Below are 72,089 nucleotides of genomic sequence, written 5' to 3'. Positions count from 1 at the left end.
ATGAAAATTAATATTCTGCTTATTAAGCCCCTGGGGCCTGCACTCTACAAAAGTTATTGTTCGTTTGTCCTTCCTTCTGGATTTAGATCTTCGCTCTTATGGATAGTGTAATCCTTGTAATTAATTTGAATGAGAGAGGGGACAAAGTTTTATAATAACGTTTTCTTATTAGTTGGCTTAACAACTTTGGGGACTTTAGTGAATTTTGATTTGTTGATTCATTTAGTTGAGTGTTCAAACGTTTCAATCGCTCATTTTAATCTACAAAAGAGGTATTTCTATGTATTATCATTAGGGATGTACATCAATTTATCGGCCATTGTCCTATCCCTTTAGATCCCTGTACAAATTTGAATGGGAAGATGGTGGGGGCCACACTGATTGTTAGAAAAAAGTCTCGTCATTGCTAGTTGGTGTAATACTTTTCATGGATACACAGATACAACCAATGATAATAAATTTATCCCCCCTCCTCATATCTTAATCCTATTATCATTGATTTAAAGTAGAACGAAGTTTTTCTGTCAGTTTGTTTGTATGTTTGTACCGAAGGATCTCGCTAACTGCAGAACCGATCTGGTTCTCCTTAACAAAGTAGCTTCTCATAGGTCCAGGGAAGGTTTATAACTATTTTTGGGGAGGGTACCACCAGCCTCCAAAGATAAATCACCCCTGAGAAAAAATTCCCCCCTCCAACATTTTTAAAAAATCTAAAGTTAAAAAATAGGTTTTGGGATTCAACTCCCCCCTTCTCAAGTGCCCCTAGAGCCCTCTAGGGGCAAAGCCGCTAGTGTTATGTAAAGTAGTAAGGTTTTTTTTACTGTAGCTTAAGATTTTGATGACTGCTAAACCGATTGGGTTCTAAATGTAAGGGAAGCTTTACATAGATCCCAGGAATATTTAATTCTTGGGATGGTTTTAGTCCATCTTTAACCCTTCCAATACAAAGCTAGGTGCGCAGCCGCTATTATGCCTTATATAATTTTCGAGAAAAAAATTTGTATAAAGTTTTTATACTACCATTGTCCCCTCCCTCCTCCGTGAATAGTTATTAATCTTAGCTAATTTGTACCCTTCTATTTTCACTCCCCTCCTGTATTTCATATACAATTTTAGGCAAAAACGGTTAAATGCCCGTGTCAAAAAATGTTCAGATCAAAAACCTCTGCATGCCACTCGTTGAAGCGTTTGGACTGGACACTCAACTTAATGAACCAACCAATAAAAATTAATTAAAATCCTAAAGTTATTGAGCCAACTTATAAGAATAGTTATTTCTCGCATCGTATTATAAACGGCTTTCCGCGGATATAGAATGTACAATTATGAGATTAAAACTAGTTTTTTTAGCCCCGAGGTGACGAAGTCACCGGCTAAAAAAACTAGTTTTAATCTTATGATTGTACATTTCTATATTCGTAGAAAGCTGGATATAATACGATGCTAGACATAGTTTTTTCGTATGGATGAGAACCGGTTCCTATCCACCGGATTCGAATGAATACGAGAAAACTTATTATAAAACCTTAAGAACTAGTCTAATGAAAAGCCTAATGTCTCCTACCTACCTGCTTAAAACTTTGTTATAAATTTTTTTATTGAAAATATTTTTGAGGTACTTTTGCCCTGCTCATTTTCCATCATCATGTCCTTTTGTTCCCTAAATGTTCTCACTAGTAGAGCCTATTCATCTGATATGGGCCAACAAAACTGTATAATTTTGAGTTACTTTTTCCCTGCTTATTTTCCATCACCATGTCTTTTTGTTCCCTAAATGTTCTCACTAGTAGGGCCCATTCATCTGATATGGGCCAACAAAACTGTATAATTTTGATGTATTTTAACCCTTCTCATTTTCCATCATCATGTCCTTTTGTTCCCTAAATGTTCTCACTAGTAGGGCCCATTCATCTGATGGGGGCCAACAAAACTGTATAATTTTGAGGTATTTTTTCCCTGCTCATTTTCCATCATCATGTCCTTTTGTTCCCTAAATGTTCTCACTAGTAGGGCCTATTCATATGATATGGGCCAACAAAACTGCAGAATTTCTGAGGTACTTTTTCCCTGTTAATTTTCCATCATCATGTCCTTTTGTTCCCTAAATGTTCTCACTAGTAGGGCCCATTCATCTGATGTGGGCCAACAAAACTGCAGAATATCTGAGGTACTTTTTTCCCTGCTTATTTTCCATCATCATGTCTTTTTGTTCCCTAAATGTTCTCACTAGTAGGGACTATTCATCTGATATGGGCCAACAAAACTGCTGAATTTCTGTGGTACTTTTTCCCTGCTCATTTTCCATCATCATGTCCTTTTGTTCCCTAAATGTTCTCACTAGTAGGGCCCATTCATCTGATATGGGCCAACAAAACTGTATAATTTTGAGGTATTTTAACCCTTCTCATTTTCCATGATCATGTCCTTTTGTTCCCTAAATGTTCTCACTAGTAGGGCACATTCATCTGATATGGGCCAACAAAACTGTATAATTTTGAGGTACTTTTTCCCTGCTCATTTTCCATCATCATGTCCTTTTGTTCCCTAAATGTTCTCACTAGTAGGGCCTATTCATCTGATATGGGCCAACAAAACTGCAGAATATCTGAGGCACTTTTTCCCTGCTCATTTTCCATCATCATGTCCTTTTGTTCCCTAAATGTTCTCACTAGTAGGGCCCATTCATCTGATATGGGCCAACAAAACTGATCAATTTCTGTGGTACTTTTTCCCTGCTCATTTTCCATCATCATGTCCTTTTGTTTCCCTAAATGTTCTCACTAGTAGGGCCTATTCATCTGATATGGGCCAACAAAACTGCAATTTTATCAGAATTTAGGATTTTAAATATCAGTGCAAATATGTTGATATTTTGACAGGGGTAAAATTGACGTCAGTATAGATGTTAATATAGACCTCTTTTATTGGTCAGTTCATTTATAGAGTAGGGGGGAGGGGATCAAGTGAAAGGGTTGTATGGGGGGTATCGTTATTTTAGCCAGTTGCAAGTTTTACATTAGTACATACAATCTGGTGCAACATCCAATTAATAATACATCGAATATTAAAATTTAGTTACATTGATTTTATTATTTCCTTGGGTATTTAATGAGCAGTATTAGTTTTTGCTATTTGTTTAAATAGCTTGAAGTTTTTTTGTGAATACATCTTTTATACGTACAGTATACATAACAAGCCTTTTCCTCTTTTCTACCTACCAAGTTATGAAAAAGTCTTTCTATACAGGGATCTAAAGGGATAATGGCGGATAAAATGATGATACACAAAATTCCCTCTTCTGTAGATTACAATTATTGGTTGAAAAGTTTCGACACTCAACTTAATACAAGATAAAATTTTGTTTAAGTTTGTTAGGCCAATGAATAAGAAACCGTTATCATAAAACTAGTATAGTATGATTAGCATCCGAATGTCCGCTCCATTCTTGAGAAAAATCTTTATATTTAAAGTCTTTATATGGATACTAGCGGTTACGCCTCTAAGGGCACCATCCCTGGACCTATTCGTAAAAGCTTCATTTGCAAGAAAACAATGCTGGTACAGCGGTTAGCGAGATCCTTTGCAAAAACACAGAGCCAGACAAACGCCGTGTTACTTTTATATAAGGCTGTATAAAAACTGTGGGAGATACCTAGATAACAAGGATGACAACATCCATAAGTAGCGAAGCTCAAAAATTATGATTGTATATCAGGAAAAAAATACTATAAAGCATTGCAGTGTCATATAATAAATATTAATATTGGTAAAATAGGGAAATCATCACACCTTTAAAATCACGCAACCTTATAATCATGAAAACTTAAAATCTAGGAATCGATCTAGCACCGCAATTAATAGACAAATCTTAATGAAACTTGATGGAAATATGTAGAACATGATCATACTCAATCCCTGATAATTTCAACCGTCTATCCTGAATAGGAATTGAGAAGACCATGAAAACCCAAAAAATCTAGGAATCGATCTAGCACCCCAATTAATAAAGAAATATTAATAAAACTTAGTTAAAATATGTAGAATATAAAATTAATTAATCCCTAAGTTTCAGCCCTATATCTTGAAAAGGGGTTAAGAAAATCACGAAAACGTAGAAATCTAGAAATCGATCTAACACCCCAAACAACAAACCGACGGACAAAACAATGTATATATTAGATGGGCATATATAGTGGGAATCTTCACTAAAAATTTCAGCTGTCTATCTTGAATAGGAGCCGAGAAAATCACGTTTCCCCCAATTCATTAATTACGGACAGACGGACGGACATTGTGAATTATAGAGTAGCTTCGCTACTATAAAGTAACTCCAAAAATTATCTAAACAAGGCAATTTTTTTTCCGGATGATATTAGTTTATAGCCAATTGCTCCATCTATCAAGATCACTGACATAAGATTTAAAATGTAAAATTAAATACACATTTAAGGTTTAAATTGGATATTTAAAATTTTTTCAAATTTTACCTGCCAGAATTTGACACCCCCTCTCCTTTATCCTGATTTTTAGCACCCCCACCCTAAAAAATGTCTGAACGGACATCTTTGCCAACATTTTGGTATATTTTATCAACCCTTCTGACAAGCATATCAGCGAGCTAAGTGAAAGGGATAAGACAATGACAGACAAATTTATGTACATCCCCAATGATGATACACAATATTACCCATATGCAGATTACAATTAGTGTTGAAACGTTTGGACACTCAACTTAATCAAACAACCAATCAAAAGTCCCCAAAGTTGTGAAACCAACGAATAAGAAAACATTATAATAAACTTTGGAGACTACGATAACCCATTGTTTCCTCCCTCTCTGCAAAGCATATTCCTTCCTTTGCTACGGTTGGTATACACCATAATAGAACATAATTGAAATACATTTAAAGAACCACCGAAACACATTATTTTTATTTTAAAGGTTTCTATAGACAATTAAGTTATCACTATTACAATAAATAATTTTTAGAATACACTCTTAATTTGATGTGATTTGTTGATTTTATGATTCTTAGCCCCGGTTGAATAATTGCAAGTTGTTCAACGCTTAGTTTCTTTTTAGGCTCTTTATAGTCAGAGATAGATAGATATATATAAAGAGAGAGAAAGAGAGAGAGAAAGAGAGAGAGAGAGAGAGAGTGGTAGAGAGAGAGATAAAAAAAAGAAGAAAATAAAATTCAGAATATATAAATAGTTTAGGTGTTACAAGATTTGACAAAAAGGATTTGAATCTTTTGTTTCAATTTGCTTTTTAGCTTTGGGTAGTATATGTGTGTGTGTGTGTTTATGCAGAGGTGGGGGGGGGGGGGCAAAGCACCGCTTAAATCTAGATTCTTTTTCGTTGTATTAGTTGGGATAGGTTAGATCAGGTTTTACTACCCACCCCCTATCTATAATACAAAGTAGCTTGATGTCTGTCCGTCCGTCTGAAGCTTAAGATCTCGGTAACCACTGAACCGATTGGATTCTACTCTTCAAGGTATATACCTATCGATCCTGTGGTTTTAAGCTATTTTCTTGGGGGGTGGGACACCCACAACCCCCCAAAAATGAAAATTTACCCCCCCCCAAAAAAAAATTTTGTGAATTCGTTGTTTAAACGAGAAAATGTTTTCCTGCTGGGTAGATGCGAAAAATTTGCGATCCGTTCTGCTGGGTAAGTAATAGAAAATGTAAATATACCTCTTGGGGCAAAGCCCCTAGAGGCTAGGGGCGAAGCCGCTAGTGTTTTTATATTATAGAATATGAAAATCTGTTGTAAGATCCAAGTAATAATATATCCATTTATATATATCTAAAACAGTAAGCAAGTAAATCACTTTCTCGTATTCCTTCGAATCCAGTGGATAGGAACCGGTTCTCATCTATACGAAAAAACTATTGTCTAGCATCGTATTATATCCAGCTTTCTACGAATATAAAGTTGTACAATCATAAGATTAAAACCAGTTCTTTTAACCGTGCCTTCGGCACCTCGGGGCTAAAAAAACAGGTTTTAATCTTATAATTGTACATTCTATATCCGCGGAAAGCTGTTTATAATACGATGCGAGAAATTTCTAATTTTTGATTTGGTATTTTGTATCACAACACCACACTGGTCATAAAAATTCTGTATGGAAATATCAGCCACTTTGACCAACATTTTAAACACTTATTTAACCCTACTTTCAATATTTTAAGCAAGAAGTTGGGTCGTATATGACCCAAAAAACAGTTTCTAAGAATTATTTTATAAAATAACAAGTACTTTTCTTTGACCTTTATGAAAAAGAGAAAGTTATAAAATAACAGTAATAAAACAGTAAAATCCGTGGAACTCGACCCTGTCTTTGTTCACGGGGCCTAAAAACATAAATAAATCAAAATCACCCAACATAACAAAGACTCGGACGAACACTCCACTTTAACATACATGAAAATCATTTAAATAAAACATTCGCTCTATCCAGTTTCTATATCCAGTTTTATCCAGATATGTTAAAATGGCCTAGTTAGAATAAAACGCGCTACAACCTTCTACTTTTGCACAAACAAAATCATAATGCAATAGACAGACAAACACACTTTCTACTTTGATAAACGTTTCCATAAAACAACAAATTTACCACAAAAAGTGTATTTTTCTTCTTTGGAAAGTGGATATATATAAACTTATAAAAATATCAATAAATTTGTATAATAATCAAATAATAATAGATTATCAAAATTTGTGATTTTTAACATGTAAAAATGAATATAATAACATTTATATATTATTGTAGATAAACCAGTAATTTAAAAATAGTAGTGATGACATAGTGTATGTTAAATATTTTTTCTATAAAAAATGTGTGATTTTGCTATTTTTCCCATAAAATTTTCACTGTATTGTTCGAGGACATATCACAAAAAGGGTTAGCTCACCTTCCGCATATTAAACTTTCACTGGATATGTCTATAAATATGGGAAAACAAGGGAAGACATCATCAGTTTTCGGGGTACCACTATCTCAGGTTCAGTTTCTAAATCTTGCAGCAAGCCCGTTCCTCTGTGATGTAAACTCGTACAGCAGTAAAACCTGTAATGAAATAGTTTTTAATAATTAAATTGAAATTTTAGAACTGTAAATAAAATACTAAAACTTAAATGGGTTTTTTTCTCTTTATTTAATTTAAGGGTTTAATCCCAATATTGTTAATAAATATGTAAAGCAGAATGTCCTCCGCTTTTGGCTTATTAAACAAACGTCTGGGTTAAAAACCAGGCTAGAGGAAATGACGTCCTAACAAATTGTTTAATAAACTTTGAAGGCCAGGGATAAGGGTTGGCAGTAGAACTTGAGTAGGAAAACTGATAGTTTTAGGGCAGACTGACTCTAAGTGTAAAAAGTATAACTAGCTTAGTCTCAATCTGACCTAAAATTTAGGACATGGTACAAAAGGATTAAAAAATACATTGATATTTCTGACGGGACGGTTAAATCGGCTGTATCTACGAGTAAGTGAGAGTTGTAGCTAGGTGACATTAACAAATCTAGCTCCTCGGGACCAGCGAGACGTCCCAGAAGTGGTTCCGTTACCGGATTCATCGTCACCCAATCAAAGTAAGTAACCATAGTAACAATTAAATATTTTTTTCCAGAGGGGGATATTTTGGAACTAGCTAATATAATTAAGTAAAAAAGGCCTATTTACTTGAACAACACATTAGGCTGTTTCAAAATACAATTTTTTCACATTTTTACCTATTTTTCCAAATAGATAAAAAAGTGAATACCTCCCCGGAATTACTATTCTATTCTCATAAAAAGGACCAAAACGAGAAAATAATAGTAATGTAGGATACAGATGTAAATTATATATAAACTTACCATTAAATATTCGAAATAGAACCAGACCAGAATAACAAATCGTACAGCTAAGGCAACATAGAGTAGAAGGAAGGTCAGGGCCCAGATAAAGGCAGCCTCTGGCAACATAATCTCGCACAACACCTAAAATAAAATAAATATATAATGACAAGTAAAGTTAGAGACCATATACAATCATTAGATGATGATCTATATATTGAAGATCATCCCTTTAACCAATATCCATTTAACCCAGAATACGCACATTCCAGCGGTAGCGAAATATATCTCCGTGCAAACGATTTTGACGGAGATATACAATATCTTGAGAGAGCTGAGTCTCGTCAAAATATAAATTCCGCTACCGCAATGTCGCTTTTTAATAAACTCAAAAACAGGACTCAAAATTTAACTGTACAAGCCGATGTACACAAGGAGAGTAGGCCAGTAGCCCCTCCGCGCATAAAGGAAGAAAAATTAGACAAAACTAATAGACCAATCAAAGAAAATATCCCAAATGACATTGACACATATCCAAAAGCTAAAGGCCTCCCATCAGATTACACAGAATTTGAATATGACGCAACTGACGTAGATGAGAGAACTAAAATAGATAAAAAAGGCAAAAATAAAAAAAGTCACAATAAAGATCCTAGTGACCAGTCAGATACAGACAGCAGCTATAAAAGAAAAAGAACTAACAAGACAAAAAAGCAACAAACAAAATATGACACATACAGCAGTGATTCATCTGACAGTGAGTCTGAAACTGTCAGACAGACAAAAACAAAAAAGTATCACAAAAATGACAGAAGTGATACAGATGACACAACAGATAATGACAGACAAGACACAAAATATAAAAACCACGGCAAGGACCAACGTGGAAAGGACAATGACAAACGCCGCAAAAATGACAAAAATGACAAAAATGACAAAAATGACAAAAATGACAAAAAAGATAAAAAAAAGCAATAAAAAAAGAGAAAACAAACAAAGAGAAAGAAAAGGTCACGGAGATAGCAGTGACGATAGTAGCACAGACAGTGACAATGACAGAAAAAAAGACAGAAAAAATAAAAGGGATAAACATTATTGGTCTAGTAGTTCGTCAGAAAGCAGTTCGTCAAGTGATGACGAACGCTCCTACGGCTATAAAACTAAAGCTGAGAAAAGTACCAACCTGTTAAAACAATTAGAGCTATCAGACAGTCAAGTCCACCAACTTAAGCAGTTGCTCACATCCACTAACTCAGCAGTAGACCTTAATATAAAAAAAATATTAAAGCTTGTGCCAAAATCACTAATTAAAGGACCATGTGATCATTATAGAATTAGCAAAGAAATAAAGGTGCTCGGTAAGATACCGAACACCTTTTCTGAGGCTACTAATCCCATACTTTTTGTAGGATCTTTTTCATACATAAATGACTTTAAAAGGCCGTTCACACACTCAACTTACAATAATCTTTTGGCTCATTACTTCAGCCTAGAGGCCCGTAATAAAATGGACCAATTAGAAATAGATCCGAATAACTTAAAAGGGACAGAATTTGTGACCAAAATTATCACAACAATAGGAGGTGAATTACTTACGTCGTCGGACTATGAGAAAAAGTTCCATACATACAAGTTCACCCCTAAAGATGAGGATCGCCCTAATGTTTGTGCCATAAATTTGGCAGCGTGGCTAAAAAAGACTGGACAGACACCAGAGGCTCAAATGAGTAAGCTAAGGGAAAAAGTGAATAATTATCTTATCCCTAGTAACTTGCAAAGTAGTTTTATAACTGCAACTAACACCCCAGATTGCAACCTTGAAGTCATTCTAAACTGGTTTAGTGTGAACAAAATTTTCTTTGACCAAGCCATTGAAAGGAAAAGGAGAAATAAAGAAAGGCCCGAAAATAAGGCAAATATAGGCCAAATACAGGGAAAAAAGGAAAATAAGTCTAACCCAAAACCAGTTAAACAAATGCCTATAACTGAAGATAAAAAAGTGGACACAAATGAAAACCAAAATAAGCCAGTCCAAAATCAAAACTATAGGCCCGCAAGAAAAACATACCCCCCTTGTCCTCATTGTGGAAAAGAGACACACTTGGAGGAACATTGTATGCGACATCCTGACTTAGATCAGCGCCAAAGGAATAGGGATTGGGTTGAAAAGAAAAGGTTGGAAGCAGCTATAAGATTACAATTAAAATGTCTTTTATGCAATCAGGATAGCCACGCTGCCGATACTTGTCCTATTTTTAAAGGGGTGACGCCTTGCCAAGATCCATGCAAGAGGTGCGAAAAATACGGCTTATTCCGTAGGCACCACCCCCTAAATCATTGCAATATACCCGAAAAAAACTAGAAAGGCAGCCGAGCATCTCCCAACAAGCCCAACTTAATGTAAATAAAGTAAATATGTCCGACACTTATTGGGAAATGCCCGGCGGTTGCCGCCAAGAAAATATAAAAGAAAAAAACTCACTTTTAAATAATATTCAACACATTCCACTCATGGAGCCAGACACAAATACAGAATTAACGCCTCAACCTAAAATAGATAACATAATAGAGTTAAAACAATTAGAACAAGTAGGAAAAAGTCTAGATAACACGATCTTAAATTTTGAAGAATTACAAGATTCTGAAATTTTAAATCAAAAAATGCCTGAGATAACAGTAAATAAGGAAGAAAATTCGGACATTGATAAGGAAAACTTATTAGAACCTTTAAATATTCATGTAAATAAAATCGATAAGGAATTTAATGATATGTTTTCTATAACTACAAGTAACGTGTCCACCCCCAATTACAGTCGGACAAGTAGTCTCGAATCATTAATAACCCCTTCATTATATATGGATGATAATAACGTCCAAACAAATCAGTCTGATGAAAAATCAGAAGACGGACAAATAGTCATAAACAAAATAGAAAATAATCCGGATAATGAATCATTAAACACAGACAATAGTAACGAGGACAATGAAGAATTGCCAAGTGACATTTTTAAATATGACATTGATGATACAGACTTACTAATGGAAAACTGTAATATGAGTCGAGCGGAAATAAAAGATGAATTAGAAAAATTCATAAACAATAGCGATGACGATATTAATATTCTATCAGACAAAGAGGACAGTATTAATGATGAAAATATAAGTACAAATAGTACAAATTCTGAAGAATATCTAACCAATTTAAGCGAAATTTTTAAAGAATTCGAAGAAAATAATAATACGGACAATATAGAGGAAAAAATAGGAAAATTAGCATACGTAGTTGCTAATATTAATTTAAATGACGAACAAACAGACAAAACCTCTGATAAAGAAACAGACATATTTACCTTATTAGAAGGTACAATAAATATTGAAGAGAATAGCGCACAAACTCTAGACAATTCAGTAGGCACAAGCCAATCATTGTTTTCTGAAACACAATACATAGATCAATACAAAAAATCAGAGGGAAACATTGAAAACAATGACCCAGAAAATAATAGCATATTCAATAAAATGAAATCAAAGATTAAAAACAAACTAGAGGAAAACACACTAATTAGTACTTTGTTACTGATAATGCTCATTAACTCTCTCGGTCACTTTGCGCCATGGTTAATAATGGGTATAAGCACTATGTTATACTGTTTTAATTATGGGAAGTTAAAATTGAATGAGTGGATGAGCATAATCAGTAACAAAAATGAGAAAATGTTTGATTTGAATAATATTGAAGAAGGCCTAAAAATCAAGACTATTCAATCAAACATTTCTGTACTCGAAAAAATCGAGGTACCCTATCTAATTAACAATCAGAGGCACATTTCGGAACTTGATTGTGGGGCCGCAGTCAACTGTATATCAGCCAACTTAATTAAACAGTTGCTCCCCACATACAAGTTCCTAAAAAGTGCCAAACAATATCGCCTTAATTCTGTCGAAGGAGCCAACATAGAAGTTGACTCCTGTAAAAAAATACCATGCGTATTCGACGATGTAGGTAAAGTTTTTCTTGACTTTCATATACTAAAGGAGGATAATATTAGCCTTCTAGGACGCCCGTTTATGACCAAGATGAATATTTCACTAGAAGTTAAAGGGGAAAAAATAACAATAAACCTTAACCCAGTGAAAAAAACTAAAGAGGCTAAAATACCTTATTGTGTAAACATCAATAATATTAAACTCAGTCAAGGGGAAGAAAAAGAGGAAATGTTCAGTATAAAAAATAAAGGTCAAGAAGAACTCTACCTACCTCATCATAGCAACCACAACAATATACACATTTACTATAGGATTTACAAAATTGATCGCAAAAACAGCGTGAAACTCGGTGTGACAATAAAAAATGTGGGAGAAAACGATCTTGTCTTGAAAAGTGGAGATCTCCTGCTTGGATTAATCCCTTACACACCTGAAAATAAAAAAGAACCAATTAATAAAATTAAAGGTTTTAAAAAAAGTAAGATAGGATCTATAAGAAAAGTTGAGACAATGGACGAAAAAAATCAAAATAATGAGCAATCTAAAGACCTAGTAGTACAAATGAATTTTCGTTCTATAGTTTCAGCCATTTTTATTATCCTACAACACTACATAAAAAATAATATAGTAGCAAATTATTTAACCAAACTAGTAGAAAGTTTCCCATTTGAAGTGAAACTAAAAAATTGAAAAAACCCCAGCCTAAGACTATTATATTTGAAAAGGACCAAATATATAAAAGTATTCAAACAAAACTTAAGATGAATAGTATATGTTCTGCAGATGATAATAGCGCTCTTTGCTTAAAAGATGTAGAAGATAAGTTTATAAATAAATAACAAAGAAGGAATTGAAATCACCGCTCCACTCCCCCCTCCGCCATTAACATTAGATGAAATTAAAGCAAAGTTAGATTATATAACAAATGAAAATCATAAACAAAAAGTAGCCGAGTTATTACTAAAGTATAACTCGGGTGCTAGTCATAATTTTGATATAGGGGCTTCAAATGTAGAAATGGACTTTCCTTGCCCCAAAAACTTTAACCATAATACCAAAGTTTATAATTTAACTCTAGTAGATACCCTTCATTTAAGATATTTTATAGACCTTTGCATTAAAATGGATATAATAGAATGCTCGCCCCCAGACCAACAATTTGGTTCTCCAGTATTTGTTACAGGGAGAAAAGACCGACAAGCTCCCCCCCGCATAATAATAGATGCTAGGCAAGTTAATGAAAGTATCCCTTATAATGTAAGTAGTATAACAATGGACCCCATGCAAACGCTTAAATCCATTTTACCCCATGTCCGATATGGCACTTTTGTAGACATTAAGAACGCTTTTTATAACTTAAGATTATCAGATAAAGTTTTAGAAAGTGGTGTAAGTAACATAGTGACTAGTTTTGGGTGTTTTCGTTTCAAACGTGCTATAACAGGATATGCAGGGACACCTAGTCTACTTTTACACTACATTTTATCCAATATCCATATAAATAAGATGGGTCTACAAGAAATTATTGAATTACTTCTAGTTTGGTTTGATGATCTCTCAATGTTTTCTTGGAAAGAAGAAAGCATTGAGGATCATCTAGCCAAACTAGATATACTACTTAGTAGATTAAATAGACTTAATCTTAAACTAAATCTAGATAAATGCAAATTTATGGTAGATTTAAGCAAGGAAAAAGTAACTGTTCTTGGCTACGATATAGGAGAAGGGAAAATTGTAATCCCTGATAAAAAAAGAAAATTTATAGCCAAAATAGACAGACCAAAAAACTTAAAAGATCTTCAAAGCTTTTTAGGAAATCTTCAATACTACAGAAGCCTTCTATCCCTAACTATACATGGCCATATGAATGCTTTATATAAACAAGTAAGAAACTTTAGTTGGGATGAAGAAGCCGAGTATAATTTCCAAAGCATAAAAAAGATTTTCTTAGAAGATTCCCTTAGTAATGACGCAGCCATCGATTGCGATGTTCAACTGCTCTATACCGACGCGTCTAAGAACGCAATCGGTGCATGTTTAATAGGATATAAAATAAGGGACTTAATACCAGTAAATCTCCCCCCCTTTTTAGAAATGCCAGAAAAAATAAAGGCATATTTAAATAATTCAAATGAAATTGGAATAATACACCAAGATGAAGATTATTTATCCTTGTTTCATAAAATTTCTAATTTCTTAAACATTGACAAGAATGAAGATTTTGAAAAATGGAAAACAAATTTTTCTATACATTATACAATGAATGTAGAATTGGCCTATCTTCTTGAAACAACAGAAGATAATGTAGAATTGGAAAAATTACAGAAAAATAAATTATTCTTAGAAAGAATGAATACTTTGCGGGCTGGGGGAAATCCCCCGGAATGTCCTTTTTATCAAATGTTCCTATTTATGTCTTTTTCGACATTCAGTAAAAGAAAAATAAAATTAACTTACCAGTCATGCAGAGACGGGAAGTTTATTGACCAAGATCTCCATCGACGATTTTCTCAGACAGAGTCATCTGAAATAAATATAATACATTATAATGGGATATATTATTATATTGGCTCAAAAGAAGATGTTAAAATAAACGATAAAATCTACAAAAAGGTAGACAAAAATCTAGATATAAGTGATAAAGAAATATATTCTCTAGTAGAAGAATCAATGAAAAAAGGTACAAATGACATAAAAAACAGAGGGAAAATTTTAGGATTTTTCTCAAAGACAGTCGCCCCAAACGTTATGGAGCAGACAGGCATTGTCTATCTAGAAATCTTAGCAATATTTGAGGGACTTACTTTTTTTGAGATGGACATAAAGCCAGTAAAAACTTTAGTATTGACAGACAACATTGCTTGTTTTAAAATATTAAAAAATACTAAAATAGAAAATAGAAAGTCAAAATTAGATTGGATAAGTCAAAAAATATTATTTTGGGTAGGACGATATATTTCATTTTTAAGTATATCAACAAAAGAGCAACTCGCTGATTTTGTAAGCAGGCTCCTGCCTGAGCAAAAACAAAGACTAAATTTCTTAATTGACAACATAAAACCAGTATATATAGGAAAAGATTTTGAAATCTACGAACCTACACCCATTGCTCGTGACCGAGAAGGGTTTGAAAATAAAAATAATCAAGTAGATATTCAAGCCATAACAAGGGGAGTGGCGGACAAAGTCATTAAAAAATATGAGGAGTTGAAAAAAACAGGGAAGGCAATTAAAGAAAAAGTGATAAGTATAATGCCTGAAAAAACGCCGACCAAAAAACCTATAAAGGTACAATACCCCACTCCACAACATATTATTACTGACATAGTAAGTAATAATAAAGAAAAAAAGGTAATAAATACTCCGAAGGGAGATATTACAAATCAAATTTCTAAGGAAATTGAAAGAAAACAACTATCAGAAAAAACAGTTAACAAAAACAACGAAATAATAATAACAGAGAATAGAAACAATGAAATTAATGATCCCTTAACCCCTGAAAGTAAAGATAAACTTTCTAAAAAACCTGAAGGGGAAAAATTAGAAAGTAACATTAAAATACCAGACAATAAATTATCAAGTGAGGGAGAAAGTAAGAATAAAAGCACACTTTCCCCCAGCTTAGAAAATACTTTCGACAACAACATAATAAATTACGATGACTTAAACTCAATATTGCATAGTTCAAATCAACCAGTGCTTGCAAAAAGTTTAAGATCTTTAGAACACAGATTAAACAAAAAACCAACCAGGGAAGAAAGGGAAATCATGCGAAAAGAAATAATAGAAAATTATCTAGACCAATCAGTAAAACAACAAGAAAACTCTAAAGAAAACGAAAATGAATTTCCCAGTCATATAGAAGACGAGGAAAATGACAGCATTATATTAAGGCCTAACGCTAATGCAACTTTTGAAAGACTTAGAGTATTCAATAAGTCCACCTTTATAATGTTACAAATAAATGAAGGCATGAGTAACGATGTTTACCCATTCTCTTTAAAATACTATAACAATAAACTAATTTTGCCTTTTAAACTTTATGGATATATTACAGCACTAACGCATGCTGATATGATACATAGTGGAATTCAAAAAGTATATGACAATATAAAAACAATCTACTATGTAAAACATAAGTCAAAATTATTTGAAATAATAACAGCCCAAATATCATTATGTTTCACCTGCCTGAAAAGCAAGGCAAATCATATGAAATTAGAAAAACAGACGTCAATAACAAAAGCAAATTTTTATAGAAATAACATTGTTACTATTGACATTCTAGAATTTCCTAAGCGACTAAATGAAAACAAAGATATGAAACTAGAAAATATCGCAGGAATTTTAGTCGCGATGGATGTGGCAACACAGTATCTTACTTTATACTTCCTACCAAATCTTAAACAAAAAAGTGTTGAAATGGGCCTAGCTAATTATATTATGATTCATGGACAAGTTAGATTTATATGGTGTGATAATGGAAAAAATCTTAAAAACCAGAATAATACAGAACTATTGAGACAATTAGGGGCTAGATTTTTAGATTCGGCTCCCTATAAATCCGCAAGTCGCGGAAATATAGAGAACCGTATCAAAATAGTCCAAAACTTAATAAGAATAGCTAGGGCCCATGCAGGAAGTATAAAGATCAAAACTGCGTTAAGCACACAAATCCATATTGTAAATACAATGAAACTAATAGGAACCTCCCTCTCACCGTACAACTTACACTGGTTAAGTTTGTACGGTTTCGAGGGAGGGATAACTCAAACAGACGATTTATTTAAGCCTCAATTTAGTTTTGATGAAAAATCATTAGAAACAAGATTTGAAGAATTTCAAAAACCATTCAAAAGCTTACATGACGAAACAAGAGAAGTAATTATAAAAAGACAAGAAAAGAAAATTAAGAAATTAAATCAATATAGATATCCACATAAAATAAAAATTAACCAATTTGTACTACTTAAAAAAGACGCACAAAAAGGACACGTATTTCATAAAAACAAACCATTATTTGACCTATATGTTTACAAAGTAAGACATGTGGGAAAAACACTTATTACGATAGAAAACATCGTATCAACGGCTATAGCGAGAGTAAATCCGACACAGTTAAAAGTGATAAAGACAGAATTGATTGGAAATTATCAACTACCCCCCAAAATAGCGAAGCACTTTAGGCTCGTCACTATTGACGACATTGAAAGATTCAATGAAGTCAGTAAAATGAACAAATACTTTAAAAGATTACCAAAAGAAACATAATTATTAAATGACAGCTATGAGACAAACTAAACAAAATAATAACTTACCCGATCAATTTCCTCGACTTCAGATATGGAGACACTCTCAAAAATCTCTCTCTCCTCAACTCCCTGCTGGGCGGCGGTAACAAGACCGGTCACCGCCACACCAGCGGCCGAGCCCGAAAAATCTAAAGCAGCATATATGGGCTCGGCACTTTCACGTCCTCTGTTCTCCATAACCGCAAAATGAGAGGAAAGCGGTCCAAAATTCCCTGTCTCAGCACCTCTAATCCGCGTATCAGCTATCTCTCGGAGGTGTTGGGGCCAGTTACTAACCTCCAGCAGAGCATCATGGTACCTAAGCGCTAAGAAACTTAAACGGCCTTTCAATAAGTCATTCTCATGAGACATGCGCTGAATAGTACCACGATGCTCTACAACCATATCACTAAGCTGCTTATTAAGACTGGAGATTTGACGTAACAAACGGCGTTTAGTCAGATATAGACTCATAGCACTCCAGGACGACATCACCTGAAAACAAATAAAAAATTAGAACAAACACAAAAAACATTAAAAATATATCTCCCTGTCCCAGTAAAAGAGAAAGCGAGTAAAAAACACTCCCATGAATGTTTAAACATAAAAAGTATAAGACCAAGCGAGTACAGGAATGAAGGAATATAGGAAAATATTAAAATTAAACCAAAATAAATTATTACAAAACATTAAAATAATTTTCAATTTTAAAAAAAGAGAAAATAACTCATTAAAATAAATAAGAAAAGATTTTTAAAAATTTCCTACATTCCTGAAAACTAGGTACTTTGTGAGTTCAAAGACCTGAAAACCAAGCAACAAAGGGTTCAGTTAGTCAAAACCTCTTAAACATAATGTTACAACATTTTAGTTTTATTAATTATTCAAAAAATATAGTAATAATAATAGAAGTCTATTATGTTTAAAACCTACAGTAAAAAGACTAAGGCAAGATTTTATAATCTGAGGAAATAACGTCCGACGCCTTGTCTTTCCATTAAAAAAACTTATTTCAACAAAATGTAATAGACTTCTATAGTAATAATTAATGGGAAAATATTTATAACATGCAGTAATGATCGATTTTCAGAATATTGTTTTCTTAATATGCATCCTTATCGATGTAATTGCTTCTATTTTCTCAATAGGATGATACCTACCAGGCCTATTTCAGTTCATCTTTGCTATAATATGACTAGCGATATGACTCGCCAATATGTCGACCTGTACTTGCTATTCATCAATTATTGCATAGAAGATCTTCAGACTATGCTAATCTGGGCCACTAATAAGATCCTAAGGGCCAGATTAGCAAAGGCTATGAGACGGGCAGGGGAGTTGAAGTCACTATATGAGATAATAGGAGCACAAAAATATGAAAAACACCAACAAGCCGTAGAAAAAATGATACGCCAGGCCGAGGACACGGACGATTATTTCTTCCGTGTTAAAGGCCTGTGGGAGGAGTTTGACCGTTTCCCACCCAGAGGCTGGAACGAAAGAAACCGTTCACATAAATAATATTATACTTATGCCCGATTTCATGTAAATTAAAATTTCATTAAAATGTCAAATAAAATATTAAACAGTCCATTATAAGCATTAGCAGACGCATTTAAGAAAATAATTGATACGAAAATTGATTTATATTGTATGTAATCATATTTTTAAAATATAAATATTCACCCAAAAAACTTGTTAATATTATTTAATTTTTATATGTATTTCAAATCAAGGGAATAATATTCATAAAGTAGCGAAAATAAAATAATAAATAAGATTGAAAGGCAAAGGAAACAACTTGCATTATTTCATACGCGCCAACTTGCAAAAGACACACACACCTATGTTTAAACCAATAAGTTACACACACACACACACGCCAGCCAGCTGGAAGGAAAGTACAAGTAATACAGTTAAAACACACACACTCACATAGACACAGTGGCACACACACACACAATAGTACAAAACAACACACACACACACACACACTAACCAACGAAGGTGAAAGTACAAATAAAATAACACACACACGCAAACCAAGCTAGCTTAATCTCTCAAATTAACCCAAAAAAGGGGAGGTAAAAAACCCCTAGACACACGAAGCGCAGAGCGCTCTAACTTCTCTCTTCAAAACACCTCGTAAAACCAATAATAGACGGTAAACTGAAGAGCAAATCATGGATTAAAAAGTCCGATAACAACTAAACACCATAAAATATAAATGATTTAGACCCCCACCCCTATTTCTTTCTCTCTCAAATAAAATTCTCTTTTCCCCAAAGGAAAACCAAGCAAACACCAAAAATAAAAAACAAGGAAAACCATTTCCAAAATAGGTTAAAATGAAATAACGAATACACACAAATAACAAATATTAAACTAAATAAACAAAAAACACTAATTAAATGATTAATTTATTTAAAAAACAAATTAAAACAAATAAATCAAATTAAAAAATAGAGAATTTCAATCAAACAGAGAACATGTCTCACAACTAGTAGTGCAGATGGAACAATTAGTCTTCTCCCTAATTCTTCTTAAATATCCACGTAGCATTATGGTTAATGACAACATTCTTCCTTTCACAATAAACACATCCTCAAATGGATAAGGCCGATATTTTAATATCATACACAGAACATCATAAAGTTCCATCCGAAGCCAAAATCTCTCATCTTCAGTACTTTTATCCGCATAAACTCCTTTCTCTATATTCGAAATCCAACTCTGCACTTCAGATTCATAGTTAGAACATAGTAAATTAAAATCAATAGTAGAACTCATAGCCAGACTTTCCAAAACAACGTCACAAATACAACTAAACCCAAACACAGGTAAAAAATAAAAAAATAATCACCTCTTTTAAAATAACACCCCCAACCAATTAAAACAAAAGTTTTCAAGGACAAAACATAGCAGCGACACCGCGCGTAATTAATAACAAAAGAAAATAAAAAAGAGCGCAAAAACAAGAAAAAACTAAAATATCAAACACAAAATAAATAAATAGGACAACGCCAAGAAAATAAATAAAAATTATTAAATAAACTCAAATCATTTATTTAGCAGTAAAACTAACTACACAAAATTATTCTTAAATTCAGCATCTAAAGCTTTATACTCGTCCAGTATAGGCCGCATCTTGTTAACAAAATCACTATAATCCTCGCCAAAAACGGGGCGTACGATCATAAACTTATTAAAAAGACAGGCCAGACGTGATGAAAAATCAGAAACGTAAGCTGCATCCATTTCTCTACGGTCAGAAAGCAAAACTTTCTCATCAAAACGCGTTCTCAAAAAGGAGATAATCTCCCTAAGATCTTCCCAACGCTCAGAAGCCTCATCGAATGTATATTGAGAAAGACGCTTTTCAATCTCATCTATTTCAGACATTTTTTCGACAAACAACAAAACACGAATAATAAATAAACCAAAATATTTCAATTTATAAACCAACGCTAAGACGCGCAAAGCCATGCGCACACAAAACACAAAGGAACTAAAATTAGAACTCACAAACAAACCTCATAAACACCAAAAATAGGGAAAATTTACCCCCTATTTCTCTGTACACAAAGGACAGAAGAGAAAATAAATAGAACTAAAAATAAACTATTTTAACAATAAAAATCTAAAAATAACCCAAATCCCTCCCCACCCAAATAAAGACACTCTAAAAAACAGAAATTTTTTTTAGAGGGGGATATCGTAAAAAACATAAAAGATCATAATTCCTCCAAACAAACAAAATTAAAATATAAAATAAAAGGCAAAATAAAATAAAAAGCCGAAAATAAAAGGTTAATAACTGCAAAAAAGTAAGTAAAAAAGGCACATCATACATAATATAAAATAAGTTATACTTGGCCAAGTGACTTTCCGAAAGGTTTTTAGGGAAAAACAACTATGCCCAACACGAGTGAGGGATTTATCCTGGACAGAGGCTTACAAGTAGTTTAAAAATTCCCGCAACTAGTTTACTATGCTCACTAAAAATTAAGGAAGTAGCTAGCCTGTGACAGAGCGTACGTAGTAATCTAACCCCCTGGGGTGTTCACACTCACGAAAGAACATTGCACAACCCCAACTAAGCCGAAAAAAATTACTTACCAAAAAAGCAGCCAAAAACCATAGAGAAGCCACACAACCCGCCAGCATTAATCCTTGATTAGCCGGCGGGACAAAAGCGGAAATCAAATCCTGCAGAACCTCGTTCGCACTCGAACTGCTCATTGATTTGAGAGACAAATCCGAAACATTAGGAGGAACACCAGATCTAAAATAAATAAAATAATGAAAATAAATAAATCAAAATAAATAAAAAAAAATAAAACCTTAAGTCAGAAAGAAAAAACAAAAATTCTAAGAAAAAAATCCTAATCACAGAAAAAATATCCAATCAATCAAGAAAGAAATTAAAATAAATCAAGAAAACATTACCCACAAATAATTTCTCTCACGGAACTAACATTACAATAAAAAAGGTCCCAAGGGGAATCACTAACCCCTTGGAACATATCATCATAATCGTAATGGTACAACATCGTTTCATTAGCCATTTTTTTTCACACAAAACTTAACTAAGCTAAACTCACCGATCAACTGAGGAGCAGAGAAAAAACAGCCCAGATAAGACGGTTGAGTATAAAAACAACACCAGATCTTCAAAAAGCCCAGAGAAGACGGCTGAGTATAAAAACAACATCGGATCTTCAAAAGATCCATCAAACAATCTAAAATTAAAAAAGAAAATTAAAAACAAAAAACTAGAAAAAAATTAATAAAAAGAGTAAAATAAGAACAAATACTTATAAACAAATACAAAGTAAAAAATTGAGAAATAAAAAGAAAGTAAATATTTTTCTGTTTTGTAGAAACACTAAATAAAAATCAGGGACTTATCCACAAATTATAGACCTAAGGCATAAAAAGTTAAGAAATACTTACTTAATATTTACATAACGATACACCGCCCCTCCTCTACTTCATCGGGCTCCTCCGCCACTCCAACCTCAACGTCGCCTCGCCTCTCCACGCCGCGTAGGCGGGCCAAGACATGATTAAAAAACATGTCTATGACCCACCTACATAACCTCTCCAACTGCTTCTTCGACAAAACTGAAAATAAAATATGGCAGTTAATATTATAGTAGAGAATAAAGCCCCTGAATAAAAACAATAAATTATATATAATATCTATTAAAAACTCAGCAAACATTAAAATATATTTTTCAGTTCTTGGACAGACATAAGAATTCAAGAAAATGGGAGACATAATTATAGGAGGGTCTTATCTTAACAGAATAAGAAATAGGTTAGTAGAAATGAATTTTGTATATTTCTTTTTAACAAATGTACAATACTTATATCTCAACACTCACAGGCCAGAAAAAATACAACAGAAAAAAGATTTCTTTACAAATTTTAAGAAAAGTCTGACCAAGGACTCGAAAGTATACATTAATCTTACTGGCAATAGTCTTTACGAAAATAGAACACGAGATAAACATTGTAATCCCATGACCAATTCTGCATTTGATGAGTCAAAACAAAGTAGATATTATACAGATATGACCTCGCTAATCAATTTCATTATTAATCAATATAAAGCCATAGGCGTATCTGGAGAAGAACTATCGGAAAAAATCATCATTTTGCCCACTCTGCCTCGTTTTATTTTCACGTGCTGTCAAAACCAAACACACATTAGACAAGATCATAAACTAACTCAGGATGAAATTAACACACAACAAATTAAAATACAAAAAGAATTCACAATAAAAGGAGTCAAAATAGTAAATGTAATAAGCATAAAACACCTATTGAACTATTTCATTACAAGATTAAAATTGAAAGACATTTTCGTTAACGACATGGATCTAATTAAGAAATTGACAAAGAAAAACTTTGAGTTCTCATTTAAAAATCTTTGTACGAACAAAAAGGCTCAGCGTATAATTCTTAAATATATCCTAGACGGAAACGATAATGGTTTACATCTAAAAAGAGAATACAACCATATTTGGGCTGATTATCTTTTTAGATTAACTCAGAAAGATTTTAATCCACACCAAACTGCTACACAACACTTAAAAAAACTCTATGATGACAATAAAAACTAAAATTTTGTAAGCTGAAAGTTCTAAAAAAGATGTTTCCTTAAAATAAAACAATTAAAAATCATTTTAGGAATGTATTCCCTCCTACTTGTGTTAACAATTTTGACGAGAGGAAATGAAGCCTTACAGGATAATCAAAAAAGGTATCTTTCCGAAAGTCATTACCTCCCAGTCCTAAAATATAACTCCTACTATGCCGATAATGTCACCCTTAGCCTAGATATTCTTGGGGGAAATTTGCTAAAGAAAATATTCTCAGAACAAGTAAATGTAGGATGGGCTAGGAAACTGGAAATATTTTTTGGACAAACAAACAGGGAGGCACCTGAGGCAGTAAGGGATATAGCTATAGGATATTTAAACTTGGACAAAACATTGAACAGGATAGAAGAAGGAACAGTAAAATGTCACTTAGCAAATTTAGAAAACTTAATAATAGAATTAGACGATATGATAACTAATACACAAGGAACATCTAATGAACAATCAGCTCGCAAAAAACGACAAACAAATAATGATCTTTCTAGCACAGACACACCTATGCATTTTCCTACTAAAAGACCTCGACCCGATAATGACAATCAAAATGACCCTGTTACTAAAAAACCACGCATGGAATATCCTCTTTTGCCAATGCTCCGAGTCTATGACATTATTTATGACCAAGAAATTCCCACTTTATACAGAGATAGGTCAATAGAGGATCAAAGGATAATTAGTATCCAGGTCTATAGTTCAATCGACCAGGTAAGAGAAAAAGGACAACTAGGAAATCTTATTCATAAAGCAAATTGGGACATACCCACGAATTACAGGAAAAAAATACTTAAAGCAAAGGTAATAAAAAAGGTATGTGAAGTATTGGGAATGACTGCCATGCCAGATGACACTTTTAAAGAATGGTTTAAGGACAGGTACGGTGGAACTAGAAGACCCCCTGCAATTAACAACCAACAGGGAAACACGGATAATGATACCTCAGATAATGTACAGGATGAGGAAAACAATTTAGATTTAAATAATTTACAGAATAATAATGACCCCCCAATAGAAAACAGTAGCGAAAATATGGATCAAGTAAATAATGTCACACCCACACAACAGGTAAATAATTTTGACCAAGGATTAGACCAATCTAATGAAAATGTGGAAAATGTCCCTAATGGATTAGAAAATATTAACAATCAGGTAAAAAATGAAAATATTGATACACCAACCTCTGATACACCAGATAATGCAGGTAATACAGGAGACGCAATTACACCTCCCAGTACAGTAGGAACCCAAGCCCCCCAAAATAGGTTAACAGACCAAAGTAATTTGTTACAGGTAAAACAAGAAGACCACACTGGTAATTGCTATAATCCAGAACATATTAACCTAGAACAAAATCTAAGGGAGGCCAAGGGAGCCATAGTAATTTTAACAGAAGAAAATAAAAAGATAGAGACTTTAACAGATCAGGTAACAGAAATACAGAGTCAATTAAATTATGCCACGCCATTTATTACTAAAAGCCAGGACCTGGAAAGCAACCTACAGACGGTCATAGGCGCTAGAGATGGATATAAACAGCAGGTAACTAGTAAAGAGAATGATTTAAAATTAGTTAACGAAGAGTTAGAAATAATAAAAAGACAAAGAGATACTTTCGAATCTCAGGTAACAGAAAAAGATAATGAGATAGCAAGAATCGGTAATTTAAAGGTCAGTTTAGAGAACCGACTAGAAACAGAAACAACAGGTAAGCAAAATTCAGAAAAAGAAAGAGACGAAGCTCAATCCCAGGTTATAGAACTGAGAGGTAAAATATATAATTTAGAAAATCTAAAAAATAAAGCAGAAACTGATCTGGCCGCAGAAACATTTAAACTAGAAGTAGCAAATAGGAATTATAATGGGTTGAATGATAACTATAATGCATTAAGTAGAGGGAAATATGAATCAGATAAACAGATTAGAATTCATGAATCAGCTATAAGTAGGTTAGAAGAACAAATAACATGGTTTGAATTTGACGTATCTCATTACAAGGGTGAAATAGAAGACAAAGATAAAGAGATAGCATTACTAAAAAGGCAAAAGAATAAGTTGAGAGAAAATCTAGACAAATTGACTGACAAACATGATAGACTGAAACTAGAAAAAGAGAAAGCTGAAAAGAAAAGAGAGGAACTAGAAGACAGAATCACAGAAATGGAAAGAGAGAAAAATAAGGAAAATGATATTAATAAAGAAATAGAAAGATTGAGAGAAAGAGTAGATGAACTAAAAAACTGTGAAAAAAAGAGTAAAAATGAGTTGGACATTAAAGAGAGAGAATATGACACTTTGTCTAAACAAAAAGACGAGATGGAAGAGAAATTTAAAAAAGACATAGAGGAATTAAGGACAAAACTAGAAAAGGAAATACAGAAAGTTACAGAAAATCTTACAAATACACTTAAAGACTTACGAGAGAGTAGGGACGCAGTAAAAGAGCTAGAAAATGAGGAATCCAAGAATAAAGACACTATAAGACAAACTGAAAAAGATAGAGATAAATATAAGAACGATCTAGAAGCTAAAACATCAGAATTGGAGGGTAAAATGGAAGAATTACAAGCCTTAACTACTCGTTTTGAAAAAATAAATAAAGAAAACACAGCTTCGAGTTTGGAAAATGTAAGGTTACTAGCCGAAGTAAGTAGTAAAGAGGAAATAATAAGACATCTGGTGAATAAAAGACAAACTAGTGACGCACTTAGTGGCATGAACGTCCAAGTAGATAGCGGACAAGACAACCAAAACCAGGTAAGATCTGAAGAAAACAATAATTCAGATAAAGACATACAAATAGCTGGGCTCAAAAAATTATTGGAAGATATGATTGGAGCACAAGGTGAAAGTACCCAAGAGGTAAAAACTTTAATTGACAAAATAGCAGAACTAGAAAAAGCTCAACAACAGCAAGGTAGAGAAACAGATGAATTTTTAGACGCAATGACTGATATCCAACGAGGAGTAAGTATGTATCAATTCATAAAATTTAAAAAAGAGTTAAGTATAACAGAACGAGAATTCACCCTAAAGGTAAAAAGAATTTATGAAGTGCTTAATAGTCAAAGTGATACGGAACTTAAGAAAAAACTAAATCTGAGAATTACCCAAGAATTAAATTTGTTAAATAACTATTTAATGAACATAATCCCTTTAGGCGACGACTCTACACAAATCAACCCCGCTTTATTTCACGGTTGCCAGGACCTTATCGGTCCACATGAAATTAAAAGTGCAATTTTTTATAAAGAAAGGCTTTTACTATTTAAAGAGGACAAAGGTTATGGATATCGCTATGAAGCAATGAAATTCGGCGTCATGCCGCTTTGGCAGCTGAAAAAGAATAGAGTATTTTTCTCCCCAACTTTTCCCCTATCATGGTCTGCCCTAAAACTACTACTATAGCAAGCTCTATATATTGCCTTTGGCCTGAACTAAAATACGAATCACTGGATTGCATTGGTGACATAGACCGGACTTGTGATTACCATTTTTATTTTTTTGGAGGAAGTAGGACTGAATTAACGAACCAAATGTATTACGAATGCAATGAAATGTGTAGTATTTATAGTAAGGACAAGGCATTAATTGCTAATTTTATCATAACGGCGGAGATCTTAGCAGAGCATTTTATCCTTACCAAGAGCTTTTCTGATATTTTTGGAATGATCTATGATTTTGTAATTACTTATGGTTGGAGTATTTTTATCTGGATGAGCTTTGGGGGCTTTAATGCTATCATAATTGCTTACTCGTGTTTTAGCAGCTTCTTTGTGGGGGCAGATAAAAAACTTAGGTGGTGTCCTTGCTCAGCAAGAGACTTAAAAATTTTTGCAAACTGCTTAATCTGCCGACCACAAGAAGCTACTACTAGCACCGAGTATCAATTAGTAGCAATAAATAGCCCCCAAAGCCTGTCTTAGGAAAAACACTGCAAACTTAAAAAACTACAAAATCATAGGCATGGTGTGTAAACAATAACGAAAAAACTTTGCGCAATTTTAAATAAATTGGAAGTAAATTTGTGAAATGTTTAACACACTTAATGCACAACAACCAAAAAATACATAAAAACTCTTGAAAAGTCTAAAATGCTACATTCAAATATTATAAAGAAACCTGAGCTAAAAATTTTAACAAATATTTTGAACAAACTAAACTTCAGCCGTAGTAATAAAAAAGAGAACAAAAATAACATATCTAACTAAATCTATTATTTTAGATGGAACACTCCACAAGCGAAGGGAAACAGGACCCACCAATAATAATTGTACCCTCTGGACAGAGATTTAACAACTCTCTCAAAGAGTGTGAGCGTCCACCTTCTGGAGAAAAAACCTTATACTGGAAGTTTGATTATAACATCCCAGAACCGAAAATATACTTTCCTACCAATAAGGATAAAGAAAGAAATTATACATCAAAATACTTATTAAATTTTGTTTCTCAGGATAATGAGTTGGAAGACAATCTATCCCCAGGCAATTTCGGGCCGGCGAATAAGCTAAAAGGGTGCTCCAACTCTATCCAAAAATACTACGGCGAAGAGATACGGTTCAACTGGACAGATGTCCACAGCTCAGATCCTTTAGAATATTTGAATACTGACAGAGATATCTACTTACAAGAAAAGAATAATGAAACCTATTTGCACAAAACTCTAATAAATAAAGTTGAAATTTGTCAGGCAGACCTTGAAAGGCTGGATAGTAATGGGATATTTGAAGGGAAACTCTCAGGTGAAATAATAAATGCCTTTCTAATTGAAGTAATTTCTGGAAAAAACATAGCTATGCCATCTACATATTTTGGAAACAAAATAAAAGATCCCCGATTTAACTACGATAACATAATGAGGAAAAAGGTAGTAGAACATTGGTTAAATGAAACAAACAAGGCCATCATTCCTCTACATCAACAAGAACACTGGACATTATGTGTAGTAGAAAGAAAAAATAACACCATCTACCACTACAACTCCCTCATCAACTGTACCAGCAACCAAGAAGAGATGTTAGAAGATATAGCAAAATATCTAGAACACATAGGATACATCAAAAATGCTCAAATAATACAACTAACAAACATACCACAACAAAACAACAATTTTGATTGTGGCGTTTTTACCTGTGTATATGGATATTATGCAGCAATTGAAAAAGAAATTGATTTTGGGCAAGAACACATGGAATACTTCAGAATGAAAATCATCAAAGAACTAATGAAGTCTGACAAGCCCAGAATCTACAACAAAACAACAGTTACCTGGGCATATGCCGAAGGTGGTAAAGAAGCTTATATCACCTATGACAATATTCCCAAGGAAGAAATTCAAGATTGCATGTTTGACGAAGAAGAAACCTACATACCTGAACCTAATGAATACTTAAACAACCCACACCAAAACATAGAAAGCATATGTAAATTTCTGGAAAATATGCCAACAGAAGCCAAAAAGCAAAGGCTAATCAACAACTATAGGCAAAAATATAAAGAAGAATTACTACGCCTCCAAGGACAAACTGAAATACCTTATGTAGATTACAATGAACAAGGAAATTTTGAAACAATAAACATGAAAAAAGACTTATCTAGAAGCTTGATTTTAAACGAAGTACTGCACATCTTAAAATTACAACACAATATAACAATTCAAAAAAGTTGGGAAATACTAGAAGAAAACCTGAGAAACAATCCTACAATCCTGAGAACAGAAACATGAAAAAATTGCTGTCAATAGCTAAGAAAATAAAAAACAAGGACAAAATATCCATACTCCAACACACTCGACAAAGGAAAAATAAAAGAAAAAGTCTATACAAAAGAATAAGAGAAAATAGACAAAAGAGGAACAACAAACAAACAGAAATACATTTACAGGTATAAAATTTCTCAAATTTTATTACTTTCAAAGCTTTATTCTTTTCTTGAAATAATTATGAGGCATAGAATAAATTAAAGGTCTGTAGAAAAAATAACATCATTTTACGCAACTTAAAATTAAAAAGCGAAACTACTCTATAACCAAAATCGTTCTTTCTATCCAAAACAATGTACTACTAAAAGATTGCTCTAAAAAACTAAAGATTTGGAAAGAAAAAACGATTTTCTTGTCTAAAATAAAGTATGGAAAAAACTGGTAAACAAAAATCAGGTATTGTTTAGCAGTTTTAACCAAAATAAAGTAAACTATTTGAATTATTTTGTTTTTAATATTAAAAATCGTATTAATAAAGGTACTATAACGCTATAAAAAGTGAAAAAACTTACCCATCTTAAGAGCAAATAGGATGAGGAGCACACCACTCAGCCCGACGAGCAGGCTGGGCGTGTCGATAACCACGCTGCCAGCTCCTGCTCCCTCCGCCCCGCACGCTGAGACTTGTGCCACCCAAGACAGTCCTTGTGCGTGTAAGCTCTTCAACCGGCTCTGAAAAACAAAAAGATGTAGTGAAAAAAGATAGTGAAAAAACAGAAAGTGCCTAAATTAATGTAGTAGTGATTTTATGAGAATATGATATATTGTATAATAACCTATTAATGATTAATGTAAACTAACGATGTCAAAATATTTAATAGATGAGATAGTAATTAACCGTAAATATTGAGTAATTAATATGTAAAGCCTATATCTGAAAATATTTGAGTTATTAATATGCAAAGTTTATATCTAAGTAAAATGTAATAGTAAACAATCCAATAAGACACTTAATACCTAACGTAGCAATAATAGTTAAGCAAAATACTAAAATTATAACTAATATAACTTGATTTAAAAGATTACCTTCAACATGATAACCTTAACTTCCAATGACAAATCACCATCCCCCAGTGTAGACTCTAAGTACTGGGGGGCAAACATATTCAACACGTTCCACTCTTGAAGAGTGATGCCCAAGGTCGATAAGACACCCAAGGGCAACTCCATCTTTGAGTGGAACGTGGAACAATAGTAACAATTTTTGATAATAACTGAAATGAAAAAAGGCATTTTATAAGAGGCCATAAAAATACATTATAACAAAATTTCTATTACGAATATGATTTTTTCACCAATATTATTTCAATTTTTATATATGATAATTAATCAGAGATTAATTTTTAATATTTTCACTAATAAAATGCCTTAAAATAGATTTTTAACTAAAATAATGTGCTCACGGTAAATGCGTATAATGTAAACTGGACCAACCAGCCCATGTGGGAGAAAGCTACGCAGTGTAAGCAAAATACGCGGCATTCCAGTAAACAATATGCGCATCTACTGTGTAAAAGACGACCTTAATAAGATCGTCTTCGTAATTGGAATAAGTAAAAAGGAGCATTTTTAAATTAATGAATATTTTGTAAATATTATGTAAGCATGAGAAAAAACCAAAAAAAGTATTAAAACGAAACAAAAACACTTTTTAGTATTTTACCCTCTTAAGTAAAGATTAAAACCACCTTTTGAAATTAAGCCTGAAAATCACTAGGTTACGCAATCTTTTCCTGAAGGAGGGGAGGATGGGTCGTATATGACCCAAAAAACAGTTTCTAAGAATTATTTTATAAAATAACAAGTACTTTTCTTTGACCTTTATGAAAAAGAGAAAGTTATAAAATAACAGTAATAAAACAGTAAAATCCGTGGAACTCGACTCTGTCTTTGTTCACGGGGCCTAAAAACATAAATAAATCAAAATCACCCAACATAACAAAGACTCGGATGAACACTCCACTTTAACATACATGAAAATCATTTAAATAAAACATTCGCTCTATCCAGTTTCTATATCCAGTTTTATCCAGATATGTTAAAATGGCCTAGTTAGAATAAAACGCGCTACAACCTTCTACTTTTGCACAAACAAAATCATAATGCAATAGACAGACAAACACACTTTCTACTTTGATAAACGTTTCCATAAAACAACAAATTTACCACAAAAAGTGTATTTTTCTTCTTTGGAAAGTGGATATATATAAACTTATAAAAATATCAATAAATTTGTATAATAATCAAATAATAATAGATTATCAAAATTTGTGATTTTTAACATGTAAAAATGAATATAATAACATTTATATATTATTGTAGATAAACCAGTAATTTAAAAATAGTAGTGATGACATAGTGTATGTTAAATATTTTTTCTATAAAAAATGTGTGATTTTGCTATTTTTCCCATAAAATTTTCACTGTATTGTTTGAGGACATATCACAAAAAGGGTTAGCTCACCTTCCGCATATTAAACTTTCACTGGATATGTCTGTAAATATGGGAAAACAAGGGAAGACATCATCAGTTTTCGGGGTACCACTATCTCAGGTTCAGTTTCTAAATCTTGCAGCAAGCCCGTTCCTCTGTGATGTAAACTCGTACAGCAGTAAAACCTGTAATGAAATAGTTTTTAATAATTAAATTGAAATTTTAGAACTGTAAATAAAATACTAAAACTTAAATGGGTTTTTTTCTCTTTATTTAATTTAAGGGTTTAATCCCAATATTGTTAATAAATATGTAAAGCAGAATGTCCTCCGCTTTTGGCTTATTAAACAAACGTCTGGGTTAAAAACCAGGCTAGAGGAAATGACGTCCTAACAAATTGTTTAATAAACTTTGAAGGCCAGGGATAAGGGTTGGCAGTAGAACTTGAGTAGGAAAACTGATAGTTTTAGGGCAGACTGACTCTAAGTGTAAAAAGTATAACTAGCTTAGTCTCAATCTGACCTAAAATTTAGGACATGGTACAAAAGGATTAAAAAATACATTGATATTTCTGACGGGACGGTTAAATCGGCTGTATCTACGAGTAAGTGAGAGTTGTAGCTAGGTGACATTAACAAATCTAGCTCCTCGGGACCAGCGAGACGTCCCAAAGTAAAATTTTCTTTTAAGTCTTCCAAACCGATTTATATCCGCTGGGTTAGAACAGGTACTAAGCCATACTAAAAAATCATGTATCGTATTCCATTATAGACAATTTCCACAAATATTGAAAAAAAATCATTGACAATTAATTGACAAATTTTGCTAACAAAACTATCATTTTAATATATGCGTGTAGCTAACTATAATATGATGCGATAAATAAGCAAATAATTATTTTTTTTGCATTAAATAAGAATACTTTAGCATGCATGTTGATTTATTCAAAAAAAGAGGCCCTTTAAAATATACATAAAGTAATCTAGCTGGGTGTTTTTCAGCATGCGAATTGAAAATTAAAGCGTGAAAACTTTTGCATGTCATACCAGGCAGGGATAAGGGGGACATTGGGCTGTCCCCAAAGTCTTATAACATAATTTTTTTATTCGTTGGCCTAACAACTTTGGGGACTTGCATTGCATTTCGATTAGCTGGTTCATTAAGTTGTGCGTCCATTAATTGTATTATACAGAAGAGGTAATTTTGTGAATCATTACATCAATTTATCGGCCATTGTCTTATCCCTTTAGATCCCTGAATACTAGGAGATAGCTGGGGAGTGGTTTAGGAGGAATTTTATTAAAGGGTTTTAGTTCATAATACATTCTTTTATTCTATTTTAAAAAGATAAATATCTTAATTTTATGCGTGTAATATGAAGAAGTAGTATGGATTTTTCTCGTATTCATTTGAATCCGGTGGATAGGAACCGGTTCTCATGAATACGAAAAAACTATGTCTAGCATCGTATTATATCCAGTTAATACGAATATAGAAATGTACAATCATAAGATTAAAACTAGTTCTATATCCGCGGAAAGCCGTTTATAATACGATACGAGAAATAACTATTATCGTATTCATTCGAATCCGGTGGATGGAACCGGTTCTCATCCATACGAAAAAACTATGTCTAGCATCGTATTATATCTAGCTTTCTACGAATGTAAAAATGTACAATCATAAGATTAAAACCAGTTTTTTTAGCCCGTGCCACCCCCTTAAGTATAAAGATGATTTAGAAATTATAATCAATATCAATCTTAATTTAAATTCCACCAAATTAACAATAAATTTTTGAAAGGTTGTGTATTTTACCATATTACATTGTAAGTTTGTCATCTAATTTTACAAAAAAAAGTTAATTGTTTCTAAATTGATAGAAGTAATATTAAATAGATAAATTAATCATATATACTGTTTACAAAAGAAGTTTTTATGCAAAAATAATAAAGATGACCATTCCTGCTAAGATCTAAATCAGATAGTTTTTCATTTAAACTTTCTCACACACACACACATACGTCCCTACCAGGGTTCTAAAGGGATAAGTCAATGGCCGATAAATTGATGTACATCTCCAATGATGATACACAATATGACCTCTTCTCTAGATTACAATTAGTGGTTGAAACGTTTGAAACACACTCATCTTGATAAATCGACCAATCAAAATTAATTAAAAGCTTCCAAAGTTGTTAAGCCAACGAATTAAAAAACGGGTACCCTTCCCCAAAATAGTTATACACCTTTCTGGTACCTATGGGAAGCTACCCTGTTAAGAAGATTGAGCGGTTAGCAGCGAGATCCTAAGATACAGACAAACAGACAAACCTGTGGTTTTATTATAAGGCTACTCTAAATTTCTCCGTGTGACGCTTCCCTTAGAATCCCAATCTAACTGATCTAGGCGGCGGTTCATAGAGATTATCATGGCAGATAGACAGACATCGTACTACTTTCATATTCAATAATAAGCAGAGATGGGGGACAATGGGCTGTTTATTACACTAGTCACCAACGTTTTATAATAATGTGTCCTTATTTGTTGGCTTAACAACTTTGGGGACTTAATTTTGCTTTGATTAGTTGGTTTACTAAGTTTAGTGTTCAAACGTTTCAACCACTAATTGTTATCCAAGGAAGAGGTAATCTTATGCATCATTATTGGGTTTGTACATCAAATTATCCGCCATTGTCTTATCCCTTTAGATCCCTGACTAAAATGAAACTTATTCAGCAAAGGATGTATCTCACGTACATAAACATTGTACCATAAAGTCTGAACCAACAAACAATTTATCTGCCATTGTCTTATCTCTTTAGATCCTGGTTAAAATGAAACCTATATAGCATAGGATGTATCCCACTTACATAAACATTGTACATAAAGTCTGAACCAACAAACAATTTATCTCCCATTGTCTTATCCCCTTAGATCCCTGTCTAAAATGAAACTTATATTGCATAGGATATGTTTCTCACGTACATAAACATGTACATAAAGTCTGAACCAACAAACAAATATAATAAACTATTACCCAGGAAGGAAGGGGACAAAGGTCTGTTTTTTACACTAGTCCCCAAAGTCTTTATTTACCGTTTTCTTATTCGTTGGCTTAACAACTTTTGGGACTTTTATTAAAATTTAATTTGGTTGGTTCATTAAGTTTGAGGGTTGAAATGTTTCAGCTACTAATTGTAATCTACAGAAGGGGTTAATTTGTGTATCATCATTGGATATACACATCAATTTATCATCCATTATCTTATCCTTTAGATCCCTGACTATTACAGAGTAGTACAGAGAAAATTCATAAAGTAATAGAGTAATTAAAAAGTTTTATGAAGGTCGAAATGTCCATAGACATTTAATAATATTTCTCATATTCATTCGAATCCGGTGGATAGGAACCGGTTCTCATCCATACGAAAAAACTATGTCTAGCATCGTATTATATCCAGTTTTCTACGAATATAGAAATGTACAATCATAAGATTAAAACCAGTTTTTTTTAGCCGGTGCCTCCGGCACCTCGGGGCTAAAAAAACTAGTTTTAATCTTATAATTGTACACTCTATATCCGCGGAAAGCCGTTTATATTACGATGCGAGAAATAACTATTCTTAATACTAGCGGCTACGCTAAAGGCCTTTAGAGGCACCATAGGTAAGATGAGGGCGGGGGGGGGGGGGGTTGTATTATTTCGAGAGGATTTTTTTCTGCATATGGTCCCCCAAATAAGTTATAAACTTTCGCTAGATCTATAGGAAGCTTTGCTGTGAAGGAGAACTATATCTGCGGCTGAGGGTAGCTGAATTAAGATTTGATGTCTGAGGCTGCCTAGGGCTGAGATTTGCTAGGATCTGTTACTTATAAATAATGGTATAAACTAAAACAGTTGAAATAGCGTAAAACAGGTCTACAATCTATGGATTTATAGCTGTTTAATTTAAAACTCTATACACTATATGCATAATTATGATTTAGAGTTCCAACTAATGGTTATTTTGGAGAATATAAACCAAACCTGTTCATATTTTAATATCAAAACCAGTTGTGTTGGCCCCGAGCGGCCGAAGACCCTGGTTAACAAAACTGGTATTAATTTTATGAATTTTATTTAGTACATGCATTAGGGTAAAATTGACTGTAATACAATGCTTATGCATGATATTTCAGAATGGCTGAGAACAGGTTTTAATCCCGCGGATATTAATCGGTTTCGAAGCAATACTGGAAAGCATGTTAAATTAAAAATACCAGTTAAAAGTTTTTCCTTATGACAATTTGATGAAAAAAAAACATTCATATTATAAGATATGGTTTATATTAGGACATATAGAAATCCGTGGATCCTTTTTAAAATGTATGTATGTATGTTTAAAGCATATACACAAGACAGATTAAGCCAGGTCTAATCTTTGATTGGAATCAACTTGGGTCTCTGAGAAATCCAGGGAGGGAGCGGACATTGGGCTGTTTATTACACTGGTACCCAAAGTTTTATAATAACGTTTTCTTATAAGTTAGCTTTCCACTTTTGGGGACTTCAGTGAATTTGTATAAGTTGAGTGTTCAACCATTAATTGCAATTTACAGAAGGGAAATTTTGTATATCATCATTGGGAATGTACATCATTTTATGCCTTATCCCTTTAGATCCTTGCCAACAATCACAGATAAATACGAATCAAAGATCATCTATTAGGCAGAAGAGATTCATAGAAACCATGCTTAATCGTCCCCAGAATCGACACAAATAAAATAAAATTAATAGGGTAACCTTAAAACATAAAATTGGTAGGTAACATAATTTAAAATTGAACAATTCTAACATGCTCAAATTTACAATATGAATTATTCGTTGAAAAGTTTTGCTTCGAAAAAATACATTAAATTTGCCTATTTGTTGTGAATAATATGCATGTTACAACAGGAATCTAAAGGGATAAGACAATTGCCTATAAATGTTTGTACAATGTACATCCCCAATGATCATACATAGAATAACCCCTTCTGTAGATTACAATTTGTAATTGAAACGATTGGACAATAAACTTAAAGAGCCAACCAATTAAAATTTCATAACAGTCCCCAAAGTTGTTATTATACAACTTTGGGGACAAGTTTAATAAACAGACCAATGTCTCCTTCCTCCCTGAAAATACAAACACTCAAAAACAAATAAAGATGAAAGTTATGTTAAGTGAAATAAACACACACACACTCACACACACACACACACACTCACACACTCTCACACACACACACACACACTCACACATACACACACACATATACACTTACAAAAGACACCATGCTAAGAATGAATATAATATATACGTGTATATATTGACATGGGAAATATTTTTCGTCAATTTAGCTTGCTATTTTAGACCTCATTTATTGGCAAGTACGTTCATCCAGTAGAAGGGGAGGGGAAGTGGTCATTTTTGCCCGCTGAGAGCATTACTTTATCAGAGTAAATGAAAATCTGGTGCAACATCCAGGAAGTAATAAATCGATTATGCTAAGCATCAGAAACATTTTTTAATATTCTTTAAACATTAGATACAACTCTGAAATCATGAAAAAATATATAAAATCCAACTATATTTATTTATCGCATAAAAATGTCAACAACTAAGCTTTCGGTCGAACAAAACTAATATCTTTTAATTTTTATTTATTCTTTAAAAAATGTCTATAATATAATGCTATACATGATTTTTCAGTATTGCTAAGAACTGGTTCTAATCCAACGGCTATTAATTGGTTTCAAAGCCAAAGTAAAATCAGAAAATTAGAATTTCAATGATCTATGCAAATCTATAAAGAAGTTGTATCAACTTTTTTTTTTATAGCTAGCCGGTCCTTTTAGTAAGTAGTAGATGTAAACTTTTTCATAGAATTCAGATATGCAATCGGTTTTTTTGTAGACCTCTAATTTTTTAAGTAATTTAAGTTTAAAAAAAAAAAATTAAGTCGATTTTAAGGTACTAAAATGCAACAAAAAAAAATGGCCATTATGAACAAAAATAGTAAGATCTTTAATTTGACACCTTACTTTTTCAATTCTGACAGGTAATTATTGAAAAAATCGATTATTTTAAACCCAAGAGAATAAAAACTTTGAACTCAATTTTATCATTTCACAAGTAAAAAAATATGGGTTCATATATACCTTTAGAATCAGAAAAATATTACGAATCCATTGTAAGCAAAATTGAAAAAAAAGTTTACAATATAGTATATAAACTACAATAAAAGGAGTTATCTGAAAATATCATATTATATTGTACAGGCAACGTCTTAACTCTTCAATTGAGTATAAAAATGGGAAGGGGGTATAGAGGGGGTAAAGAGGGGGTAAAAAAGGGAAGACGATAGTGTTGCCAGAACAAAAAATACAATTGGCCATTTTTTTAATTTTTAATTTTTTTACTTTTTTTCAATTTTGCTTACAATGGATTCGTAATATTTTTCTGATTCTAAAGATATATATGAACCCATGTTTTTTATGTCTGTTGGAGAAAATATTTAGGTCTAAAGTTTTTATTAAACCGAGGTTAAAAAAATAGATTTTTTCAATAATTACTCAACAGAATTTTAAAAGTAAGGTGTCAAATTAAAGATCTTACTATTTTTGTTCTTACTGGCCATTTTCTTCTTTTATTTTGTTGCGTTTTAGTACCTTAAAACCGACTTAATTATTTTTTTAAAAAACTTAAATTACTTAAAAAATAAGAGGTCTACAAAAAAACCGATTGCATATCTGAATTCTATGAAAAATTTTACATCTACTACTTACTAAAAGAACCGGCTAGCTATAAAAAAAAAAGTTGATACACCTTCTTTAGATGAAATCTTTGATTAGGTATAAGAAAAACAAACAAACATCATAAAATATTGAACTGTGTGAAAGGAAACAGGTATCTAAAGGGATATAACACCAGCCGATAAATTGATGTTCATCGCCAGTGATGATGCGCAGAATTACCCCTTCTGAAGATTAAAATTAGTCAATACTCAACTTAATGAACCAACCAATTAATGAACCAACCAATTAAAAGTCCCCAAAGTAGTTAAGCCAACGAATAAGAAAGCGCTATTATAAAACTTTGGGGATTAGTGCAATAAACAGCCAATTGTCCCCTCCCTCCCTGGAAAGGAAATAAGAGAGAGTTGACAATTATCTTTGTAAATTGTAAATAATATTATCTTCAGGGAGAAAGGAATAAGAAAGAGAGAGTTGACAATTATCTTTGTATATTGTAAATAAGATTATCTTCAGGGAGAAAGGAATAAGAAAGAGAGAGTTGACAATTATCTTTGTATATTGTAAATAAGATTATTTTCAGGGATAAAAGAATAATTAAGAGCGAGTTGACAATTATCTTTGTATATTGTAAATAAGATTATCTTCAGGGAGAAAGGAAATAAATAAGAGAGAGTTGACAATTATCTTTGTAAATTGTAAATAAGATTATCTTCAGGGTGAAATAAAAAAGAGAGAGTTGACAATTATCTTTGTATATTGTAAATAAGATTATTTTCAGGAAGAAAGGAATAAGAAAGAGAGAGTTGACAATTATCTTTGTATATTGTAGATAATATTATCTTCAGGAAGAAAGAAGTAAGAAAGAGAGAGTTGACAATTATCTTTGTATATTGTAAATAAGATTATCTTCAGGAAGAAAGGAATAAATAAGAGAGAGTTGACAATTATCTTTGTATATTGTAGTTAATATTATCTTCAGGCAGAAAGGAATAAGAAAGAGAGAGTTGACAATTATCTTTGTAAATTGTAGATAATATTATCTTCAGGCAGAAAGGAATAAGAAAGAGAGAGTTGACAATTATCTTTGTAAATTGTAAATAAGATTATCTTCAGGGAGAAAGGAATAAGAAAGAGAGAGTTGACAATTATCTTTGTATATTGTAGATAATATTATCTTCAGGGAGAAAGGAATAAGAAAGAGAGAGTTGACAATTATCTTTGTATATTGTAGATAATATTATCTTCAGGAAAAAAGGAATAAGAAAGAGAGAGTTTGCAATTATCTTTGTATATTGTAAATAGGATTATCTTCAGGAAGAAAGGAATAAGAAAGAGATAGTTCACAATTATCTTTGTAAATTGTAAATAAGATTATCTTCAGGGAGAAAGGAATAAGAAAGAGAGAGTTGACAATTATCTTTGTAAATTGTAGATAATATTATCTTCAGGAAGAAAGGAATAATTAAGAGAGAGTTGACAATTATCTTTGTAAATTGTAAATAAGATTATCTTCAGGGAGAAAGGAATAAGAAAGAGAGAGTTGACAATTATCTTTGTATTTTGTAAATAAGATTATCTTCAGGAAGAAAGGAATAAGAAAGAGATAGTTGACAATTATCTTTGTATATTGTAAATAAGATTATCTTCAGGGAGAAAGGAATAAGAAAGAGAGAGTTGACAATTATCTTTGTATATTGTAAATAAGATTATCTTCAGGAAGAAAGGAATAATTAAGAGAGAGTTGACAAATATCTTTGTATATTGTAAATAAGATTATCTTCAGGAAGAAAGGAATAGAAAGAGATAGTTGACAATTATCTTTGTATATTGTAAATAAGATTATATTCAGGGAGAAAGGAATAAGAAAGAGAGAGTTGACAATTATCTTTGTAAATTGTAAATAAGATTATCTTCAGGGAGAAAGGAATAAGAAAGAGAGAGTTAACAATTATCTTTGTAAATTGTAAATAAGATTATCTTCAGGGAGAAAGGAATAAGAAAGAGAGAGTTGACAATTATCTTTGTATTTTGTAAATAAGATTATCTTCAGGAAGAAAGGAATAAGAAAGAGAGAGTTGACAATTATCTTTGTATATTGTAAATAAGATTATATTCAGGGAGAAAGGAATAAGAAAGAGAGAGTTGACAATTATCTTTGTAAATTGTAAATAAGATTATCTTCAGGAAGAAAGGAATAAGAAAGAGAGAGTTGACAATTATCTTTGTATATTGTAAATAAGATTATCTTCAGGGAGAAAGGAATCAGAAAGAGAGAGTTGACAATTATCTTTGTATATTGTAAATAAGATTATCTTCAGGAAGAAAGGAATAATTAAGAGAGAGTTGACAAATATCTTTGTATATTGTAAATAAGATTATATTCAGGGAGAAAGGAATAAGAAAGAGAGAGTTGACAATTATCTTTGTAAATTGTAAATAAGATTATCTTCAGGGAGAAAGGAATAAGAAAGAGAGAGTTAACAATTATCTTTGTAAATTGTAAATAAGATTATCTTCAGGGAGAAAGGAATAAGAAAGAGAGAGTTGACAATTATCTTTGTAAATTGTAAATAAGATTATCTTCAGGGAGAAAGGAATAAGAAAGAGAGAGTTGACAATTATCTTTGTAAATTGTAAATAAGATTATCTTCAGGGAGAAAGGAATAAGAAAGAGAGAGTTGACAATTATCTTTGTATATTGTAAATAAGATTATCTTCAGGGAGAAAGGAATAAGAAAGAGAGAGTTGACAATTATCTTTGTATTTTGTAAATAAGATTATCTTCAGGAAGAAAGGAATAAGAAAGAGAGAGTTGACAATTATCTTTGTATATTGTAAATAAGATTATCTTCAGGGAGAAAGGAATAAGAAAGAGAGAGTTGACAATTATCTTTGTAAATTGTAGATAATATTATCTTCAGGGAGAAAGGAATAAGAAAGAGAGAGTTGACAATTATCTTTGTAAATTGTAAATAAGATTATTTTCAGGGAAAAAGGATTTAAAAATTTTTCAGAATGACTTCGAAACCGATTAATATCTGGTGTATTAGAACCGGTTCTCAACCACACTGAAAAATCATGTATACCATCGTATTACAGAAAATTTTTCTCGAATATTAAAATAAAAATAAGAAAAAAACACCAGTTTTATTTGCCCATGCTAACACATTAGGTTTTAATCTTATAATTTTTAATTATAATATCCGCAGAAAACTGTCTATAATACGATGCGATTAATAAATATCAGTAAAAATCAGTAAGACATTGTCAAAACTAACTATTTGTATAACTTTGGGGACTAGAATTACACAGCCCATTGTCCCCTCCTTCCCTGACTATATGGTGTGTATATTCCGCCCTGTGCCTATCTGTAAAAATCAGCAGGATATTGTCAAAACCAACCATTTGTATAACTCTCGATCCTTTATTCAAATATTATAATGGATATATTATTACATGGATGTTGCACCAGATTTTCATGTTCTCTAAAAAAATGCAGCTGGCTAAACTAATGATACCTTCCATCCACCACTTTTACCCAATCCCCTCCACTCCTACTGACCAATAAATGAAGGTCATTTTAGCAATCATTTCCTGTCAAAATATCCACGTATACTATATCCATTTATATAACTCGACCCTTTTCAGTTGTTAGTCAAATATTGTAATACTAATGGATATACTTGTATATATTGACAGTGGAAATTTGACGTCAACTTTATTTTCTAAAATATACCTCATTTATTTGTCAATTCAGCTACAATTAATCACTTATTTTTTCTTGAACCTATGTTAAGTTTCTCTTAAATACAAAGCTCAATCGGATCAGTAGTTGGCGAAATCTTAACGAACAAACAAAGTATAATTGTATATTAAGATATATAAGTTGAAAGGAATTTTAATGTTAGAGGGAGATTTGAAATCTACATCAAATTTTAAGTTTTTTTTTATAAAATTCGTTTTTTGTATAACTCTTTATCTAAAAGCGGAAATACAATTTAAGTTAATTAATTTTGACCAATAGGATAGGTGGATTTTAAACTATCTGAGCTCTAATTGGTTGAATGATGTACGACAATTAAGCTTCTCCAATCAGAGCGCAGATAGTTGAATTCCTTCCAACTTCCAACTTATATATCTTAATGTATATGTATAAACAAATTTTTCTAAACTGCAATAACTAGGGAGGAAGTGTTTATTACACTGGTTCCCAAAGTTTTATGATAACGTTTTCTTATTCGTTGGCTCAACAACTTTGGGGACTATTTTGAATTTTGATTGATTTTTGAAAAGTCCAAACGTTTCACCCCCTAATTGTAATCTAAAGAAGGGGTAATTTTGTGTATCATCATTGAAGGTCTACATCAATTTATCAGCCATTGTCTTATCCCTTTAGACCCCTGAACAATATTGAGCATGATTTATTGCACTTTAAATTTGAATAATAGTTTGACATAATCCCATACAATTCCCATAAACACTTTAAAACTTTCCTTTTCTATAATTGAATCGATGTATACATTTATCTATAATACAAAGTAGCTTGATGTCTGTCCGACTGTCTGCCTGAATTTGAATAATAGTTTGACATATTCCATACTATTCACATAAACACTTTAAAACTTTAAAACATATGTACATATATGTTACAGAGGTATCTACTTTGAAGTTTCTGTAGGGATAAGTCAATGGTCGACTATTTGATGCACATCCTCAATGATGATAACAAAATTACCCCTTTGTAGATTACAATTAGTTGTTGAAACGTTAGGACAAATGTACCAACAAATCAAGATTCAATAAAAGATTTTAGTGTTAAGCAAACGATTAAAAACATTACTATAAAACTTTTTGAACTAGTTTGACATATTTAATACCATTCCAATAAACACTTTCAAAATATATACATATATATGTAAATCAATGTGCATTTATCATAGACGTCTAAGCCCCCCTTAGGTTAAAGGGGTGATTACCCCCCAAAAAAAAAAAAATTTGTATTTTCAAATTTTACCCCCCCCCCAAAAAAAATAAAAAGCTTCCCTCTATGATATAAAGATTACCCCCCCCCCCAAATTTTTTTGTCAAATTTTTACCCCCCCCCCCCCAATTGAAAAAGCTTGGACGCCCCTGGCATTTATAATGCACTAATGCAAGGACGTCCAAAATATGTTTCAGATTTCTTTGTAGGGACGGAAGAACGGAGGGACAGACATTGAGGCCCAAGTTAATAAAGTAGCTATTTACTAAAGAAAATAAAAAAAAACTCAATTTGTAAATTTATTATATTTGATATCTAATCACGTTTTCTAAAAATGTTCGGATCTAGTGCAGTTCACGGTAAAATGTTCCTGGTAACGACAATCTCCAAAATATATTAAATTTAAAGGGCAGCAGGCTGCTATGTGTTATTACACTGTCAGCTAGCAACTAACCTTAAAGTTATTAGTTTTTTTTAGATAATCGATATTATTTTTACGGTGAACTGCACCAGATCCAAAAGGTTTTCACATCACACAGTTTTACAAGCCATATAAAACAACATTTTAAAGCAAATAAATATTAAATATAAAACAATTTCTAACAATTTAATCTTTGTTGATAATACTATGGGTTTAACATAAATGTGACTAAATAAAATTTCCTTAAAATATGGTAAAGGTTTCGTGATTAAAAAAGTAAAATCTTTTTGTTAATAATATTTAGTAATCTGATAATGTCATTTTCTTTAAACTTTTATGGATTTGTCTTAGATTTAATTGTCGCATAATAAAGTCAATTCTGCAATATTTAAGTTATCATATAAATAATAATAATAAATAACAAAACACAATAAAAAGCAAAATATATATTGAAAACAACCGACCATTTCCCTCATGGTGTCTGTTGAACTCAGAATCCCCCCCCCCTCATATTTTAAGAAGTAAATAAGGGGCTCTTCGAGGCCTATACCTGAAGTGCCTTAAGGGAGGAGGGCTCCTTGTTCGTTAAGACACGAGGGAAATCGCAAAAAAAGCAAAAAAATCACTACAAACAAAACATGTATTTCTATTTATTCTTTAAATTCAGGAACTTCCGAGTCATGAACCCATAGACTGTGGATTATTCCGGTTCTTTTGTTGCCTAAATAAAAACATTTTTTCAGTACGGCTAATTTTTAATAAAATCACGAAACCTATACGTGGTTTTCAGCTGACGTTTGTGGGCAACATATTGTAAAATTGACAACCTCTCCATTTGCCCCCAAAATATTATTTTATATAGATTTAACTTGTTGGTTTTACCTTATACCTGGGTAGAAACTAGCCTTTAAAATTAAGTTAGAATTGAGTTGTGAATATAATTGGAAAACGGGATTTTTTATATCTATAAACACTGGTTCGTTGTCTGAAAAATTATGTGAACTAAAAATTATGATTGGATTGTACAAACCAGCAATGTCTTAACTATTCCGCCAATCTATATAATTAACAAGTTTTACCTGAGCTGACTGCTCTAACACAAGCTGGCTCTGTTCCTAAACAAATTAATATATATATTCATATTTTTTTGGTTCACCTATTTTTTTTGGGGTGGGGGGGTAACTTAGTATTTACTAGTTAAGCACCACAAAATTAGATGAAAAATATAGACTATCTGAAAAAAATCTGTTGTTGGTTACAACTGGTATTATCGAATAGTAATTATCTCATCGTATTATAGACAGCTTTTAGCGGGTATTAAAATATAAAGTATGCAAATGATAACAGTTTTGTTGACCCCGAGGGATTTTTGTACAAAATTGTCTGTAATACGAAGCTATACATGATTTTTCAGCGGATGTTAATCGGTTTCTAAGCCATACTGGAAAAAAATGTTTACCTAATGTAAAATGTGTTTCCGTTCCTTCGTCAGTGAATTCACCAGCAGTTTCTACCTAAAAACAATGGATGTAATATACGTAGATATATTGTCAGAGGAAAATTTGTCTTTTAATTAGGTTGCTAATATGGACCTCGTTTATTGGTCATTAGGAAGGGTAGGAGATGGGGTAACATGGTAGATGGGGGTATCGACATTTTAGCCAGCTTCAACCATCGCTTCATTAGAGTACATGCAAATTTGGTGCAACATCCAAGTAATATAATATCGATGATATTATATCCATCTTGTTATCCGTGGATAGAAAATTTACTAACCATACAATAACTAACTAAATACCCAGTTTGTAACCAGCGGAAATTAATCAGACAAAATCAAACCACATAACCAAGAAGTAAATGTCGTCGTTTAGATTAAACTTACAAAAGTCATTTCTATCTTAATAATGTCTGATGGAAAGCCAGGCATAGTTTACAAAAGTATTAAATAGTAAGTAATGGATGTATTATTATGAACAAACTGAAACATAAATGATGCCTATGTTAATAATCTAAATTGGCAACAAATTTTACCTTGTCAATACATCCACTTATATCCTATATCCATTATTATTACATTGGGAAAACAGTTATATTTATTTGAGGTTAATTCTTCGAATAAAATTTTCTAGACAAAACAAACAAATAAAAATTTGATTTATTGGTTAGATTCTTCAAACTATAAGCTGCATAATAATATAAAAGTCTAGTCATTCGCAAAAACTTTTTCGTACTTTTTTCATAATTCTATTTTAATTGCATGTAAACCCTTAGGTCAAAATAATTAAAAGCTATTCAGGTAATTAAACATAGACGTCTAAGGATGGGATGTACCCATCCATCAAACTTTAAAACCCTTTATTTAGCCAGCTGCGAGAATCACAATGTGTTGCAATATCCAAGTAATAATATATGGGCTTAATCGGGTATATTCCCTTTCGTGGCAACGCCTCTTAAGGGGCGATTCGTCGTATTTTCAAAGTAGCTTTTCCCCTATTTCTAGCCCCTCTGGGGGGCTCTAACCCTGCGGGCCAATTACCTAACCTAATATATAATAACCTATCAAAAGCTTCTGTGAAAATACGATGAAACGCCCCTGAAGAGGCGTTGCCACAAAAGAGACTATACCCATAAAATCTTACCCTAGAACCATTTACCCAAATATCTAGTGTGTCCTTCTCAAGCACCACTCTGAAATAGATAGATAGTTAGATAGAAATAGATAAATAGTAAGATAGAAAGATATCAGGTGTGTCCTTCTCAAGTACGACTCTGAAATAGATAGATAGTAAGATAGAAATAGATAGATAGATAAGATAGAAAGATATCTAGTTCTAGAATCATTTACCCAAATATCTAAAGTGTCCTTCTCAAGTACCACTCTGAAATAGATAGATAATAAGATATAAATAGATAGATAGAAAAATATCTAGTGTCTCCTCCTGAAGTAAAACTCTGAAATAGATAGATAATAAGATAAAAATAGATAGATAGATAAGATAGAAATATATCTAGTTCTAGAATCATTTACCCAAATATCTAAAGTGTCCTTCTCAAGCACCACTCTGAAATAGATAGATAATAAGATAGAAATAGATAGATAATAAGATAGAAATAGATAGATAATAAGATAGAAATAGATAGATAATAAGATAGAAATAGATAGATAATAAGATAGAAATAGATAGATAATAAGATAGAAAGATATCCAAAGTGTCATCCTCAAGTACCAATCTGAAAAAGATAGATAATAAGATAGAAAAAGATAGAAAGATATATATTGTCTCCTTCTAAAGTACCACTCTAAAAATAGATAGATAATTAGATAGAAATAGATAGATAATAAGATAGAAAGATATCCAAAGTGTCATCCTCTAGTACCAATCTGAAATAGATAGATAATAAGATAGAAATAGATAGATAATAAGATATAAATAGATAGATAATAAGATAGAAATAGATAGATAATAAGATAGAAATAGATAGATAATAAGATAGAAATAGATAGATAATAAGATAGAAAGATATCCAAAGTGTCATCCTCAAGTACCAATCTGAAAAAGATAGATAATAAGATAGAAAAAGATAGAAAGATATATATTGTCTCCTTCTAAAGTACCACTCTAAAAATAGATAGATAATTAGATAGAAATAGATAGATAATAAGATAGAAAGATATCCAAAGTGTCATCCTCTAGTACCAATCTGAAATAGATAGATAATAAGATAGAAATAGATAGATAATAAGATATAAATAGATAGATAATAAGATAGAAATAGATAGATAATAAGATAGAAATAGATAGATAATAAGATAGAAATAGATAGATAATAAGATAGAAATAGATAGATAATAAGATAGAAATAGATAGATAATAAGATAGAAAGATATCCAAAGTGTCCTTCTCAAGTACCAATCTGAAATAGATAGATAATAAGATAGAAATAGATAGATAGGAAAATATCTAGTGTCTCCTCCTGAAGTAAAACTCTGAAATAGATAGATAATAAGATAGAAATAGATAGATAGATAAGATAGAAAGATATCTAGTTCTAGAATCATTTACCCAAATATCTAAAGTGTCCTTCTCAAGTACCACTCTGAAATAGATAGATAGTTAGATAGAAACAGAATAGTAAGATAGAAAGATATCAGGTGTGTCCTTCTCAAGTACCAAGCTGAAATAGATAGATAATAAGATAGAAATAAATAGATAATAAGATATAAATAGATAGATAATAAGATAGAAATAGATAGATAATAAGATATAAATAGATAGATAATAAGATAGAAATAGATAGATAATAAGATAGAAATAGATAGATAAAAAGATATAAATAGATAGATAATAAGATAGAAAGATATCCAAAGTGTCATCCTCAAGTACCAATCTGAAATAGATAGATAGATAGAAAGATATATATTGTCTCCTTCTAAAGTACCACTCTAAAAATAGATAGATTGATAGATAGACAGAGATTTTTTTCCAATTACCACTTTGAAACAATATAGGAGTGTATTTTATTGCTTTATAGACAATTAAAGGAAAAAACAAGGATGACAACAACCATAAGTAGCGAAGCGAACAAAAATTATCATTAATTGTCAAACGGACAAGTTATAGAGTTTGTTAGGTGTTCAATAGTCATTGTTCCTACTGCTGCTACGTTAGGTGCGCGACATAGAGTGGGGGTAATACCTTGGGCCAAAACAGGCACAACTTATTAACATGCACAGTTAGGACTTCTAGACAAAAGTCGTGTAATTGAAGGGGTTAGTTGTCTATTTGGTTACCCATTGTACGCTTGATCGTGTTAGATCCCAATCCAAGGACTGACAGACCGATCACCAACAATTTTAGCTGTCCATCTAGAATAGCAGCAGAAAAAATTAATTTTCCCCCCCATAAGATTCGACAATAAAAAGTAAATATAAAAATTGTAGTCCGGTACAATGGATATAGGATATACGTGGATATATTGACAGGGGAAAAATTGTCATTTGGCTTGGACATCATTTATTGGGCAGTTCGTTCATCCAATAGGAGGAAAGGGGAGGGGGTATAAAATGGGCCAACAGGAGGTATAGTTATTTTAGCCAGCTGCGAAATATTTCTGTATCAGAATACATGAAAATCTGATGCAGCATCCAAGTAATGATATATCTATTGTACCTGTACATTACGCCATCAACAGGCAGAATCCAGCTTTTCATTATTTTACTCTGGTTCTCGGTAAACTTTTTATATGGCTGACCGTCAACCTAAAATTATACATCCTATTAAAGAAAGTAGTAAGGTTTTTTTTCCTGAAACTTTTCATTATTTTACTCTGGTTCTCTGTAAACTTTTTATAAGGCTGACCATCAACCTGAAATTATACATCCTATTATATAAAGTAGTAAGAATTTTGTCTGAATTAAAGGGTCTGTGTTACTATTTATCCAATTGGGTTCTTTTTTCTCTTTTTGGTAAGCTTTTCATAGGCCCTGTGAGGATTCTAGGCTATTTCATTTCAAGATTTACGTCATGGGATGGGTATATGCTATATTTCTAGCCTCTCTATCTCTGCCCTTCCGGATTTTTTTTATAAAGAAACACATTAGACAAATCTAAGCTTTTTTGTGTTTGTTAATCAGTGACAGATTGTAGGTATTTTCAATGAGCTCTGTTGAAAAATTGTATGTAACAGTAATGATTAGCTATCAAGCCAAAATGGAATTATTAATAATTGGATCTTATAATGTACTCTAATAAAGTGAATTTGTAGTTGGCTAAAATAATATCTAGGATATAGGCAGACCTATGTATGTGCATTTACAAATTAATATGCGAATTAAACTTACTCTCATCCATGATTTTATTGCATGTATTTCTGAAGGTTTATTTCATATATGTTTGTGTTCTTATAATTGTGTGTGTGTTTGTGTTATGTGTCAAGGATCTAAAGAGATAAGACAATGGCCGATAAATTGATATAAATCCCAAATAATGTTACACATTACCCTTTCTGTACATTACAATTAGTGGATGAGAGCTTTGGAAAGTTTTATAAAAGCCTAAAAGTTTTTAATCCACCGAATAAGAAAACTGTATTATAAAACTTTGGGGACTATTGTGATAAAGAGCCCATTGTCCCCTCCCTCCCTGGTGATTATGTGTGCATATATTTGCAGTTATGTTTCTTGATTCAGATGTTGCCAGATCATACAAAGTTATCATTATATTATTCAAGTTATTACAAAACTTTGGGGACTAGTGTTACAAACATCCCATTGTCCCCTCCCTCCCTAGTTATTATGTGTGCATATATTTGCAGTTATGTTTCTTGATTCAGATGTTGCCAGATCATACAAAGTTATCATTATATTATTCAAGTTATTTTAAAACTTTAGGGACTAGTATTATAAACATCCCATTGTCCCCTCCCTTCCTGGTTATGTGTGCATATATTTGCAGTTATGTTTCTTGATTCAGATGTTGCCAGATCATACAAAGTTATCATTATTATTCATATTATTATAAAACTTTGGGGACTAGTGTAATAAACAGTTCATTCCCCCCCCCCCCTCCCTGGTTATATGTGCATATATTTGCAGTTATGTTTCTTGATTCAGATGTTGCCAGATCATACAAAGTTATCGTTATATTATTCATATTATTATAAAACTTTGGGGACTAGTGTAATAAACAGTTCATTCCCCCCCCCCCCCTCCCTGGTTATATGTGCATATATTTGCAGTTATGTTTCTTGATTCAGATGTTGCCAGATCATACAAAGTTATCATTATATTATTCAAGTTATTTTAAAACTTTGGGGACTAGTGTAATAAACAGTTCATTGTCCCCTCCCAACCTGGTTGTTATGTGTGCATATATTTGCAGTTATGTTTCTTGATTCAGATGTTGCCAGATCATACAAAGTTATCATTATATTATTTAAGTTATTTTAAAACTTTGGGGACTATAATAATAAAGAGCCCATTGTCCCCTCCCTTCCTGGTGTTATATGTGCATATATTTGCAGTTATGTTTCTTGATTCAAATGTTGCCAGATCATACAAAGTTATCATTATATTATTCATATTATCATAAAACCTCGGGGACTAGTGTAATAAACATCCCATTGTCCCCTCCCTTCCTGGTGTTATATGTGCATATATTTGCAGTTATGTTTCTTGATTCAGATGTTGCCAGATCATACAAAGTTATCATCATATTAGTACAGTACGACCTCTAACAAAGTGAAACTTGTAGCTGGCTAAAATAACGATCTTCCGACCTTTAACCACATCCTCTACCCAGTTATATTTCTTGATTCAGATGTTGCCAGAGATCATACAAAGTTATCATCTTATTATTACAGAACGACCTGTGAAATAAAATAAGGCCAATAACACAAAACTTTGAAAAAAATAATAAAATAACAATATTCCCATATTGAAATTAGAGTATTTTATAGATTTACTAGCGGCTACGCCCCTAGAGGCCTCTAGGGGCACTTTAGGAATAGAAGTTGAATAAAAAAAATCTTTTAAAATTTTGATTAAAAAAAACAGCTTGAAAAATTCTGTTTTTTTTTTATGGGCGAATTCTCTTTAAAGGGTGGTGGCACCCTCCCCAAAAATACTTAAAAACCAACCCGGGCACTATGAGAAGCTATCCCGTTAAGGAGAACCCGATCGGTTCAGCGGTTAGCGAGATCCTTTGGTACAGACAGACAAACATCATTTTACTTTATTATAAGGTAAGCTAATAAATTGTTAAATTTTTCATATGATTTTAAACGAAAGACACATAGACAGAAACTAAGCGTTACAATTTTTTGTGTGGAAAAAATCATTACAATTTTAAAAAATCTGAATTATTTTCTTTTACGACGCGATACTAAGGTTTCAAATGGAAATGATGATATCAATGTAACCAATATCTTCACAATGATTTGTAAAATAAATTTTTCATTTTAATGTCCACGGAATGCTGTCTGTAATACGTGTGATAAAATTGTTATAATAATCTTTTTTTTCGCATCACCCTTTTAATGCGAAAATATGAGTTTGTGTGCATGTTTGTGTGTGTGTGTGTGTTTATGTGTGAGTATGTGTGTGTGTGTGTGTGTGTGTGTTTTGGGTGTGTGTTTATGCGGGCCAAACTTTGATTGCTTAATATACTATGGAGAGAGGTATTTATTTGTTACAAGGGTATCAACCAGGGAGGGAGGGGACAATGGGCTGTTTATCACACTAGTCCCCAAAGTTTTATAATAACATCTTAAGTTGCATAAAACACTTTGGTAAATTTGATTGGTTTGTTCATTAAGCTGAGTGTGTTTAAAATTTTCAACTACTAATTTTACGCTACGACAGATGTAATTTTGTGTATCAACATTGGATATGTACATCAATTTATCAACCATTGTCTTATCCCTTTAGATTCTTGGTATGCAACATTAAATATACGGGTGTTCTTAAGCTACTTATTATCTGCAAAGGACATCTAAAACTAATTGAAAGTAATAAGCAGTAATTTGTCAAAGATAAAGAAATGTACAGTAAGGCCTTGTAACCGATCTATATCTGCTGGATTAGAACCGGTTCTCAACAATACTGAAAAATCATGTATAGCATCGTATTAGAGACAAATATCATGATATCAAAATAGAAATACCAGTTTTGTAGGCCCTCGTCAAAATACGATGCGATAGATAACTATTATGAAATTGAGTTTAAGATGAAGATATATTTTTATTGCAAATCTATTGATGATATTAGTAGCAATATGTATTCTCGTATGCATTCGAATCCGGTGGATAGGAACCGGTTCTCATCCATACGAAAAAACTATGTCTAGCATCGAATTATATCCAGCTTTTTACGAATATAAAAATGTACAATCATAAGATTAAAACTAGCCCCGAGGTGCCGAAGGCACCGGCTAAAAAAACTAGTTTTAATCTTATAATTGTACATTCTATACGATGCGAGAAATAACTATTATATTATTTAATTTTGAGAAAGATTATCAAAGTCAGAATGTGTTGATTTAATTCACCTTTAAAAAATATTGTAAGGGTCAAATTTAACAGAAATTATGAAGGGGAGAGATAAGAAACATCCCTTTTTTAATGTCAGGGGGACGTCAACAACCTAAGAGAACTTTCATATATGCTTCTGCTTGCAAATTCAGGATAAATACAGGGAGGGAGGGGATATTGGGCTGTTTATTAAACTAGTCCTCAAAGTTTTATAATAACCTTCATATAAGTTCATTAATTCAGCGTTCAAACGTTTCTACCACTAAGTGCATTCTACAAAAGGTTTAGTTTTGTGTATCATCATTGGAAATGTACATCAATTTACCATTGTCTTATCCCTGGTTGCAAATAAATGGTAAATATTATAAGTGTATTGATAATTGAATCTGCCCACAGCATCTATTCTAATTGTTCACACAGTATTCCCCTGACAAAGTGGTAATTTTGTGTATCATGAATGTTACCTCAAGAGTGTCCCCCCACAGCATCTATTCTAATTGTACACACAGTATTCCCCTGACCAAGGGGTAATTTTGTGTAACATCAATGTTACCTCTAAAGTGTATTGATAATTGAAGCCTCCCACAGCATCTATTCTAATTGTACACACAGTATTCCCCTGACCAAGGGGTAATTTTGTGTAACATCAATGTTACCTCTAAAGTGTATTGATAATTGAAGCCTCCCACAGCATCTATTCTAATTGTACACACAGTATTCCCCTGACCAAGGGGTAATTTTGTGTAACATCAATGTTACCTCTAAAGTGTATTGATAATTGAAGCCTCCCACAGCATCTATTCTAATTGTACACACAGTATTCCCCTGACCAAGGGGTAATTTTGTGTATCATCAATGTTACCTCTAAAGTGTATTGATAATTGAAGCCTCCCACAGCATCTATTCTAATTGTACACACAGTATTCCCCTGACCAAGGGGTAATTTTGTGTATCATCAATGTTACCTCTAAAGTGTATTGATAATTGAAGCCTCCCACAGCATCTATTCTAATTGTACACACAGTATTCCCCTGACCAAGGGGTAATTTTGTGTATCATCAATGTTACCTCTAAAGTGTATTGATAATTGAAGCCTCCCACAGCATCTATTCTAATTGTACACACAGTATTCCCCTGACCAAGGGGTAATTTTGTGTATCATCAATGTTACCTCTAAAGTGTATTGATAATTGAAGCCTCCCACAGCATCTATTCTAATTGTACACACAGTATTCCCCTGACCAAGGGGTAATTTTGTGTATCATCAATGTTACCTCTAAAGTGTATTGATAATTGAAGCCTCCCACAGCATCTATTCTAATTGTACACACAGCATTCCCCTGACCTAGGTTGAAAGTTTCTGCCCCCACAAGTTTAAACATCCAATCACGCCTCATCTTTTCCTCACTAAAAATATGATAATTGATATTTTATTACTTGGATGCTGCACACGATTTTTTAAAACTCTAGTAAAGTGATACTGCACAGCTGGTTAAAATAAGGATACCCCACATCCACCCCCTTTACCCTGTCGACTTCTTTTCTACAGGATAAACGAACTGACCAAAAAAAAATGTCCATGTTAACTTAAATTAACAAAAAAAAATTCTGTGATAATCTGTTTACTATTTTAACATGGTATTAATTTTAACCAAATTGAAAGGTTTTTTGAACTTCATGCATTTTTAAAGTAATACTTTTACATATTGACGTTTAATCAAACACTTAAGGCTAAAAACCCTTGTTTTATCCAATACATGTATAAGTAAAGATGTTCAATTCAGATAACTACCTGGCCCAAGTGCTAGATACCCTTTTCGTCTGCTAGCAAAGTACTGCTGTATTTATATTTTCGACACTTTTATCTGATTTCGAAGACCAAATACAGGGTCCCCACCCTGTGAACAGAGTATATATGGCTCATTACCCCTCTGCTCATTTATTTTTATTTCATTAATAATGAAATTAACTGAAAATAAAGTAAAAACTTACTCATTTATCCATAGGACTCTTTTACCAGTTGTAGTTCCATGTTCAAACTAAAATTAAAACAACAATAAGAATAATTTAGAATAATCCTTATATTAAAGTCTGTTTGTACTAAAGGATTTTGCTTACCGCTGAAATGGTATGGTTCTCCTTTACATAGGTTCAGCGAAGGTTTATAACTATATTAAGGAAGGGTCCAACCACCCTCCCAACATAAATTGCTCTAATAAAAGATTTACTCCAGTTTTTTTCATTTTAAAAATTAAAATTGAAAATGGTCTAGGGTTGACTTCCTCCACCCCTCCAACTTCTACCTATATGCCTCTAAAGGCAAAACGGGAATTATTATATAATTACCTGTATCAAATGGTCTCCGTCTGGCAAATGAACTTCCCACATGGCAACCAAATCTTTCCAAATGTTCAAGTTTACATAATATACAACTTTTTTCTTTCATAAAAGACTTTCAAAGTTTTAAACGCGTGAATGTCACAAAAATTAAAGATTTATGAGTTGTCATAAAAAATACCGGTATGGGTACTAGAGCTTCTTCTCTTTTTTAGGTTGCTTACATGGACATCACTTATTGGTCAGTTTATTCATCCAGTAGGAGGGGAGAGGATGTAGTAAAGAGGGTTGTAAGAGGGTGGGAGGGTATTTATTTTAGTATAACAAAATCCATTGGAATGTTTGATATTTGTGTAAACTATTCCTGGTTTTCCATCAGACATTTTAAAGCTAAAAATGTTTTCCTAAAAGTCTAAAATATTCCTTTTCTATCTAATACATAAGAACATTATTTTCTTTCTGAAATAAAAAAAAATATGATGTTTGTTTGTCTGGCTTTATCTGGGTCAGACCTATTGCTTTAATATGTAAAAAGTATAAGTAGCTCAATAAATATGGAGTCTAGATTATTTATACCCTCGCCGGACTATTATTGTTTAAAAAGTGTACACATTTTGTTAAAGACCTTTTTAATAAAATTAAAATCAGTTTTGTTTGGGGATAACAAAACTGATTTAAAGTTTTTAATTTTTCATTTTAATATCTGCGGAAAGCTGTCTCTATAATACCGTGCAATACAAAAATATACTTTCCATTTTTCTCATAAAACGTATGTCTATATAAAGCCAAATAACTATGGTTGGATTTAAATCATAAATGGATCAAAATAAAAAGTTAGGAAAGTGTGGGCTCAATGTCAGAGATAAAAAGGCAAAAGACAATGGCGGATAAATTGTTAAACATTCCCAATGTTATAGATTAATGTATGTAGATCATTATTATTGGTTGTAACGTTTGGATGCTCAACTCAATGGATCAACCATTACCAATTTATTAAAAGTTCTCAAAGGTATAAAGCCAACGAATAAGAAAATGTTATTATAAAACCTTGGAGACTAGTGTAATAAACAGCCCAATGTCCCCTCCCTCCCTGGCTTAATGTTCTTGTTATGACTGGCTTTTACGACGAGAAAACCCACTTTTAGACCCATAAAACTTACTTCTAGGGTAATTGATTGAAACTCTTATTATTTTGGTAGTTTCCCAAATAATGGTAATCAAATAAAGAAACCTCTTTCCTTTCCCAATTTAAAATAGAAAGAAATAAAGGGGATGGGGTAGTTTTTCGGGTGTTTGCGTTTTACCTTATATATATTGGGTAAAGGGTAGCCTCTAAAAAGTTAGGCACCGCAGATATAGGCCACGCAAGGTAAGGGCACCTCGCAGGGGTTATTCATAAAAAAAACTACCCTGCTTATTTTTATTTTTAAAAATAAGTGATAGGGGTTTCTTGCATTTTGAGGGAAAGGGCTTATTTTTTTTACAATTATCGAGACTATATATATTACATAAAAATGTATTTTTATTAGTGTAGCTAACCTATAAGTAAGGTATTTTTGATCAAACAAATATTAACAACTTTTAATATGATTCCCATAAATTTAAATTATAAATTTTCTAAATCTAAAAAGTAAAAACCTTCAAAGTTTATTTGAAGATAACATGATTTTTAATTGTAAAATATTTCTTACAATTAAATTATAACACATCTAACTATATATTGAAAATTTATAATGCTTTTTTGACTAATATTGTTTAGGTTTTGTTGCTCTACATATAATGCTCTTTCACGTTTTAAACTATTTTATTTTATTGTAACTTAACAGTTTAACTATAGATACTAATTAAACTATTTAATATATTGGTTGTCAAGTAAAAATGATTTAACCACTGCACTGGTATATACACAAAAGTATATAAACATTGTCAGTATAAAGAGACAGATAGGGATATTATAATAGTTATGGATATATTATTGCTTGAATGTTTCACCAGATTTTTGTGTATTCTGATAAAGTGATGCTAGCAGCTGGCTAGAATAATTATACCCCCCATTCCCTCCCCTCCTACTGGATGAGCTAACTAACCAATATATAAGTTTAGTATTGGCAAGTTAAATTGACGACAATTTTCCCCTGTCAATATATCCATGTAGATAGTATATCCATTTTGATAGTGAGTGTTATTGTACCTGCTTTTCAAATATACAACTTTCCTTTCTCCCTCCATAATAATGGATATAGGATATACGTGGATATATTAACATGGAAAAAGTGTTGTCAATTTAGCTTGCTAATATGGTCCTCATTTATTGGTCAGTTTGTTCTTCCAGTAAGGTGAGAGGGTTGGAAGGGTGGTATCGTTATTTTAGCCAGCTGTGAGTATTATTATCTGAGTACATAAAAATCAGGTGCAACATCCAAGTAATAATATATTGATTGTCATAATAGTAATGGTCCTTTTTGCGCTAAAAATAAAACTTTCATATTACCAAGAAAGAGGGAATAATTATTAATATTAAAATTAACTTCAATATAAAAATAGAGGGGGAAGGGGTTAAATAACTATGTATATGTTTTCACCTAGTGGACCCTGTGCCAAATTTCAATTAGGTCTTAGAATATAAGCCAATAATGTGGGACATATTAACACAGCCAAGTTGCTACAAAGAAGAAAAGGGCAATTTGCTAGCAGACAAAAAACTGGATATAATACATGCTCGACATAATTTTTTCGTATGACTGAGAACCGGTTCTAATCCACCGAATATTATTCGGTTTTGAATGAAAACGAGAAAACAATATTTAACAAGAATATCAAGGCCCACTAATTCAGTAATTTTTAACAAAACTGGTATTACTTCTATGATTTTAATTTTAATATTTGTAGAAAATTGTCTATAATACGATGCTTTACATAGTTTTTCAGCAACCAGTTGTAATCCAGCGGATATTAATCATTAAACGTAATGTATAATTCCTTTATCCCTGAGAACCAATAATGATCAGACAGGTTGAAGCCTAATTTTTCTCTTATTGTGCAAACAAATGGACCAATTAGATATAATAATATCTAAGGGATATAAAGGGATAAGACAATGGCTGATAAATTGATGTACATTCACATATTTACACCTTCTATAGATTTCAATTAGTAATTGAAACGTTTGCACACTCAACTAAATGATTAAACAATCAAAATTCAATAAAATTCCCCAAAGTTGTTTAGCCAACGTTATTATAAAAATTTTGGGGATTAGTGTAATAAACAATCCATTGGCCCCTCCCTCCCTGAATAGTAACTAATATATGATATTGAAAAATTGACGTTTTTGGCAATTATATTTGACGGGGTAACATATTGAACATTACGTGTTTGTTTGTTTGTTTTTTTTCTGTAAAAAAGAAAAGTAACCAGGGATCTAAAGGGATAAGACAATGGTCATTAATTTAATATACATTCCCAATGATGAAACACAAAATTACCCATCTGTATATTAAAATTAATGGTTGAAACGTTTGAACATTCAAGTTAATGAATAAACCAATCAAAATTCAATAAAAGTCCCCAAAGTTGTAGAGCCAACGAATAAGAAAACGTTATAATAAAACTTTGGTGACTAGCCCTTAGTCCCCTCTCTCTCTCTGTGGAAAAAGAACCTTTTTTATTTTCTTTTAGCATTCTTCAGACATTGAAAGAAATGATATGAAAGCCAGGAATAATCATCTATTGCGCCGCATTATAGACAGCTTTCTGCGATTATTGTAATGAAAAGATTTAAACCAGTTTTGTTAGCTCCGAGGGACTGAAGGCCAGTACAAAAAAAACTAGTATTCATTTTATGATTTTTATTTCAATATTCGTTGAAAATTGTCTATAGTACGATGCGATACATGATTTTGACGTGGTAACATATTGAAACATTACGTGTTTGTTTGTTTGTTTTTCTGGGAAAAGAAAAGTACCTACTTTTTATTCTTTTAGCATTCAGACATTCAGAGATATTATATAAAAGCAAGGAATATTTATCTATCACATCGTATTAAAGACAGCTTTCCGCTTTTATCAAAATTGGAAAAAAGATTATTAAAGTAAAAAAAAACATTGGCTCCATGAGCCTGACAAAACCAGCATTAAACAAAAATTTTTTAATATTCGTGGAAAATTGCATGTCATCACCATCATCAGGCGCGTCTCTCTTTTGGACTCTGTAGTCCAGAGAATACGGTTACCCTGTTCCTCCATGATGTCCTGTCCTTGGCATGATTTTCAGCTTCTCCCCATGTTAATTCTAAGTTAAAGAGGTCTTTTTCAGTGCTCTGCCTCCAGGTCATTTTTGGTCGTCCCTGTTTACGTTTACCAGTGGTAGGGTTCCATTTTAAGCACTTTTTTGGAATCCTGCTATGTTCCATTCTGAGCACATGTCCTAGCCATCTTAGTCTTTTATATTTCACTTCTGCTTCAATACTATTGCACTTGGTCTTGGCATACAGTTCAATGTTTGATATTTTGTTTGGCCAAAATATTTAGCAAATTCTTCTTAGGCAGCTATTATGAAATGCATTAAGTTGTTTTGTTTCAGTTTTTACAGTTCTCCAGCATTCAGCCCCGTAAAGAAGAACTGATTTCACATTACTATTGTAAAGTCTGATTTTTGTTTTCAGAGCAAGTTCCTTTGAATTCCAAACCTTGTGTAGGCTGTTGAAAGCAACCCTAGCTTTATCAATCTTGTTTTTAATATCAGCTTTTGAGCCATCTTCACTGCTGATAACACTCCCCAGATAGGTGAATTTGTTACTTTGTTTCAATTGTTCACCATTTATTGTTATACTTTGATCAGGGTTTGTAGGTATATTCATAATTTCGGTCTTCTTGACATTAACAAAGAGCCCGACTTGTCCTGCATATTTGACTAGTCTATCTGTCTTAGCTTGTAGATGTTTCTGTTTCTGAAATCAGTGCCAGGTCATCAGCAAAGTCCAGATCTTCTATGTGTCCTAGTATGCCCAGCTGGAGACCACGTTTTTTGTCCTCGGTGGTTCTCTTCATCACCCAGTCAATGACCAATATAAATAGAATAGGTGATAAAATGCATCCCTGTCTAACTCCAGTGCTTATTTTGAAAAAATCAGATGTCTTATTGTTTCCAACTGAAACACAGGCTTGGAAGTTGTCATAAAATTTAGGTATCATAATTATCATCTTTTCAGGTATACCATAACTTCTTAGTATTTTCCAGAGTGTTAGTCTGTGTATGGAGTCAAAAGCCTTAGAGAAATCAACAAAATTTACATTAATTGGCTTGTTAAATTCAACACATTGTTCAATAATCGTCCTAAGTGTGAAAATTTGGTCAACACAGCCCCTTCCAGCACGGAATCCAGCATGTTCTTCTCTTAGTTTATTGTCAATTTTCTCATCAATTCTGTTTAAAATAACTTTACATAGGACCTTGCTTGGGATAGAAAGCAGCATAATTCCTCTCCAATTATCACAGTTGTTCAAATCTCCCTTCTTAGGTAGTTTTATGATTATTCCTTTAGACCAGTCCATTGGTATCTTTTCTTGCCTCCAAATTTTATCAAAGAGATCAGTTAGAGTCCTAGCAGAAAGATCTATGTCTGCCTTAAGCATTTCGGCAGTTATCAAGTCAGGTCCTGGTGCTTTGTCATTCTTTAGACTATGTATAGCAGCTTTAACTTCTTGAATAGTTGGTGGTCTTATATCTATGTCTATTTCATGTCCTAGTTCTGGTTCAGCAGTAATTTCTGAAAATTGCATGTAATAAGATGGTACATGATTTTTCAGTATGAACAGTTCTAATCCTAAGGATGTTGATCTGTGTTGATGCCATAAACCTTGCTTAGATGAACTTATTATTTTTTAAGATCAAATATAATCTAAAACTGATAATTTAATAATAATTTAATTTCTCTAAGAATAGAAGTCATTACAAAATATAGTTTTTTAAGTTAGAATTTGATACAATTTGACTTTCTCACAGCGTTTAACGTACTTTCTTTATATATATATCTCTATATAAATACGCTCTAGGAGATCCATATTCCAATGGAAAGGGATCGACAGATTATGGCCTCATACCATACCTAGACTTGTATCTAAAAATAAAATAGCCTAAAACCCTCCCAAGACTTATGTGAAAATTTACTAAAATGAAGATATCAATCGCTTCAACAGTAATCTTAAGCTACAGACAAAAATGATTATTAACATTGTAATTGTTATCTTCTTTTACTTGGATAGTTGCATTTTAGACTAGAAATTTCTTCAAATTTTTTTTTTAAAGTTTGAATTTACTAAAAATTTAATTTTTTCAAAGCGTTTAAATTAACTTCTATAAATATCTCTTTAAATACTGTTGTCATCCTTGTAAAGTATGAGATTCTTGTTCATTGTTATGTGTGTTCTTGAAGGAAGGGGACATTGGGCTGTTATTACACAAGTCCCCAAATTTTTATTATTCGTTGGCTTAACAACTTTCAGGACTTAATTGAATTTTGATGGTTGGTTCATTAAGTTAAGTGTCCAAACGTTTCAACCCCAGATTGTATTCTACAGAAGTGGTAAATCTGTGTATCATCATTTGGGATGTAAACTAATTTATCTGCCATTGTCTTATCCCTTTAGATCCCTGATGTTTGTTAGTAGATGGTGATTCACCCGCATACAATCTTTAATCTTTCCCATTTGGACATTAGATTCTTTAAACATCTTGCAGTTTATAATTAAACTAGTCTCTGGTTTTATTATAACATTTTATTATTCATTATCTATAGTGACTTTTATTGAATTTTGATTGGTTGGATCATTAAGTAGAGTGTTCACACTATAAAACTATTTTAATTACAGAGTGAGTGGGTAATTTTGTATATCATCATGTTATAGACCATATTTCTTCCCAATTAGATCCCTGCGTGAATGTCTAATACAAAAAAAACGAACATACCACAGTTATAGAAAAGCTTTCGATTTTAAAAACTTGCCAGAATTTTTGTGAATTGGGTCTTTGGTTTATCTGCAAAATTCATATTTAATGTGTGACTATGATGAATTATGAATATATGTATATTATCAGGGAACTAAAGAGATACGCCAATGGCCGATAAAGCATCAATTATGATACACAGAATTACCCCTTCAGTGACTATGATGAATTAAATATATGTATATTATGCCAGGGAGGGAGAGGACAATGGGTTGTTTATTACACTATTCCCCAAAGTCTTATAATAATGTCTTATATCTTAGCTTTACAACTCTTGGGACTTTTCTTAACATTTGATTGGTTGGTTCATTTAGTTGAGTGTTCAAACGTTTCAACCACTAACTGTAATCTACATTAGGGGTAAATTTGAAGAATCATCATTGGGTATTGTACATCAATTTATCGGCCATTGTCTTGTCCTTTATATCCCTGGTATGGTATACTATATAACATCTGCAAACATCTTGCAAATTATTTAAAATAGAGGTTAGTTGCAAATTTTTCTTTTAGAAGTGTTATTTATAGGTATAAACGTATTAAATATGACATAACTTTAAACACTTCATATATAGCTAGCGGCTACGCCCCTAGAGGCATCTAGGGGGCACTTGAGGAGGAGAGAGTCAAATATAATAACCCAATTTCTTATTGTAAATTTTAAAAGAAAAAGTAAAAAAAAATTTTTAGGGGACGAATTTATTTTTTGTTTTTGGAGGGGGAACCTCCCCCCTCATTTCTATTTTGATTAAAAAAATTAAATTTTGTTAGGGGGGGGGGAGAGGAATTTTCATTTTTTGGGGGGGTTGGGGGTGTCCCACCTCCTAAAAAATAGTTATAAACCTTCCCGGGACCTGTGAGAAGCTACCCTGTTAAGGAGAACCCGATCGGTTCAGCGGTTAGCGAGATCCTTCGGAACAGACACACAGATACACACACAGACAAACAAACATCCTGTTACTTTACTATAAGGATTGTAAAAATGAGGTTAAAAACGAATTAAAACTATAGAATATAAATATATTTCATTATATGATTTATAATATTAGAGCTACAATGTAAAGGAGAATCGTAACTGTTATCAATATCCTTTGGTACAGACAGACAGACAAACACAAAGACATATATCTTGTTACTTTTTATAAGAACTAGCGGCTACGCCCCTAGAGGCCTCTAGTGGCACTAGTACCCTCCCCCGAAATAGTTATAAACCTTCCCGGGACTTATGAGAAGCTACCCTGTTAAGGAGAACCCGATCGGTTCAGCGGTTAGCGAGATCCTTCGGTACAGACACACAGACAGACTGACGTATGAGGGGATGTACAGACAGACCGGAATACGAGTATAGAGTAGCTTCGATACAATTAAATATCAATAATATAACAAAGGTATTTCTAAAAAAATACAATATTTATTAAGCAATTAAACTGGTTAGAATAGGCAGATTAATGGGATTATTATTATAGGATATATTTAAATATGATATCAATTAAAGGCTTGGACGTCTCGTTTTCTGTACAGGACAGAAAACCACGTGCACAGGAATATGGGACTAAGACTGTCGACAACCTAGCATATAGGTATACAGTCTACCAAGTGTAAGCTGGTGGAGAGATGTTCTCACAAGGCCTACATAAAATCAACTAGTCCCTCAACACAGCAGGATGGAGTATAGTGGCGGTTACAAGTGGAGGTCTGACTCAGCCAGAGAAGTATAGGAATGTGGACAGGGATGGAGATGCATAAACTTGAATGGAGAATACCACACTCGCCTCCTTCTGAGGGAATATGAAATATTCCCTCACAGTTGACCTGCACGCCTGCTTCTGCGGGTTGCTGTTGTACTCGCAGGTTCTTCGATTGCGGCCATAGCCCTCTTTACGATATCAACAGGATTGGGTTCTGAGGGAGTAGGATCTTCTGGAGCTGCTGGAAGCTCTGGAGCAACAGCATTCTGGAGGGCCAACACGCCCTCGCAGGGAGCAGTGGCCACTGGGTCTTCAGAGACAGCGCCAGCCTGCGGATTAACAGGCAGATCAATTCCAGATGGAAAGAGCTCACTGATTTGAGCATCGAGCTCTGTGTCACTGTTTTCCTCTGCAGGATCAAGGACCTCGGGATTGCCTTCTCTATCGGTGGGCCTGTACTCATCAGAGCACTCAGAACCGCCATAGTGGGAAATCAGCTCAACTCCATCATCATCTGGCCGGGGTACGTCCTCAGCGGGAAGGGATGCCTCTATGGTCGCCACATTCTGCCCAGGTACATTTATAATATTACAACGAGTATTAATATATTTAATTACCCTGTCAGAGTTTTGGTCCAACAATCGACTAGTGGCCTCAATAACAGTGGTCATTCGTGATTTTAACTCGACGGTCGAGTCCTCAGAGACAGTGCGAATTTTTTCGCGCAGAGTTTTGCGGTTCCGCAGTAATTCTGCGGAAATTTCAATAAGGCGCTTGCCATGTTGTATATATGCTTTCTCAACAAATGAAGCATTGCTAGCAACTTTAGATTCCAGGCTTCTCTGGAAGGGGAGAAGAGCTTCTTCTATTGCTTCTTTTACGGTGGAGGATAGGACTTTTTTCCATTCCTCAGCAGTCACCCAAAAAGCTTTAGGCTCAATTTTGCTTTCTGCTAATGTCTCTTTCTTTTTAGGGGGTAATGGAGGCGGTTGAGTTTCCACCTTAGCCTTCTTGGCTGCTGGGCCACCGCTGCCTGTTGGTGTTGGCGGACGTTTTTCTACCGCTTTTGGGGCTGATTTTACGGCGACTACCTCTAGTTCAGGTGAGGCACTACGTTTTGGTGGCGATTCCACCCGATTTTTTTGCGGTTCCCCTCCCCTAGGTATCATATTTTGTTCCATTAGAGGCCTGGCCCTAGGCCTGGCTTTATCGGGATATTCGTTGGCCTCTAAATTTTTAGCCTGCCGCAATTTTTCTTGCAATTCAAGGAGTTCCTTTGGAACATCTTTTCCCGCGGTGCGATAGACGTGGATCGATTTTGAGACACACTGAAGTTCACTGAGGTTTTCAGGGTTGCGTGGCGGTTTTACTCGAGGCTGGGTATGATACCTGTTCTCGTCAGGTTCATAGTAGGCTTCCTCAGGGCCGCCCTGGGGATAGCCATGATTGCTGTCGTAATAATAGTCCTCTTCATTGTAGAAGGGTGCCTCTTCATATCCTCGACGGTATGAAGGGTGACCGGCCCCATGGGAGTGGTGGAAACCCCTTGAAAAATTCCGCCTGGGATATCCTAAAATAAAAATAATAAACTTAAAATTAAGGGTCATTAATTCCTTATACCGAATAAGGAAATATTTTTTACAAAGACGACTTTTAGGGACGACAATCTTATAGGTATATATGTCTGTTTACAGGTCGTCCGTTTTTTGGAGATTAGTTTTCCCCATTATTTGTAAAATCCCGTAATTCGTGTGTTTCACTCGTATCTCCTGCTTTGTACGTGTGAATTTTGGTGCAGGCTAATATATAGATGATAAAAACGACGCATAATAACGACCCTATTCCTGTAAGGATGGCTGCTACTACAAGCACTATATGATACCAAGTACTAGATAGAAAATCAACCACCTTATGATACGTTTGAATAAACCAGGAGTCGGTTATTTTTACTTCAAAATTATTGGAGTCCGCGGCAAGTTGGCTGAGGTATAATTCCTCGGCACTTTCTGAGAAATTAGTTTTTGCTAGGCTTTGCCAAGAATGATAAAGAAATAGGCTAATCGGTTTATCCATAAGATATTGGTTTACATTTAATATTTGCATACCCTGCCCTTGATTCCCAAGGAATTTTCCTTGGTACAAATGTAGGAAAATTGGATTTTCGGAACATTTAGTCGGAGTTAAATGGGTGGTGTTAACCAATCTGCGTGAAAACGGTGATATCCCCATAGTCTTATTATTGATTGAAACCGAGAAATGATCCACAAAACAGGGTAAATTTTCTCCCAGAGAAACATTGATTTTAAGGTTATCGCACTGTATTACCAGATCCAGTTCACCGAGCGCCCTAACTAATTTTTTACGATGGGTCTGAATACTACTTTTAGACAGAAAGTGGTTCTGTAAACAGCGAGTTTCGGGGGCGATTAATTTACTATATTGTTGGTAGGAATAAAAAATCTCTAGTGGTAACATGTCATCTTTTTCCTTAGCGTTTAAAAGTGGGAAATATGGTTTTACAGAGTTTGTGAACCATACCATTAAGTTATCAATATTAGTTTTGTAATAAGATAATTCAGGAATTAGATTTTCAAAATGTTTTTTATCTTTAAGTTCTAACGCTAGCGTAATTTGGGGATCGATCACTAGATATTTTTGGTCACCCTGTTCTCCTTCAAATGTAAACAATGAAATATTAAAGATGTCTACCGTTCGCCAAGGAGAAGTGAATTTTTGTGCGTTATCAGATTTATCATCCGAGATAATTCTATCGTAGCCTATTCTAAGATTGTGATCTAGACAATTGTTTCCCACCCAGTGACTGCCCAGGTAACAGCCCGCTTTTGTTTGTAATAATTCAACAGGTTCAGCCTGGACCCCTATTTGTTTTTCCTCAAATGTCCCAGGGATAAAAATGCCGTTAATGGTTACGCCGTGTCCCTCGCAGGCGGGGTCGATGCCATTAAGGAGGTCGTTAGGGTAAGTAAGCGTCCCGTTTACCAGGAAACGCGTGTATGACATCTGGTGTTCATACACTGAGACTGATTTTCCTTCAAAGTTAAATATTTTAGTTTTGGACATGGTGTAACAGTCTTCATAAGTTACGAGGCTCGGTATCTCCACAAGTGCTGGAGCAGCGAGGTGGATGTGGCTATATCTGCCACAATACCAGTAATGAGTACTGGTTCGGAGGTGACAACGAATTCCAGGTATAATTTTTCTTTCAACCTTTTGAAGTAGGTGAAATTGTTTTTGTTCAATATTGGTAATATTAAGAAACGCAGCGCATTCAGAGATTTTCAAACGCGGGTTTTCGTTTGCTACACATTGAGTCGCATCTATTTGTATTATTTCGGACGCATTTGATTTTGCCAAAATAATAAAAAGCCCCAAGAATCCCAAAATAAATTTACCTCGAGCTCCTGGTGCCTTTGCCAAATGATGCTGCATTTTATTTTTATGCCTCTTGTTTTTCTCTGAAATATGTTAATTAGTTAGTTTTAACATATATATATTTTTTTTTTTTGTTTATTTTCATTATTATACATACGTAGATTAAGCTATATACATTTGCCACCTTTGTTTTATATAATTATACATTTTATATACATTTTATTTCTTCCTTTTAATTGGGTTATGCAGTCCGATTTGGACATGTATGCGGTTATCCCACCCTTGTGACCTAGTTTTTCTTTCTTCTTCTAATATATATTTGGGTACTATGCTTTGTTTGTTAACATTAATAACCTTTTCAGGGCTGGATTGTTTGGGTCGTTGTGCAAAGAAAGAAGCCTCGGACGGGACAGTTTCTTCTAAGAAACTATTTTCGACGTGGATGTTAGGACCGGATGACCGATCTGCGCCAGGGGGTTCTTGGTCTTTGGGCTGTGGCTCAAATGGTGAGTTTTTTTCCATTATATCCCCTCCCCCATCACAATCCACCTCCCCTTGGGGTACGTCCTGGCTAATTTCAGGGTTTTCTTCGATAAATTCATCACTATCGTTATCTAGGTAGGTAAAATCGTCGTTTTCTATACCTTTATTATCGTTTATTTCGGTTTGTCCGGTATTATCTATGGTCAATGTTATTTCCTCAGACGGGACAATTTCCTCGATTGGAAAGACGTTAAAGGAAAGTGTTTCCCCCAATAATTCTACTTTAGAATCTATTTTTCGTATTTTATCTCTACTAACAACTTGGTTAGTTTTTATTGGATTTGACCCAAAGGGACTGAGTTCAAAAAGGGCCTCTGAGAATTTCTTTGTTACAATAAAAGGACCCCCATAGAAAGATTGCAATTTTTTACTGACCCCTATCTTGACTAGGTTAAAAAAAGCAAAGCATACGTCGTTAACGAAAATGGGAGATGAAGCCTTTCTAGATTTATTTTGAAACTCTAAATAGATTTTAGATTTTTTGGAAACCTGTGCAATAATTTCTTCCAAATTTTTTAGGTAGTTTAAGTAAGACCTGCAATCAATGTCTTGCCTGTTCTGCAGGATTGGTGAAAAGAAATCAAGATTAAGAGTTGGTTGTCTGCCGAACATAAGGTAATATGGCGTATACCCCGTTCTTCTAGACGTACTAGAGTTAATTACAAAAGTGGTCAAAGCTAATTTTCTTGCCCAGTCTTTACTTTCGAATCGGTCATCAGATCTTAGACCTGCATAAATGCTTTGATTATGCCTTTCACATGGGTTACTATTAGGGTTTCTTGGGGGAATAAGTTTAGTTTCGATACCTAATTCATCCATAACTTTTTTGAAAACTTCCCCAGTAAAATTTGTTCCCCTGTCACTCCTCAATGACCGAAATAAGCCGTAGGTGGGTACCACCTGTTCAAGGATAACTTTCACTGTGCTTTCCACGGTGGCATCTTTGATGGGGTGGGCGATTATGTACCTAGAGAATAGGTCAACTAGGATAAATATGTAGCGGACATGTTGTCCTTGAAAGTAGTTAGGGGTTAAAGGACCGATAAGGTCTACCGATACCTGGCCAAAAATCTCGTGACTAATGGCTGAATGGGTGATGGGTTGTTTATGTTTAGGTACCTGTCCTATTTTTCTTAGGCAGGTGATACAATTTTTAATGCGTGATTCAACAAACTTATTAATTCCTATAAGGAAGAATCTTTCATTTATCTTGCGTATTGTTTCGTTAACCCCCTTGTGACCTATAATATTATTATGTGCTAATTCAAAAACTTTATTATATAATCCAATGGGTACGACGGGTCTTTCAATGAATGTTCCATTGCTAAGAGGTTGTCTAAATATTAGAAGTCCTTCCATAACGTATAAATGTTCTATTAATTTAAAAAGGACCTCTTTCCGGCCGGTTAGTTCTGCTCTTTCAAAACTCGACAACTTCTTTTTTTCGAATATCCACCTACGAATGTCAGATAATACTTGATCTTTTTGTGTTTCAGATTGCCAGACATTGTGCACACCGACTTCCGACGCCGCATGTAACTCAAAAATCTGGTCTTGGTAGGGGCAATCCTGTTCATAAGGATCCAAGGTAAATGAACTAGTACATTTTTCACAGTCTGTTTCCTTATGTTCTTTGCATAAAAATTGCCCTCTAGATAGATTGTCGGCATTGCAATGGTCCCTACCCTTCCTATGAATTACTGTAAAGTCAAAACTTTGGATAAAGAAAATCCATCTCAGAGTTACACCATTTATTGTTCCTTTTTGCCATTTTTTGTAATGAACTAAGGAAATCGAATCTGTACGTACAATGAAGTTTCTAAATCTTAAATAATGAAGAAAGGTTTTAAGAACAAATACTAGGCATGCTAATTCGCCTTTATAACTTGGATAATTTTTCTCTGCCCCGTTACATTTTTTGGAACATATTCCAATAATTCTTTCTTCACCCCCCTGTTTTTGGCTGAGAATTCCAGCGAAATAACTTGTAGAAAAATCTACATCTACTATAAAGGGGTTTGGGTTATCCCACTGGGGATAGCCTTTACTTATAGAATAAGAGAACATATTTATAAAATTTTCCCAATCTTTTGATAGGGAATTGGTCCATTCGATAACTTTATCGTTTCTGTGTTCATCTAGGGTACAAGAGTTTTTTGCATAGGATGGGAAATAGGCCCTATAATAATTGGAGAAGCCCAGGAAACGCTGGAGTTCCTTGCCTGTCCTGGGCCTGCTCCAATTTTTAATCTGTTCTAAATATGCGGGGTTCATTTTAAGTCCTTGGGAACTGACTATATGACCTAAATATGTACATTCAGATGTGAAAAATTTACATTTGGCTAGATTTAACTTAAGTTTTGCTATTTTTAGGACTCCGAAGAGTTTTCTGAGATGCTTCAGATGTTCCTCAACATTCTTTGAGAATATAATAAGATCATCAAGGTAAGAAATTATAAATTCGTACAAGCCAGGGATAAGGGTTAGGACTCTGTCCATCAAATGGCAGAAAACACTTGGCGCGTTACACAGTCCGAACGGCAGTTTCTTGAAAAGATACTGCCGGTTAAGGGCTGTGAACGCTGTCAAGTGTTTACTTTCCTCCGAAATGGCTAGCGCATGGAAGGCGCTAGTCAAATCGAGGGTGCTAAATACATTGCCAGTGCCTAATTTTTCTAAATTACTAGAAATCAAGGGAAGGGGCCAGTTAATTTTTCGTGTTACACTATTAAGCGCACGAAAATCGATTACGAACCTAAGTTTACCTTCCCCCCCAGCCGTTGGTTTTTTCTTTACCGCAAAGATCGGGGAGGACCACTCGCTGTAGCCCTCCTCAATGACGCCCCCCCTTAACCAGTTTTCAATTTGTTCTTTTAATTTGGCTTCGTACAATGGGTTTAATTGAATGTTTCTAGCCTTAGTAGGTTTAGCCCCGGGGATCAAGTCTATTTTATACTGTAAGAGATTGCAGTTACCGATATCGGCATCGTCAACCGAAAATATATCGAAATGATCAAGGCATAATTTTACTACCTTTTCCTTCATCCCTGGGTTATTTTTGATAAGATCGCTATTTTCTAAGTCTAATTTTTCTTTAATGAATTTAATTCTTTTAAGAAGTGTAGTTCCTGACAATTCATTTATTTGATTAATATTTTTATTGCAGGAATTTGGGGAATCCGATTCAAATTCAAAACAATATCCAACTTTAACGTTATTCAATAAGGTAATATTTTTTCCTGCTAAATTAACAAAATTTACCCAACATTCTCCCTTCTCATTTACATTATAAATACCCTCCATAAGCATCAAACCGTTATGGCTTGTCATTTTAGAATTATTTGGGGATATATACAGCTTCCTATTTTTTTGGTGGATAGGTATTGTTATTACCGTTGTATTCCCCCCCGGCAAGAATGTCGTTTTCTTTGCTAATTTTACGCATGTTTTATTTTGTTTTAATGTCCCAGTCCCTCCCTGGTTACTCCAATTTATTCCTGGGATAAGGGAGTTTTGTTCTGTATGAACATTGTTTGTAGGAATTAAGGGTATGTTTTTACTCTCTTCAACTATGTTAATTGTTGAATTTTCTATTGGAATTTGCTCGCCAGTGGGGAGCTCAAATGAGAACTTATCTAGTAACAAATTAATTCGATTAACTTTGAGAAATTCATATCCTAGATTTATAATTTTAGATGTCGTTTCAGGGATGTAAAATGTTTCTTCGAATATTTTATCTGATCCATTAAAGCTGAATTTTAAGTTTACGTGTCCTATGATATTTACTGGTTTTAAATCTACAGACAGAGCGCTAAGATTGGCAGGGGTGAATGTGATTTTATTATCATCTAAGATTTCTTTAGAAATAAGGGACCTAAAGTTGTTTCCTGTATCCACTAAAGCGTGTTGCAGGAATTCCCCCCCCACGGGATTAAGAACTTTTAGTTTTGCACAGATCGGCATTATAAAATAAATTATATTTTTAGTCGAAGCCTAAGATGCATATTTTCCAAGATCCCAACCCCAGCGGTTAAACGATGGTAATCCTCACACAGAGATTTCCTGTGTTCCAGGTATAGTTGTCTGTCGAATCTTTTTAAATAATGAAATGTTTTAACAATATGGTTAATTGTTAAAATAATTTTATATAACTTTCTGGGTTTCATTAAGTTTTTATTAAGCGCTTTTTAGCTCGAGAAATTTCTTAATAAGCATAAGAATGTTGATAGTTCTAAAGAAACTACTAAACTTTAATACGGGTCCTTATTTATATACTTGGATATATGATAAAAACCTATCGGGGTAAAATTGAACTAAAAAGTTTCGAAAGATTGAAAGGCTACAAAGTAGCTTAAAAATAAGTGTTCAGCTTGTAACTAACAAGACATTAAAAACAGACTGAATTATTTTTTGACTTC

The 72,089-nt window shown here is 33.0% G+C and overlaps 1 protein-coding gene and 1 long non-coding RNA gene across 2 annotated transcripts; one reads left to right on the top strand and one right to left on the bottom strand.

Annotated features, from left to right (window-relative positions):
* Positions 1-43,542: 43,542 nt before the first annotated feature.
* Positions 43,543-55,104, bottom strand: LOC145312671 (fas apoptotic inhibitory molecule 1). The gene is made up of 8 exons (XM_080151931.1): positions 55,054-55,104; positions 54,700-54,746; positions 53,982-54,114; positions 48,849-48,937; positions 46,317-46,365; positions 45,137-45,191; positions 44,757-44,792; positions 43,543-44,398 (listed from the first exon to the last, which is right to left on the bottom strand). Exons 1-8 carry the CDS (start codon positions 55,093-55,095, stop codon positions 44,328-44,330), a joined length of 522 nt encoding a protein of 173 aa, XP_080008057.1. The 5' UTR covers positions 55,096-55,104; the 3' UTR covers positions 43,543-44,327.
* Positions 55,105-64,582: 9,478 nt separating this feature from the next.
* Positions 64,583-70,609, top strand: LOC145333402 (uncharacterized). The gene is made up of 6 exons (XR_013884495.1): positions 64,583-64,837; positions 66,807-66,944; positions 67,491-67,634; positions 68,191-68,286; positions 69,168-69,259; positions 70,045-70,609. It is a non-coding gene; the product is annotated as an uncharacterized LOC145333402 (long non-coding RNA).
* The last annotated feature ends 1,480 nt before the right edge of the window (positions 70,610-72,089 follow it).

The sequence above is a fragment of the Acartia tonsa genome, chromosome 2 (genome assembly GCF_053477335.1).
Source record: "Acartia tonsa isolate MP-2025a chromosome 2, ASM5347733v1, whole genome shotgun sequence".
NCBI classification, from domain to species: Eukaryota; Metazoa; Arthropoda; class Copepoda; order Calanoida; family Acartiidae; genus Acartia; species Acartia tonsa.
Note: the sequence above shows the minus strand (reverse complement) of the source record. Positions and strands in the feature narration are given on the sequence as shown.

What these genes read in the sequence shown, in the direction of transcription:
- LOC145312671 (XM_080151931.1), bottom strand. Translation starts at nt 55,095, where the DNA reads ATGTGGGAAGTTCATTTGCCAGACGGAGACCATTTGATACAG. An exon ending in AGAGTCCTATGGATAAATGA is followed by an intron (nt 54,115 to 54,699) that starts GTAAGTTTTTAC and finishes TCATATTTTTAG; the next exon opens with TGAGGAAAAGATGAGGCGTG. An exon ending in TTTGGGTAAATGGTTCTAGG is followed by an intron (nt 45,192 to 46,316) that starts GTAAGATTTTAT and finishes CATTGTTTTTAG; the next exon opens with GTAGAAACTGCTGGTGAATT.